The sequence below is a fragment of the Passer domesticus genome, chromosome 33 (genome assembly GCF_036417665.1).
Source record: "Passer domesticus isolate bPasDom1 chromosome 33, bPasDom1.hap1, whole genome shotgun sequence".
Lineage (NCBI taxonomy): Eukaryota > Metazoa > Chordata > Aves > Passeriformes > Passeridae > Passer > Passer domesticus.
In genome coordinates this window covers 278,200-336,884 of record NC_087506.1, presented here as the reverse complement: position 1 = coordinate 336,884, position 58,685 = coordinate 278,200, and the positions used below count along the sequence as shown (strand labels likewise).

The 58,685-nt window shown below is 53.6% G+C and overlaps 3 protein-coding genes across 3 annotated transcripts; 1 reads left to right on the top strand and 2 right to left on the bottom strand.

The window, feature by feature from the left end:
• Positions 1-1,044: 1,044 nt before the first annotated feature.
• On the top strand, positions 1,045-9,788 carry LOC135288443 (uncharacterized). The gene is made up of 7 exons (XM_064401835.1): positions 1,045-1,183; positions 2,371-2,533; positions 3,254-3,439; positions 4,153-4,177; positions 4,365-4,626; positions 6,472-7,433; positions 8,237-9,788. Exons 1-7 carry the CDS (start codon positions 1,081-1,083, stop codon positions 8,600-8,602), a joined length of 2,067 nt encoding a protein of 688 aa, XP_064257905.1. The 5' UTR covers positions 1,045-1,080; the 3' UTR covers positions 8,603-9,788.
• Positions 9,785-30,685, bottom strand: LOC135288442 (histone acetyltransferase KAT8-like). The gene is made up of 12 exons (XM_064401834.1): positions 30,662-30,685; positions 28,997-29,255; positions 26,583-26,657; positions 24,670-24,842; positions 22,682-22,735; positions 20,598-20,762; positions 19,068-19,157; positions 18,006-18,146; positions 16,469-16,562; positions 15,154-15,304; positions 11,957-12,111; positions 9,785-10,637 (listed from the first exon to the last, which is right to left on the bottom strand). Exons 1-12 carry the CDS (start codon positions 30,683-30,685, stop codon positions 10,573-10,575), a joined length of 1,446 nt encoding a protein of 481 aa, XP_064257904.1. The 3' UTR covers positions 9,785-10,572.
• A 9,397-nt stretch (positions 30,686-40,082) lies between these two features.
• On the bottom strand, positions 40,083-50,906 carry NOP9 (NOP9 nucleolar protein). Its single transcript, XM_064401937.1, has 9 exons — positions 50,897-50,906; positions 49,706-49,854; positions 48,439-48,580; positions 47,454-47,643; positions 46,634-46,774; positions 45,940-46,044; positions 44,159-44,371; positions 41,539-41,644; positions 40,083-40,517 (listed from the first exon to the last, which is right to left on the bottom strand). Exons 4-9 carry the CDS (start codon positions 47,586-47,588, stop codon positions 40,384-40,386), a joined length of 834 nt encoding a protein of 277 aa, XP_064258007.1. The 5' UTR covers positions 47,589-47,643; positions 48,439-48,580; positions 49,706-49,854; positions 50,897-50,906; the 3' UTR covers positions 40,083-40,383.
• Positions 50,907-58,685: the final 7,779 nt, after the last annotated feature.

The following is a 58,685-nucleotide window of genomic DNA, read 5'->3' as shown; positions in this document are numbered from 1 at the left end:
CGGCTCGCCCCGGATGCCCGCTGCCATCCCGGATGTCGGGGTGTCCCTGCTGGCCGGCCGGGTCACTGGGGGGGCCCCGAGGGGGGCTGGGGTCACCTCCCGCATGGGGGGGTCCCCAAAAGGGGGTCTGGCCCTCATAGGGGTCCCTAAAGGGGGGTCTGACCCTCAGGAGGGGTCTCTAAAGGGGGTCTGATCCTCCAGGGTTGTCCCCAAAGGGGGGCTGGGGTCATCAACCTCATAGGGGTCCCTAAAGGGGGGTCTGACCCTCAGGGGGATCCCCAAAGAGGGGGGTTATGACGTCATCACCCTCATAGGGGTCCCCAAATGGGGGTCTGGCCCTCAGGGAGTGTCCCCAAATGGGGGCTGGGGTCATCAACCTCATGGGGGGGGGTCAATAAATGGGGGGTCTGACCCTCAGGGGGGTCCCCAAAGGGGGGCTGGGGTCACCTCCCTCATGGGGGGGTCCCTAAAGCAGGGTCTGACCTTCAGGGGGGGTCCCCAAATAGGGGCCTAACCCTCAGGGGGGTTCTCAAAGAGGGGGGTCTGATCCTCCCGGGATGTCCCCAAATGGGGGCTGGGGTCATCAACCTCATGGTGGGGGTCAATAAATGGGGGGTCTGACCCTCGGGGGGTCCCCAAAGGGGGGTCTGATCCTCCAGGGATGTTCCAAAAAGGGGGGCAGGGGTCATCATCCTCCAGGGGGGTCCCTAAATGGGGGTCTGACCCTCAGGGGGTGGTCCCTGAATGGGGGGGTTATGACATCATCACCCTCATAGGGGTCCCCAAATGGGGGTCTGGCCCTCAGGGAGTGTCCCCAGATGGGGGCTGGGGTCATCAACCTCATGGGGGGGGTCCCTAAATGGGGGTCTGACCCTCAGGGGGGGTCCCCAAATAGGGGCCTAACCCTCAGGGGGGTCCCCAAAGAGGGGGGGTTATAACGTCATCACCCTCATAGGGGTCCCCAAATGGGGGTCTGGCCCTCAGGGAGTGTCCCCAAATGGGGGCTGGGGTCATCACCCTCATGGGGGGGTCCCTAAAGGGGGGTCTGACCCTCATAGGGTGTCCCCAAAGAGGGGGGTTATGATGTCATCACCCTCATGGGGTGTCCCCAAAAAGGTCTCTGACGTCATCACCCCCTTGTCCCTCACAGGTCACTGGGGTGTGGCAGCCGAGGATGACGCAGGTGAGGGGGGGGTCCTGAATCCTGGGGTCCCATAAGGGAGGGGTCCCGTTTTTGGGGGTCTTACGGTTTTGAGGGGGCCCCATTTTTGGGGGTCTCATTATTTGAGGGGGTCCCATATTTTGAGGGGGTTCCCCATTTTGGGGAGGGTCTCACATTTTGAGGGGGTTCCCAATTTTTGGGGTGGGTCCCATCTTTTGAGGGGGTTCCTCATTTTGGGGGGGTCCCATATTTTGAGGGGGTTTCCCATTTTAGGGGGAATTTTTTGGGGGGGGTTCTCATATTTTGAGAGGGTTTCCCCATTTTTGGGGGTCTCATATTTTGGGAGGGGTCCCATATTTTGAAGGGGTTCCCCATTTTGGGAGGAATTTTTTTTGGGGGGGGTCCCACCTTTTGAGGGGTTTCCCCATTTTGGGGGGAAGTTTTTTTTGGGGGGTCTCATATTTTGAGGGGGTTTCCCCTTTTAGGGGGAATTTTTTTGGGGGGGGGTCCCATCTTTTGAGGGGGTTCCCCATTTTGGGGGGTTTCATCTTTTATGGGGTTCCCCATTTTTGGGGGTCTCATATTTTGGGAGGGGTCCCATTTTTGAGGTTCCCATTTTCGGGGGGGGTCCCTGGGGGGGATCCCCAAGTTCGGGTCTGGGGGGGTCCCCTGACCCCAGACCCGTTTAACCCCCGCGGTGCCGTGCCGGGCTTGGCTCTGGGGGGTTCCCTGCCCTATTAACCCCCGCGGTGCCGTGCGGGACCCCCAGATCTGGGTCTGGGGGGTTTCCCTGAGCCCAGACCCGTTTAACCCCCGCGGTGCCGTGCGGGACCCCCAGATTTGGGTCTGGGGGGGTTCCCTGAGCCCAGACCCGTTTAACCCCCGCGGTGCCGTGCGGGACCCCCAGATCTGGCTCTGGGGGTTTCCCTGAGCCCAGACCCGTTTAACCCCCGCGGTGCCGTGCCAGGTTTGGCTCTGGGGGGTTCCCTGCCCTATTAACCCCCGCGGTGCCGTGCCAGGTGCGGGTCTGGGGGCTGTCCCGGGGGTCCCCTGAGCCCAGACCCCTTTAACCCCCGCGGTGCCGTGCGGGACCCCCAGGTTTGGCTCTGGGGGCGTCCCCTGTGCCCAGACCCGTTTAACCCCCGCGGTGCCGTGCCAGATCTGGCTCTGGGGGTTTCCCTGTGCCCAGACCCGTTTAACCCCCGCAGTGCCGTGCGGGACCCCGGTGCACCGGCGCGTGGTGGGCGGCTCGGGCGCGCAGGAGGGCCAGTGGCCCTGGACGGTCAGCGTGGCCTTCCGGGGCCGCCACGTGTGCGGGGGAGCCCTGATCGCCCCCGCCTGGGTGCTGACGGCCGCGCACTGCTTCCCGCCGTGAGTAACGCCCCGAGACAGCCCACATTCACCCCGAAACAGCCCCAAAAATTCCCTGATATATCCCCGAGATTTACCCTGAAATAGAGACAAAAATACCCGGGGGTTAACCTGAAATAGAGACAAAAATAACCGGGGTTTAACCTGAAATAGAGGCAAAAATACCCTGAAATATCCCCGAAATTTACCCTGAAATAGAGACAAAATTACCCGGGGTTTGCCCTGAAACAGCCCCAAAAATACTCGGGGAATGCATAAAAATGTCCCCAAAAATACCCGGGGTTTAGCCTGAAATAGAGGCACAAACACTCGGGGTTTAACCTGAAATAGACCAAAATCTACCCTGAAATAGAGCCAAAACCACCCTGAAATAGAGCAAAAAATACCCGGGATTTGCCCTGAAATAGCCCCAAAAATACCTTGAAATATCCTCGAAATTCACCCTGAAATAGAGACAAAAATACTCTGGGTTTAGCCTGAAATAGACACAAAAATACCCTGAAATATCCCCTAATTTTACCCTGAAATACAGCAAAAAATACTCTGAAATATCCTCGAAATTTACCCTGAAATAGAGCCAAAAATACCTGGGGTTTGCCCTGAAACAGAGCCAAAAATAGCCTGGGGTTTACCCCAAAATATCCCCCAAAACTTCTCCAAAATCCCCTCAAACCTCCCCAAACCCTGAATTTCCCGTTCCTGACCCCCAATTCCCCCTAGGGAGAACCCCCTCCCCGAGTACCGGGTGACCTTCTCAGGACCCCCCCAAACTGCCCCAAAACCTCCTCAAACCCCCCCAAAATCCCCCCAAAACGTCCCCAGAATCCCAATTCCTGACCCCAAACCCCTTCAAATCCCCCCCAAACCTCCCGAAATCCCCCCCAAACCTCCCCCAAACCCCAATTCCTGACCCCGAATCCCTCCCCAAATGCCCTCAAACCCCCCCAAACCCCCTCAAATCCCCCCAAACCCCAATTCCTGACCCCAAACCCCCTCAACCCCCCCCCAAACCCCAATTCCTGACCCCAAACCCCCCAGACCCCAATTCCTGACCCCCCATTCCCCCCAGGGAGAACCCCCTCCCCGAGTACCGGGTGACGCTGGGGGTGCTGCAGCTCCTGTCCCCCCCAAGCCCCCTCAAATCCCCCCAAATCCCCCCCAAATCCCCTCAAATCCCCCCCAAACCCCAATTCCTGACCCCAATTCCTGACCCCCCATTCCCCCCAGGGAGAACCCCCTCCCCGAGTACCGGGTGACCCTTTCAGGACCCCCCAAACCCCCCCCAAAACCCCCTCAAACCTCCCAAAATCCCCCCAAAACCTCGTCAAACCTCCCCAAATCCCCCTCAAACCCCCTCAAATCCCCCCAAAAGCCCCTCAAATCCCCCCAAACCCCCTCACCCCCCCCCCCCAAACCTCCCCAAATCCCCCCCAAACCCCAATTCCTGACCCCACATTCCCCCCAGGGAGAACTCCCTCCCCGAGTGCCAGGTGACCCTTTCAGGACCCCCCAAAATCCCCTCAAACTCCCCCTAAATCCCCCCCAAATGTCCCCAAACCCCCTCAAATCCCCCCCAAACCCCCCCCAGACCCCAATTCCTGACCCCCCATTCCCCCCAGGGAGAACCCCCTCCCCGAGTACCGGGTGACGCTGGGGGTGCTGCAGCTCCTGTCCCCCCAAACCTCCCCAACCCCCCCCCAAACCCCAATTCCTGACCCCAAACCCCAATTCCTGACCCCAAACCCCCCCCAAACCCCAAGTCCAGACCCCAATTCCTGACCCCCCATTCCCCCCAGGGAGAACCCCCTCCCCGAGTACCGGGTGACGCTGGGGGTGCTGCAGCTCCTGTCCCCCCCCCCCCGACGCCCAGGTGCGGGGCGTGGCCTCGGTGGCGCGCCACCCGGCCTATCGCGACTATCGCGACAGCGACAGCGGGGCGGGGGCGGTGGCGGGGGACCTGGCGCTGGCCCGGCTGCAGCCCCCCGCCCGCCCCTCGCGCCTCGTGCGGCCCGTCTGTGTCCCCGCCGCCGGCGTCACCTTCGTGCCCGGGCTGAACTGCACCGTCACCGGCTGGGGACACGTCCGCACCGCCGGTGGGTGGCACTGGGGGGACTGGGGACACTGGGGACAGCGCTGGTGGGACTGGGGACACTGGGGACAGCACTGGGGACACGTCCGCACCGCCGGTGGGTGGCACTGGGGGGACTGGGGGGACTGGGGACAGCGCTGGTGGGACTGGGGACACTGGGGACAGCACTGGGGACACGTCCGCACCGCCGGTGGGTGGCACTGGGGACACTGGGGACACTGGGGACAGCGCTGGTGGGACTGGGGACACTGGGGACACGTCCGCACCGCCGGTGGGTGGCACTGGGGGGACTGGGGACACTGGGGACAGCGCTGGTGGGACTGGGGACACTGGGGACAGCACTGGGGACACGTCCGCACCGCCGGTGGGTGGCACTGGGGACACTGGGGACACTGGGGACAGCGCTGGTGGGACTGGGGACACTGGGGACACGTCCGCACCGCCGGTGGGTGGCACTGGGGACACTGGGGACAGCACTGGGGACACGTGCGCACCGCCGGTGGGTGGCACTGGGGACACTGGGGGGACTGGGGACACTGGGGACAGCACTGGTGGGACTGGGGACACTGGGGACAGCACTGGGGACACGTGCGCACCGCCGGTGGGTGGCACTGGGGACACTGGGGGGACTGGGGACACTGGGGACAGCACTGGTGGGACTGGGGACACTGGGGACACGTCCGCACCGCCGGTGGGTGGCACTGGGGACACTGGGGACAGCACTGGTGGGACTGGGGACACTGGGGACAGCACTGGGGACACGTCCGCACCGCCGGTGGGTGGCACTGGGGGGAATGGGGGGACTGGGGACACTGGGGACAGCACTGGTGGGACTGGGGACACTGGGGACAGCACTGGGGACACGTCCGCACCGCCGGTGGGTGGCACTGGGGACACTGGGGACACTGGGGACACTGGGGACAGCACTGGTGGGACTGGGGACACTGGGGACACTGGGGACAGCACTGGGGACACGTCCGCACCGCCAGTGGGTGGCACTGGGGGGAATGGGGGGACTGGGGACACTGGGGACAGCACTGGTGGGACTGGGGACACTGGGGACACGTCCGCACCGCCGGTGGGTGGCACTGGGGGGAATGGGGGGACTGGGGACACTGGGGACAGCACTGGGGACATGTCCCCACCGCCGGGGTCACCTTTGTCCCCGGGCTGAACTGCACCGTCACCGGCTGGGGACACGTCCGGACTGCTGGTGGGTGGCACTGGGGACACTGGGGGGACTGGGGACACTGGGGACAGCACTGGGGACAGCACTGGGGGGACTGGGGACACTGGGGACACGTCCGGACTGCTGGTGGGTGGCACTGGGGACACTGGGGACACTGGGGACAGCACTGGGGACAGCACTGGGGGGACTGGGGACACTGGGGACAGCACTGGGGACACAGGGGACAGCATTGGGGACACTGGGTATAGCACTGGGGACACGTCCGGATGGCCGGTGGGTGGCACTGGGGGGAATGGGGACAGCAGGGTTGGGTTGGGGACACCGTGGTGACCCCGCAGTGACCAGGGCAGGGCTGGGGACACTCAGGTGACCACAGGGCAGAGTTGGGGACACTCAGGTGACCAAAACAAGGCAGGGGACACCAGGGTGACCCTGCAGTGACCAGGGCAGGGTTGGGAACACCGGGGTGACCACGGGGCAGGGTTGGGGACACTCAGCTGACCACAGGGCAGGGTTGGGGACACCGGGGTGACCACAGGGCAGGGCTGGGGACTGCACGGTGACCCCGCAGTGCCGAGGGCAGGGCTGGGGACACTGGGGACACTCGGGTGGCCACAGGGCAGGGCTGGGGACCCCGCGGTGACGCCGCTGTCCCCGCAGTGCCGCTGCCACCCCCCGCGCACGCTGCAGCAGCTGGAGGTGCCCCTGCTGAGCCAGCGCCACTGCCACTGCCTGTACGCGCTGGGGACGGGGACAGGCGACGGGCTGGGGACACCCGCGGGGGACACGCTGTGCGCCGGGCTGCCGCAGGGCCAGCGCGACGCCTGCCAGGTGGGTGGCACCGCTGGCACCTCCCCTGTGGGGCTGGCACCTCCCCTGTGACACCCCTGTGCGAGTCTCACCTCCCCCTGTCACCGCTGTCACCTCCCCTGTGCCACTCCTGTGCCAGTGTCACCTACCTCCGTCACCGCTGTCACCTCCCCTGTGACACGCCCGTGCCGCTGTCACCTCCCTCTGTGCCACTCCTGTGCCAGTGTCACCTCCCTCTGTCACCTCCCCGTGTCCCTGCCGTGTCCCCAAGGTCCCTCTGTGTCACCTCTGTGTCCCCCAGGATGTCCTTCATCCTCACCGTGTCCCTAATGTCCCCTCAGTGTCCCCAATGTCCCCTCAATGTCCCCTCTGTCCCCAGGGCGACTCTGGGGGTCCCCTCGCCTGCCGGTCCCCGTGTCCCCAATGTCCCCAATCCCCTCAATGTCCCCAATGTCCCAAATCCCCTCAATGTCCCCAATCCCCTCAGTGTCCCCAATGTCCCAAATCCCCTCAATGTCCCCAATGTCCCCAATCCCCTCAGTGTCCCCAATGTCCCAAATCCCCTCAATGTCCCCAATGTCCCCAATCCCCTCAGTGTCCCCAATGTCCCAAATCCCCTCAATGTCCCCAATGTCCCCAATCCCCTCAGTGTCCCCAATGTCCCCAATCCCCTCAGTGTCCCCAATGTCCCAAATCCCCTCAATGTCCCCAATGTCCCCAATCCCCTCAGTGTCCCCAATGTCCCAAATCCCCTCAATGTCCCCAATGTCCCCAATCCCCTCAGTGTCCCCAATGTCCCCAATCCCCTCAATGTCCCCAGTGTCCCCAATCCCCTCAGTGTCCCCAATGTCCCTCTGTCCCCAGGGCGACTCCGGGGGTCCCCTCGCCTGCCGGTCCCCAATGTCCCCAATGTCCCCTCAGTGTCCCCAATCCCCTCAGTGTCCCCAATCCCCTCAGTGTCCCCAATGTCCCCGATGTCCCTCTGTCCCCAGGGCGACTCCGGGGGTCCCCTCGCCTGCCGGTCCCTGTGTCCCCAATGTCCCAAATCCCCTCAGTGTCCCCAATGTCCCCAATGTCCCCAATGTCCCTCTGTCCCCAGGGCGACTCCGGGGGTCCCCTCGCCTGCCGGTCCCTGTGTCCCCAATGTCCCAAATCCCCTCAGTGTCCCCAATGTCCCCAATGTCCCCAATGTCCCTCTGTCCCCAGGGTGACTCCGGGGGTCCCCTCGCCTGCCGGTCCCTGTGTCCCCAATGTCCCAAATCCCCTCAGTGTCCCCAATGTCCCCAATGTCCCCAATGTCCCTCTGTCCCCAGGGCGACTCCGGGGGTCCCCTCGCCTGCCGGTCCCCGTGTCCCCAATGTCCCCAATCCCCTCAGTGTCCCCAATCCCCTCAGTGTCCCCAATGTCCCCAATGTCCCTCTGTCCCCAGGGCGACTCCAGGGGTCCCCTCGCCTGCCGGCTCGGTGGCACCTGGCAGGGTCCCCAGTGTCCCCTCAGTGTCCCCAATCCCCTCAGTGTCCCCAATGTCCCCAATCCCCTCAGTGTCCCCAATCCCCTCAGTGTCCCCAGTGTCCCCTCAGTGTCCCCAATGTCCCCGATGTCCCTCTGTCCCCAGGGCGACTCCGGGGGTCCCCTCGCCTGCCGGCTCGGTGGCACCTGGCACCTGGCGGGGGTGGTGAGTTGGGGGGACGCCTGCGGGGTCCCCGGGCGCCCGGGGGTCTACACGGGGGTGTCCCCGCACCTGCCCTGGATCCTGTCCCTTGTCCCCGAGCTGGCCCCGCGCCACGCGCCCCCCGACGTCCCCAGGGCCACCCCCGAGCCCCCCGGGGGGCCCTGTGACATCGGGGACCTGCCCCCGGGCTGGCCCCGGCCGCTGCCCCCCGGCCCGGGGGGGGACACGGGGGCGGGGGTGGCACCGGGGGGGGACACGGGGCTGCTGCTGGGGGCGCTGGGGGGGGCGCTGCTCTGGGCATTGGGCTGAAAAACCCCGGATTTGGGGGTCCCTGTTCTCGTTTTGGGGTGAAAAACCCGGATTTGGGGTCCCTGTTCTCGTTTTGGGGTGAAAACCCCCAGATTTGGGGGTCCTAGTCCTGATTTGGGGGTGAAAACACCCAAATTTGGGGGTCCTGCTCTGGACTTTGGGGTGAAAAACCCCGATTTGGGGGTCCCGGTTCTGATTTTGGGGTGAAAATCCCACATTTGGGGGTCCCTGTTCTCGTTTTGGGGTGAAAAACCCGGATTTGGGGGTCCCTGTTCTCGTTTTGGGGTGAAAATGCCAAATTTGGGGGTCCCGGTTCTGATTTGGGGGTGAAAATACCCAAATTTGGGGGTCCTGGGTTGGGGTCAGGGGTGAAAACACCCAAATTTGGGGGTCCTGCTCTGGGCTTTGCGGTGAAAACACCGGATTTGGGGGTCCCGGTCCTGATTTTGGGGTGAAAATCCCACATTTGGGGGTCTTGCTCTGGGTTTTGGGGGTCCTGGCGTGGGGTTTGGGGTGAAAAACCCTGATTTGGGGGTGCCAGTCCTGATTTTGGGGTGAAAACACTGAATTTGAGGGTCCCGGTTCTGATTTTGGGGTGAAAATGCCAAATTTGGGGGTCCTGGGGTGGGGTTTGGGGGCCCTGCTCTGGGTTTGGGGGTGAAAAATCCCCAAATTTGGGGGCCCTGGTTCTGATTTTGGGGTGAAAACACCGAATTTGGGGATTCTTGGGTTGGGTTTTGGGGTGAAACTTCTGAAATTTGGGGGTGCTGATCCTGATTTTGGGGTGAAACCCCCAAGATTTAGGAGTTCTGCTTTGGGGTTTGGGGGTTAAAACGCCGGATTTGGGGGGTCCAAAATAGGGGGGACCCCAAAAATGGGGGTCAGACCCCAAAAATGACCCTAAAAATGAGTGTGGGACCCCAAAAATGAGTCCTGGGACCCCAAAAATGGGGGTCAGACCCCAAAAATGACCCTAAAAACGAGTGTGGGAACCCAAAAATGAGTCCTGGGACCCCAAAAATGGGGGTCAGACCCCAAAAATAAACCCTGGGACCCCCAAATTTGGGGTGTGACCCCAAAATGGACTCGTGAGACCTCAAAATGGAGCCCGGGGAGCCCCAAATTCCCCCCCAAAACTCTGGGACCCCCCAAAATCCCCCAAAATAAAAAGTCTGAGACCCCTGCCCGTCCTTTTCCTGCTTTATTTGGGGTGGGGGGACCCCAAAATCCGGGAGGGGGAGGGAAACGGGGACCCCAAAATATGGGGAGACCCCAAAACGGGGGGGGAGGGCGGGGAACCCCAAAACTGAGGGGAAAACCCCAAAATTCGGGGGAAAAAACAAAACTGGAGGAAAAAAATCCCCAAAATTGGAGGGAAAAACCCAAAAAATTGGGGGAAATCGCCAAAAATTGAGGGAAAACCCCAAAAATTCGGAGAAAACCCCCAAAATTTAAGGGGTAAACCCCAAAATTTGAGGAAAAACCCCAAAAATTGAGGGAAAAACCCAAAAATTTTGGGAAAACCCAGAACTGGAGGGAAAATCCCCAAAACTGGAGGGAAATTCCCCAAAATTTGGGGAAAAACCCCAAAATTGGGAGGGAAAATCCCCAAAATTTGAGAAAAATCCCCAAAAATTGAGGGAAAAACCCAAAAATTTGGGGAAAACCCAAAACTGGGGAAAAAAATATCCCAAAATTGGAGGAAAAAATGTCCCAAAATTGGGGGAAATTCCCCCAAAATTTGAGGAAAACCCCAAAAATTTGGGGAAAAAACCCAAAACTGGAGGAAAAAAAATCCCAAAACTGGAGGAAAAAATCCCAAAACTTTGGGGGAAATTCCCCCAAAATTTGAGGAAAAACCCCAAAAATTGAGGGAAAACCCCCAAAATTTGGGGAAAAAACCCAAAAGTGGAGGAAAAAATCCCCAAAAATTGGGGGAAATTCCCCCAAAATTGGGCAAAACTGGAATTTCACTTCTTGGCCACCTTGGCCTGTTTGTGCTTCGGGGGCGCCCAGCGCAGGCAGATGGAGTCCACTGCAATTAACAGAGATAATTAGCGCTAATTAGCGCCCTCGTCCACCCAGGGGAGTTAATCAGGGGGTAATTAACGGGGGGGAGTTAATTAGGGGGGGGATTAATGAGGGGGGGTTAATGGGGGTGATTAAAAGGGGTTGGTAGTGGGGGCAGACAGTAATGTTAATTAGGGGGTAATTAATGGGGGCATTAATTAGGGGGATCATTAACAGCGTTAATTAGGGGGGTAATTAATGGGGGAGCCATCAGCAGTGTTAATGAGGGGGTAATTCACGGCGGGAGTCATTAACAGCGCTAATTAGGGGGATTATTAATGATGGCAGTCATTAACAGCGTTAATTAGGGGAGTTAATTGAGGGCTAATCATATTAATCATGGTGGGGGTTTCCATTGAGGCATGTTTATTAATTAAGGCATGTTAATTAATGAGTGTGTTCCTTAAAATAAGCTCATTCATGTGGAAATTAATTAATTAACGCTGTTCATTAATTGAGGAGCCTCAGGGGCATTCCATTAATGAGAGGGGGGGGTCCATTTATGCATATTTATTAATTAAAGTACGTTTACTAATGAGCATGTTCCTTGAGAGAAGCTCATTGAGGTGGTGATCAACAGGAATCAATCAATTTTAATTAATTAGGTTCATTAATTGGGGGGAGCCTTAGGGGGGTTCTGGACTGAACCATTCATGGGTGGGGGGGTTGTCCATTAAAGTTATTTACTAATTAATGTATATTAATTAATGAGCATGTTCCTTAAGCTCATTCAGGTGGTGATCATCAACAGGAATGAATAAATTTTAATTAATTAAGGTCATTAATTGGGGAGAGCCTTAGGGGGGTTTCTGGACTGAACCATTCATGAATGGGGGGTTTGGTTTATTTACTAATTAATGTATATTAATTAATGAGCATGCCCTTTAAGAAACTCATTAAGGTGGCAATCATCAACAGGAATTAATCAATTCCAATTAATTAAGCTCACTAATTGAGGAGCCTTAGGGAATTTTTCTGGACCGAACCATTCATGGGTGGGGGGTTGTCCATTAAGGTTTATTTACTAATTCATGTATATTAATTAATGCGCACGCTCTTTATGAGAACCTCATTAAGGTGGTGATCATCAACAGGAATTAATCAATTCTAATTAATTAAAATTCATTAACTGGGGGGAGCCTTAGGGGGGTTTCTGGACCAAACCACTCCCACCAGCGGGGGGGGTTCCCCTACCAATCATTAATTCCAGCACCCGTTGCCCCTCCGGCGTTAATGAGGGAGCTAATTGAGGCCGGGCAATTAGCGCGGGCGCTAATTACTGACCGGTGATGGGCGGCTTCTTGTACTGGGCGCTCTTGAGGTGCTCCTCCACCAGCTTGGGCGTGACGCAGATGACGTGCTGCCCCTTCCAGTACTTGACCATGTTCAGCGACTGCAGCGTGCTGATGATGTCCGTCTGCGTGATGCTGGTCATCTGGCTGGACACACGGACACGGGAGTGACCACTGAGTGACCACTGAGTGACCACCGAGTGACCACAGTGACCACTGACCCGTGGGAGTGAGCACTGACCCGTGGGAGTGAGCACTGAGCCCTGGCCATGGTCACTGCCATGGTCACTGCCATGGTCACTGGGCTGATGGTGTCCGTCTGCGTGATGCTGGGCATCTGGCTGGACACAGAGTGACCACTGAGTGACCCTGAGTGACCACTGACCCGTGGGAGTGAGCACTGACCCGTGGGAGTGAGCACTGAGCTCATGGCACTGAGCCCTGCCATGGTCACTGGGCTGATGATGTCCGTCTGCGTGATGCTGGTCATCTGGCTGGACACAGAGTGACCACTGAGTGACCCTGAGTGACCACTGACCGCTGGGAGTGAGCACTGACCCATGGGAGTGAGCACTGAGCTCATGGCACTGAGCCTTGCCATGGTCACTGGGCTGATGATGTCTGTCTGCGTGATGCTGGTCATCTGGCTGGACACAGAGTGACCACTGAGTGACCCTGAGTGACCACTGGGAGTGACCACAGTGAGCACTGAGTGAGCACTGAGCTCATGGCACCGAGCCCTGCCATGGTCACTGCCATGGTCACTGGGCTGATGATGTCCGTCTGCGTGATGCTGGTCATCTGGCTGGACACACGGACACGGGAGTGACCACTGAGTGACCCTGAGTGACCACTGAGTGACCACAGTGAGCACTGAGTGAGCACTGAGCTCATGGCACCGAGCCCTGCCATGGTCACTGCCATGGTCACTGGGCTGATGATGTCCGTCTGCGTGATGCTGGTCATCTGGCTGGACACACGGACACGGGAGTGACCACTGAGTGACCACTGACCACTGGGAGTGACCACTCAGTGACCACAGTGAGCACTGACTACTGGGAGTGAGCACCGAGCTCATGGCACTGAGCCCTGCCCATGGTCACTGCCATGGTCACTGGGCTGATGATGTCCGTCTGCGTGATGCTGGTCATCTGGCTGGACACACGGACACGGGAGTGACCACGGAGTGACCCTGAGTGACCACTGACCACTGAGTGACCCCTGACCACTGGAAATGACCCCTGTGTGACCACTGACCACTGAGCCATGGCAGTGACCACTGAGTGACCACTGACCCGTGGGAGTGACCACTGAGTGACCCTGAGTGACCACTGAGTGACCACTGACCACTGGGAGTGACCCCTGAGTGACCCCTGACCACTGGAAATGACCCCTGAGTGACCACTAACCACTGAGTGACCCCTGAGTGACCACTGACCACTGGGAGTGACCCTGAGTGACCACTGACCACTGAGTGACCCCTGACCCCTGGAAATGACCCCTGAGTGACCACTGACCACTGAGCCATGGCAGTGACCACTGAGTGACCACTGACCCGTGGGAGTGACCACTGAGTGACCCTGAGTGACCACTGAGTGACCCTGAGTGACCACTGAGTGACCACTGACCACTGGGAGTGACCCCTGAGTGACCCCTGACCACTGGAAATGACCCCTGAGTGACCACTGACCACTGAGTGACCCCTGAGTGACCACTGACCACTGGGAGTGACCCTGAGTGACCACTGACCACTGAGTGACCCCTGACCCCTGGAAATGACCCCTGAGTGACCACTGACCACTGAGCCATGGCAGTGACCACTGAGTGACCACTGACCCGTGGGAGTGACCACTGAGTGACCCTGAGTGACCACTGAGTGACCACTGAGTGACCACTGAGTGACCACTGACCACTGGGAGTGACCCCTGAGTGACCCCTGACCACTGGAAATGACCCCTGAGTGACCACTGACCACTGAGCCATGGCAGTGACCACTGAGTGACCACTGACCCGTGGGAGTGACCCTGAGTGACCACTGACCACTGGAAATGACCCCTGAGTGACCACTGACCACTGAGCCATGGCAGTGACCACTGAGTGACCACTGACCCGTGGGAGTGACCACTGAGTGACCCTGAGTGACCACTGAGTGACCCTGAGTGACCACTGAGTGACCACTGACCACTGGGAGTGACCCCTGAGTGACCCCTGACCACTGGAAATGACCCCTGAGTGACCACTGACCACTGAGCCATGGCAGTGACCACTGAGTGACCACTGACCACTGAGTGACCCCTGAGTGACCACTGACCACTGGGAGTGACCCTGAGTGACCACTGACCACTGAGTGACCCCTGACCACTGGAAATGACCCCTGAGTGACCACTGACCACTGAGCCATGGCAGTGACCACTGAGTGACCACTGACCCGTGGGAGTGACCACTGAGTGACCCTGAGTGACCCCTGAGTGACCCTGAGTGACCACTGACCAGCACTGCTCCACACTGCCTGACGCTGGTTCAAGGGGATTTAATAGATCCATACTGGTCTGTACTGGTTTATACTGGTTTGTACTGGTTTATACTGGTTTCCGTTCATTTCTATGGGGATTTTTGGGTCCATACTGGTTTATACTGGTCTGTACTGGTCCCACCTGAGGTCCTTGATGGAGAGGGTTCCCCGGAAGTCCCTGAGGATCTCCAGGACCAGGGGCACTCACTGGTTTGTACTGGTCTATACTGGTTTCTATGGATTTCTATGGGGATTTTTGGGTCCATACTGGTCTGTACTGGTCTATACTGGTTTATACTGGTCCATACTGGTCTGTACTGGTCCCACCTGAGGTCCTTGATGGAGAGGGTCCCCCGGAAGTCCCTGAGGATCTCCAGCAGCACCCAGGACCAGGGGCACTCACTGGTCTATACTGGTTTATACTGGTTTCTATGCATTTCTATGCATTTCTATGGGGATTTTTGGGTCTGCACTGGTTTGTACTGGTCTATACTGGTTTGTACTGGTCCCACCTGAGGTCCTTGATGGAGAGGGTTCCCCGGAAGTCCCTGAGGATCTCCAGGACCAGGGGCACTCACTGGTCTATACTGGTCTATACTGGTTTCTATGGATTTCTATGGGGATTTTTGGGTTTGTACTGGTCTGTACTGGTCTGTACTGGTTTATACTGGTCCCACCTGAGGTCCTTGATGGAGAGGGTTCCCCGGAAGTCCCTGAGGATCTCCAGCAGCACCCAGGACCAGTAGCTGCGGTAGCTGAGCTTGCCCAGGTCCGAGAGCGGCTTCTCCGGGGAGCCCACGGTGCTCTCCAGCTTGGACAGCTCATAGCCTGGGAAATGGCCCAAAATCACCCAAAATCACCCAAAATCCACCCAAAATCCATCCAAAATCCATCCCGGAATTCCAGGGGATCTGTAGAATCCAGGGGATCCCCAAAATCCCTCAGAAATCCCCAAAATCCCCTGAGAAAATCCTGAATTTCCAACCAGTGCTCTCCAGCTTGGACAGCTCATAGCCTGGGAAATGGCCCAAAATCACCCCAAATCACCCCAATTCCATCCAAAATCACCCAAATTCCATCCAAAATCCATCCCAAAATGCACCACAAATCCATCCCGGAATTCCAGGGGATCTGCAGAATCCAGGGGATCCCAAAAATCCCCAAAATTCCCTTTGAAAATCCTGAATTTCCACCCGGTGCTCTCCAGCTTGGACAGCTCATAGCCTGGGAAATCACCAAAATCACCCAAATTCCACCCAAAATCCATCCCAAAATGCATCAAAATTACCCAAAATCCCCCAAATTCTATCAAAATCACCCAAATTCCATCAAAATCACCCCGAATTCCATCAAAATCACCCAAAATCCACCCAAAATTCATCAAAATCCCCCCCCAAAACCTCAGAGACCCCAAAAATTCCGAAAAAATCCCAAATTCCCCAAAAATCCCCAAAATTCCCTCAGGAAATCCCCACATTTTTGGGATTTTCCCCATTTTTAGCAATTTCCCCCCTCAGTTTTTGGGATCCTTCCCCTTTTATCAGAAACCTCCCCAAATTTTGGGACCTCCCAAAATTCCGAATTTGTTCCGGGACCTCCCAAATTCCCAAATTTTTTTAGGAACCCCCTTCAAAAATTTCCCATTTGGGGCCATTTTCCTCATTTTTTCCCATTTTCCCCATAATCTTCCCCATTTTTGGGACCTCCCAAAATCCCCAAACTTATTTTAAGACATCCCAAAATTCCCAAATTTTTCCAGAACCTCCCAAAATCCTCAAATTTTTTCCAGAACCCCCCAAAACTCCCAAATTTTTTTAAGAACCCCCTTCAAAAATTCCCCATTTTGGGCCATTTTCCCTCATTTTTCCCCATTTTTTCCCCGATTTTCCCCATTTTTGGGACCTCCCAAAATTCCCAAATTTTTTCCAGGACCTCCCAGAATTCCCAAACTTTTCGGGCCCCCCAGAATTCCCAAATTTTGGGGGCACTGACTGAAGGCGATGAGGAATTTGCCGTAGCCGCGGCGCTGGTACGGGGGCAGGGTCAGGATGCACGCCACGTTGTTCCCGTCCGGGGACTCCTTTTCCTGTAAAAAACAGCAATTTTGGGAAAATTCTGAAAATTCCCGAATTTTGGGGCATTTTGGGGTCGTTTTTGGACGTTTTGGGGTTGAGAATGTGGAAAATATTCCAAATTTTGGGCGATTTTTGGGGACTTTTAGAGAACACAAACGATGTTTTTGATTCCTTTTTCTGTAAAAAATTGGAATTTTGGGAAAATTCTGAAAAAATCCGGAATTTTGGGGCATTTTGGGGTCGTTTTGGGACAGTTTGGGGGTTGAGAATGTGGAAATATTCTGAATTTTTGGGACTTTTTGATTTTTTTGGGACTTTTAAAGAACACAAATTACACTGTTCTCATCTGGGGACTCCTTTTCCTGTGAAAATTGGCAATTTTGGGAAAATTCTGAAAAATTCCGGAATTTTGGGGTAGTTTCTGGACAGTTTGGGGGTTGAGAAGGTGGAAAATATTCCGAATTTTGGGCGATTTTTGGGATTTTTGGGGACTTTTATAGAACACAAATGATGTTGTTGATTCCTTTTCCTGTAAAAAACGGCAATTTTGGGAAAATTCCCAAATTTTGGGGTCGTTTTTGGACATTTTGAGGTTGAGGATGTGGAAAATATTCCGAATTTTGGGGATTTTGGGGGATTTCTGGGGATTTTTTGGGACTTTTAGAGAACATAAACGACGTTCTTGATTCCTTTTCCTGTAAAAAAAATGGGAATTTTGGGAAAATTCTGAAATTTTGGCATCATTTTCGGACATTCTGGGGGTTGGGGACGGGAGAAATGTTCCAGCTTTTGGGGATTTTTTGATTTTTTTTTGGATTTTTGGGACATTGAGGGAATGCAGGTGAGTGCCCAGGTGCCCCCAGGTGTGCCCAGGTGCTCCAAGCCCCTCCCAGGTGAGTGCCCAGGTGTATCCCAGGTGCCCCCATGTGAGTGCCCAGGTGTGCCCAGGTGTGTTTTTATCACCCCAGGTGTGCCCAGGTGCCCCCAGGTGTATCCCAGGTGTCTCCAGGTGAGCGCCCAGGTGTGCCCAGGTGCTTCAAGCCCCTCCCAGGTGTGCCCAGGTGTGCCCAATTGTGTTTTTATCACCCCAGGTGTGCCCAGGTGAGCGCCCAGGTGCCCCCAGGTGTGTTTTTATCACCCCAGGCGCCCAGGTGAGTGCCCAGGTGTGCCCAGGTGCCCCCAGGTGTACCCCAGGTGTCCCCAGGTGTGCCCAGGTGCTCCAAGCCCCTCCCAGGTGTGCCCAGGTGCCCCCAGGTGTGCCCAGGTGCTTCAAGCCCCTCCCAGGTGCCCCCAGGTGTGCCCAGGTGAGCACCCAGATGTCCCCAGGTGAGTGCCCAGGTGCCCCCAGGTGTGTGCCCATGTGTGCCCCAGGTGTGCCCAGGTGTGTTTTTATCACCCCAGGTGAGTGCCCAGGTGAGTGCCCAGGTGCCCCAGGTGTGCCCAGGTGTGCCCACCTTGGAGAAGTAGCCGACGATGTGCGCGCCCTGGCGGTCGACCTCGGTGAGCAGGTAGAACACGAAGGGCTCCACGTCGAAGTAGAGCGTCTTGTGGTCCAGGAACAGCTTGGCCAGCAGGCACAGGTTCTGGCAATAGATCTGAGGGCACACCTGAGCTCACCTGGGCACACCTGGGCACACCTGGGCACGCCCGGGGTGCCCACAGCCCAAAAAACCCAACAAAAATCCCACTAAAATTCATCAAAATGCCCTAAAAATGGCCAAAACCACCCCAAAACTGCCCAGGATTTGGGGATTCCCTGGGTCTGGGTGCCCAGGTGACACCTGAGCACACCTGGGCACACCTGGGCACGCCTGGGGTGCCCACAGCCCAAAAAATCCCACAAAAATCCCATAAAAATAAATTAAAATCCCACAAAAATGCCCTAATAACGGCCAAAACCACCCCAAAACCACCCCAGGATTTGGGGATGCCCCGGGTTTGGAGTGCCCAGGTGACACCTGGGCACACCTGAGCACACCTGGGCACGCCTGGGCACACCCAGGGTGCCCGCAGCCCAAAAAATCCCACAAAAATCCCCCAAAATCCCAAAAGAACCCCATAAAAATGTCCTGAAAACGGCTAAAACCACCCCAAAACTGCCCAGGGTTTGGGGATTCCCTGCGTCTGGGTGCCCAGGTGACACCTGAGCACACCTGGGCACGCCTGGGCACACCCAGGGTGCCCAAAGCCCAAAAAATCCCAACCAAAATCCCACAAAAATAAATAAAAATCCTACAAAAATGTCCTAAAAATGGCAAAAAGCACCCCAGGATTCAGGGATTCCCTGGGTTTGGGGTGCCCAGGTGACACCTGGGCACACCTGAGCTCACCTGGGCACACCTGGGCACACCCAGGGTGCCCACAGCCCCAAAAAACCCAACAAAATCCCACTAAAATTCTCCAAAAATGCCCAAAAACCACCCCAAAACTGCCCAGGATTTGGGGATTCCGATGGTTTAGGGTGCCCAGGTGACACCTGGGCACACCTGGGCACACCTGGGCACACCTGGGCTCACCTTGTGGTCCTTGCCGTCCACCTCGTAGACAGAGATGTTCCCCTTGCGGTAAATCTCGCGGCCCGGCGGCTGCCGCCACTGGCACTGCCCCTGCACAGGTGACACACACGTGACACAGGTGAGACACAGGTGCCCCCAGGTGTGTGCCCAGGTGGCCCCAGGTGTGTTTTAACCCCCTGCCAGGTGTGCCCAGGTGTCCCCCACATGTCCCCAGATGTATCCCAGGTGTGCCCAGGTGTAGCCCAGGTGTGCCCCCAGGTGTGTTTTTATCCCCCCAGGAGTGCCCAAGTGTATCCCAGGTGTGCCCCCAGGTGTGTTTTTACCCCCCCCCAAGGTGTGTTTAACCCCCCCAGGTGCCCCCAGCTGTGCCCCCAGGTGTGTTCCCCCCCCCCAGGTGTGTTTCCCCCCCCCCCAGGTGTGTTTTTACCCCCCCAGGTGTGCCACAGGTGTGTTATAACCCCCCCAGGTGTGCCCAGGTGTGCCCCAGGTGTATTTTTCCTCCCCCCCCAGGTGTGTTTTTACCCCTCAGGTGTGCGCCCAGGTGTGTTTTTACCCCCCAGGTGTGCCAAGGTGTGTCCCCAGGTGTGTTTTACCACCCCAGGTGTGTTTTACCCCCCCAGCTGTGCCCAGGTGTGTTTTACCCCCCAGGTGTGTGCCCAGGTGTGCCCAGGTGTGTGCCCAGGTGTGTTTTTACCCCCCAGGTGCGCACCAGGTGTGTTTTACCCCCCAGGTGCACACCAGGTGTAGCCCAAATGCCCCAGGTGTGTTTTTACCCCCCCAGGTGTGTGCCCAGGTGTGTTTTACCCCCCCAGGTGTGCCCAGGTGTGTTTTACCCCCCAAGGTGTGTGCCCAGGTGTGTTTTACCCCCCCAGGTGTGTGCCCAGGTGTGTTTTACCCCCCCAGGTGTGTGCCCAGGTGTGTTTTACCCCCCCAGGTGTGTGCCCAGGTGTGTTTTACCCCCCCAGGTGTGTGCCCAGGTGTGTTTTTACCCCCCAGGTGTGCCCAGGTGTGTGCCCAGGTGTGTTTTACCCCCCCAGCTGTGTGCCCAGGTGTGTTTTACCCCCCCAGGTGTGTGCCCAGGTGTGTTTTACCCCCCAAGGTGTGTGCCCAGGTGTGTTTTACCCCCCCAGGTGTGTGCCCAGGTGTGTTTTACCCCCCCAGGTGTGTGCCCAGGTGTGTTTTACCCCCCCAGGTGTGCGCCCAGGTGTGTTTTACCCCCCCAGGTGTGCGCCCAGGTGTGTTTTACCCCCCCAGGTGTGCGCCCAGGTGTGTTTTTACCCCCCAGGTGTGTGCCCAGGTGTGTTTTTACCCCCCAGGTGTGCCCAGGTGTGTGCCCAGGTGTGTTTTACCCCCCCAGGTGTGTGCCCAGGTGTGTTTTACCCCCCAAGGTGTGTGCCCAGGTGTGTTTTACCCCCCAAGGTGTGTGCCCAGGTGTGTTTTACCCCCCAAGGTGTGTGCCCAGGTGTGTTTTACCCCCCAGGTGTGCCCAGGTGTGTGCCCAGGTGTATTTTAACCCCCCCAGGTGCGCACCAGGTGCAGGCGGTAGCTCCTCTCGTACTTCATGTACTTGAGGCAGAACTCGCAGATCCAGAGCTTGGGCTGCTTGCCGTAGTCCTCGGGGAAGGGCGAGAAGTACCACGCGTCGATCTCGTAGTGCCCGATGTGGATCTTGTCCACGTACTTCACCTTGGTGATCTGGAATGGCAGGGGCACACCTGGGCACACCTGGGCACACCTGGGCGCCCAAAAACCGCAAAAATCCCACTAAAAATGAGCTAAAAATGGCCAAAAAATGGAGAAAACCAGCCCACGCGTCGATCTCGTAGTGCCCGATGTGGATCTTGTCCACGTACTTCACCTTGGTGATCTGGAATGGCAGGGGCACACCTGGGCACACCTGGGCACACCTGGGCGCCCAAATCCCACAAAAATCCTACAAAAATCCCACTAAAAATGGGCTAAAAATGGCCCAAAAAGGGACAAAACCAGCCCAGGTGTGGATCTTGTCCACGCACTTCACCTTGGTGATCTGCAACCCAAAGGGGCACACCTGGGCACACCTGGGCACACCTGGGCACACCTGGCATGCCCAAAAACCGCAAAAATCCCACAAAAAATCCCAATTAAAATGGCCAAAAAATGGATAAAAAAAGGCCACACGTCGATCTCGTGGTGCCCGATGTGGATCTTGTCCACGCACTTCACCTTGGTGATCTGCAACCCAAAGGGGGCACACCTGGGCTCACCTGGGCACACCTGGCTGCCCAAAAACCGCAGAAATCCCGCTAAAAATGGGCTAAAAATGGATAAAAGCAGCCCAGGCGTCGATCTCGTGGTGCCCGATGTGGATCTTGTCCACGTACTCCACCTTGGTGATCTGCAATGGCAGGGGACACACCTGGGCACACCTGGGTGCCCAAAAACTGCAAAAATCCTACAAAAATCCCGCAAAAATCCCACTAAAAATGGCCCAAAAAGGGACAAAACCAGCCCAGGTGTGGATCTTGTCCACGCACTTCACCTTGGTGATGTGGGACAGACAGGGGGCACACCTGGGCACACCTGGGCACACCTGGCATGCCCAAAAACCGCAAAAATCCCACAAAAAATCCCAATTAAAATGGCCAAAAAATGGATAAAAAAAGGCCACGCGTCGATCTCGTGGTGCCCGATGTGGATCTTGTCCACGCACTTCACCTTGGTGATCTGCAACCCACAGGGGCACACCTGGGCACACCTGGGCACACCTGGGCACACCTGGGCGCCCAAATCCCACAAAAATCCTACCAAAATCCCACTAAAAATGGGCTAAAAATGGCCCAAAAAGGGACAAAACCAGCCCAGGTGTGGATCTTGTCCACGCACTTCACCTTGGTGATCTGCAACCCAAAGGGGGCACACCTGGGCACACCTGGGCACACCTGGGCACACCTGGGTGCCCAAAAACTGCAAAAATCCCACAAAAATCCCGCAAAAAATCCCACTAAAAATGGCCCAAAAAGGGACAAAACCAGCCCAGGTGTGGATCTTGTCCACGCACTTCACCTTGGTGATCTGCAACCCAAGGGGGCACACCTGGGCACACCTGGGCACACCTGAGTGCCCAAATCCCACCAAAATCCCACAAAAAATCCCCCCAAAAAACCCAAAAACATTCTGCAAAAATCTCCAAAAAAAAAACCTCGCCAAATCTCCACAAAAATCCCACAGAAATTCCCGCAAAAATCCCAAAAATAATCCCAAAAAAAAAATTTAAAATCCCATTAAAATCCCCCTAAAAATCCCCCAAAAATTCCCATTAAAAATCCCCAAAAAATCTCCCAAAAATCCCCAAAATTCCCATTAAAAATCCCCAAAAAATCTCCCAAAAATCCCCAAAAATTCCCATTAAAAATCCCCAAAAAATCTCCCAAAAATCCCCAAAATTCCCATTAAAAATCCCCAAAAAATCTCCCAAAAATCCCCAAAATTCCCATTAAAAATCCCCAAAAAATCTCCCAAAAATCCCCAAAATTCCCGTTAAAAATCCCCAAAAAATCTCCCAAAAATCCCCAAAATTCCCGTTAAAAATGCCCCAAATCTCCCCAAATTTTGGGGGTTCCTCCCCCACTCACGGCCTCGTGCTCCTTCTCCAGCGCCGCCGTGGTCGGGTCCATCTCGGCATAGGTCTGCAAAACCAGTACGGACCAGTATAGACCAGTACGGACCAGTATAAACCAGTACGGACCAGTATAAGCCATTATAAACCAGTATGGGGCAGTAACATCTGATACAAACCAGTAAGGACCTGTACAGACCAGTATGGACCAGTATAAACCAGTAACAGCAGATACAAACCAATAAGGACCAGTAGAAACCAGTAAAGACCAGTAAGGATCAGCACTGGAAGTGTGCTTCCAGTCCATCCCAGTCCCTCCCAGTGCCCCCTAAAGTGATCCCAGTCCCCTGTAACTCGCTCTAACTCTCTCCCAGTACATCCCAGTTCATCCCAGTAACCCCTAACCCTGTCCCAGTCCATCCCAGTGCCCTCCCAGTCCATCCCAGTGCCCTCCCAGTGCCCTCTAACCCTGTCCCAGTCCCTCCCAGTGCCCCCTAAAGTGATCCCAGTCCCCTGTAACTCGCTCTAACTCTCTCCCAGTCCCTCCCAGTACATCCCAGTCCATCCCAGTAACCCCTAACCCTGTCCCAGTCCATCCCAGTAACCCCTAACCCTGTCCCAGTCCATCCCAGTACAACCCAGTACATCCCAGTGCCCCCTAAAGTGATCCCAGTCCCCTCTAACCCCACTTCAATCCCCTTTAACTCGTTCCCAGTCCCTCCCAGTACACCCCAGTCCATCCCAGTAACCCCTAACCCTGTCCCAGTCCATCCCAGTACAACCCAGTACATCCCAGTGCCCCCTAAAGTGATCCCAGTCCCCTCTAACCCCACTTCAACCCCCTTTAACTCGTTCCCAGTCCCTCCCAGTACACCCCAGTCCATCCCAGTAACCCCTAACCCTGTCCCAGTCCATCCCAGTACAACCCAGTACATCCCAGTGCCCCCTAAAGTGATCCCAGTCCCCTCTAACCCCACTTCAACCCCCTTTAACTCGTTCCCAGTCCCTCCCAGTACACCCCAGTCCATCCCAGGAACCCCTAACCCTGTCCCAGTCCCTCCCAGTACACTCCAGTCCCTCCCAGTGCCCTCTAACCCTGTCCCAGTCCATCCCAGTGCCCCCTGAAGTGATCCCAGTCCCCTTTAACCCCATTTCAATCCCCTTTAACTCCATCCCAGTCCCTCCCAGTCCCCTTTACCTGGCTCCCAGTCCCTCCCAGTCCATCCCAGTCCCTCCCAGTGCCCTCTAGCCCTGTCCCAGTCCATCCCAGTCCCTCCCAGTGCCCCCTAAAGTGATCCCAGTCCCCTTTAACCCCATTTCAATCCCCTTTAACTCACTCCCAGTCCCTCCCAGTACAACCCAGTTCATCCCAGTGCCCTCTAACCCTGTCCCAGTCCCTCCCAGTCCTTCCCAGTACACCCCAGTAACCCCTAACCCTCTCCCAGTCCATCCCAGTCCCTCCCAGTGCCCCCTAAAGTGATCCAAATTCCCTTTAACCCCATTTCAATCCCCTTTAACTCCCTCCCAGTCCCCTTTAACTGGCTCCCAGTCCCTCCCAGTACAACCCAGTACACCCCAGTCTCTTTTAACTCCCTCCCAGTCCCTCCCAGTATATCCCAGTACACCCCAGTGCCCTCTAACCCTGTCCCAGTCCCTCCCAGTGCCCCCTAAAGTGATCCCAGTCCCCTGTAACCCCATCCCAGTCCCTTTTAACTCCATCCCAGTCCCTCCCAGTCCATCCCAGTGCCCTCTAGCCCTATCCCAGTACATCCCAGTCCCTCCCAGTGCCCTCTAACCCTGTCCCAGTCCATCCCAGTGCCCCCTAAAGTGATCCCAGTCCCCTCTAACCCCATCCCAGTCCCTTTTAACTCCATCCCAGCCCCCTTTACGTGGCTCCCAGTCCCTCCCAGTCCCCTTTAACTCCCTCCCAGTCCCTCCCAGTCCCCTTTACCCGGCTCCCAGTCCCTCCCAGTATGTCCCAGTCCATCCCAGTGGGTCCCAGACCTTCTGCACGTGGTTGATCTCGTCGTGCTTGCGTTTCTGGTTGCGGGTGATTTTCCTCTCGGGCTCGGCCAGCTCGCCCAGGAACGGCTCCGAGCTCTTCTGCGCCGCCTCCTTCAGGCTCTTGGACAGCGCCAGCCGGTTCCGGTCCACCCACTCGTCCAGCCGCCGGTTAACTGGCCAAACTGGGCCTTACTGGGAGCACTGGGACAGCCCCAGTCCATCCCCAGCCGGTTCCGGTCCACCCACTCGTCCAGCCGCCGGTTAACTGGCCAAACTGGGCCTTACTGGGAGCACTGGGACAGCCCCAGTCCATCCCAACCCATCCCAGTCCTTCCATTGCCTTCAATTCCCCACAGACTGCAGTGAACTGGGAGCACTGGGAGCACTGGGAGCACTGGGAGCCATCCCAGTCCATCCCCAGCCGGTTCCGGTCCACCCACTCGTCCAGCCGCCGGTTAACTGGGCGAACTGGGCCTTACTGGGAGCACTGGGACAGCCCCAGTCCATCCCAACCCATCCCAGTCCTTCCATTGCCTTCAAATCCCCACAGTCTGCAGTGAACTGGGAGCACTGGGAGCACTGGGAGCCATCCCAGTCCATCCCCAGCCGGTTCCGGTCCACCCACTCGTCCAGCCGCCGGTTAACTGGGCGAACTGGGACTTACTGGGAGCACTGGGAGCGCTGGGACAGCCCCAGTCCATCCCCAGCTGTGCCCAGCCTGCCAGTGCCTTCAATTCCCCACAGACTGGGAGCACTGGGAGCACTGGGAGCCATCCCAGTCCATCCCCAGCCGGTTCCGGTCCACCCACTCGTCCAGCCGCCGGTTAACTGGCCAAACTGGGCCTTACTGGGAGCACTGGGAGCCATCCCAGTCCATCCCCAGCTGTGCCCAGCCATCCCCAGCCTGCCCAGTGCCTTCAATTCCCCACAGACTGCAGTGAACTGGGAGCACTGGGAGCCATCCCAGTCCATCCCCAGCCGGTTCCGGTCCACCCACTCGTCCAGCCGCCGGTTAACTGGCCAAACTGGGCCTTACTGGGAGCACTGGGAGTGCTCTGGACCTTCCCCAGCCTGCCCAGTGTGCCCAATTCCCCATGGTGTGCAATGAACTGGGAGCACTGGGAGCACTGGGAGCCATCCCCAGCTGGTTCCGGTCCACCCACTCGTCCAGCCGCCGGTTAACTGGCCAAACTGGGCCTTACTGGGAGCACTGGGACAGCCCCAGTCCATCCCAACCCATCCCAGTCCTTCCATTGCCTTCAAATCCCCACAGTCTGCAGTGAACTGGGAGCACTGGGAGCACTGGGAGCCATCCCAGTCCATCCCCAGCCGGTTCCGGTCCACCCACTCGTCCAGCCGCCGGTTAACTGGGCGAACTGGGACTTACTGGGAGTGCTCTGAACCTTCCCCAACCCATCCCAGTGCCTTCAATTCCCCACGGTGTGCAGTGAACTGGGAGCACTGGGAGCACTGGGAACCATCCCAGTCCATCCCAGTCCCTCCCAGTCCATTCCAGTCCCCTCCCAGTGCCTCCCAGTTTGCCCAGTTCACTCCCAGTGCCTCCCAGTTTGCCCAGTTCACTCCCAGCCCCATTCCCAGTCCCTCCCAGTTTGCCCAGTTCACTCCCAGCCCCATTCCCAGTCCCTCCCAGTTTGCCCAGTTCACTCCCAGCCCCATTCCCAGTTTGCCCAGTTTGCCCAGTTCACTCCCAGCCCCATCCCAGTGCCTCCCAGTTTGCCCAGTTCACTCCCAGCCCCATCCCAGTGCCTCCCAGTTTGCCCAGTTCACTCCCAGCCCCATTCCCAGTTTGCCCAGTTTGCCCAGTTCACTCCCAGCCCCATCCCAGTTTGCCCAGTTTGCCCAGTTCACTCCCAGCCCCATCCCAGTTTGCCCAGTTTGCCCAGTTCACTCACAGCCCACGTAGTGCACGTAGAACTCCTCGCGCGCCTCCTGCTCGTTCAGGCGGGACTGGATCACCTCGGCCGAGTCTGGAACAGACTGGGATCAACTGGGAGCCACTGGGACGGACTGGGAATGGACTGGGATCAACTGGGAGCCACTGGGACGGACTGGGAGGGGCTGGGAATGGACTGGGACACACTGGGATCAACTGGGAGGGACTGGGAATGGACTGGGACAGACTGGGAATGGGGCTGGATCACCTCGGCCGAGTCTGGAACAGACTGGGATCAACTGGGAGCCACTGGGAGGGACTGGGAATGGACTGGGATCAACTGGGAGCCACTGGGACGGACTGGGACGGACTGGGACAGACTGGGATCAACTGGGACGGACTGGGACACACTGGGATCAACTGGGAGCCACTGGGACGGACTGGGAATGGACTGGAACAGACTGGGATCAACTGGGAGCCACTGGGAGGGACTGGGATCAACTGGGATCAACTGGGAGGGACTGGGAATGGACTGGAACAAACTGGGACAGACTGGGAATGGGGCTGGATCACCTCGGCCGAGTCTGGAACAGACTGGGATCAACTGGGAGGGACTGGGACAGACTGGGATCAACTGGGAGCCACTGGGACGGACTGGGAGGGACTGGGAATGGACTGGGACAGACTGGGAATGGGACTGGATCACCTCGGCCGAGTCTGGAACAGACTGGGATCAACTGGGAGCCACTGGGACGGACTGGGGGGGGCTGGGAATGGACTGGAACAAACTGGGAGCAACTGGGAGGGACTGGGACAGACTGGGAATGGACTGGGACCAGTTCCCCATTCCCCCCACCCCAATCCCAGTTCCCCCAGTATCCCACTCCCAGTTCTCCCAGTTCCCCCATTATCCCATCCCAGTATCCCCAGTATCCCCATCCCAGTTTGCCCAGTACCCACCGTTCCCAGTACTCCCAGTTTGCCCAGTATAACCATCCCAGTATCCCCAGTTCTCCCAGTTTGCCCAGTACAACCATCCCAGTTTGCCCAGTTTACCCAGTAACGCTCCCAGTACTCCCAGTATGCCCAGTATAACCATCCCAGTATCCCCAGTTCTCCCAGTTTGCCCAGTACAACCATCCCAGTTTGCCCAGTTTACCCAGTAACGCTCCCAGTACTCCCAGTATGCCCAGTATAACCATCCCAGTATCCCCAGTTCTCCCAGTTTGCCCAGTACAACCATCCCAGTTTGCCCAGTTTACCCAGTAACGCTCCCAGTACTCCCAGTATAACCACCCCAGTACCCCCAGTTCTCCCAGTTCTCCCAGTATAACCATCCCAGTTCTCCCAGTATGCCCAGCATAACCATCCCAGTTCTCCCAGTTCTCCCAGTATAACCATCCCAGTTCTCCCAGTTCTCCCAGTATAACCATCCCAGTTCTCCCAGTTCTCCCAGTATAGCCATCCCAGTTCTCCCAGTATGCCCAGTATAGCCATCCCAGTACCCCCAGTTCTCCCAGTATAACCATCCCAGTTCTCCCAGTTCGCCCAGTATAGCCATCCCAGTTCTCCCAGTTCTCCCAGTATAACCATCCCAGTTCTCCCAGTTCGCCCAGTATAGCCATCCCAGTTCTCCCAGTATGCCCAGTATAACCATCCCAGTACCCCCAGTTCTCCCAGTATAACCATCCCAGTTCTCCCAGTTCTCCCAGTATAACCATCCCAGTTCTCCCAGTATGCCCAGTATAGCCATCCCAGTTCTCCCAGTTTGCCCAGTATAACCATCCCAGTTCTCCCAGTTCGCCCAGTATAACCATCCCAGTTCTCCCAGTTCGCCCAGTATAGCCATCCCAGTTCTCCCAGTATGCCCAGTATAACCATCCCAGTTCTCCCAGTTCGCCCAGTATAGCCATCCCAGTTCTCCCAGTTCGCCCAGTATAGCCATCCCAGTTCTCCCAGTTCGCCCAGTATAGCCATCCCAGTTCTCCCAGTTCTCCCAGTATAACCATCCCAGTTCTCCCAGTATGCCCAGTATAACCATCCCAGTTCTCCCAGTTCTCCCAGTATAACCATCCCAGTTCTCCCAGTTCGCCCAGTATAGCCATCCCAGTACCCCCAGTTCTCCCAGTATGCCCAGTATAGCCATCCCAGTATCCCCAGTTTGCCCACTATAACCATCCCAGTTTGCCCAGTTTGCCCAGTATAACGCTCCCAGTCTGCCCCTCACGCCAGCTGCCGTCGGCCCTGCGGCACAGGTACCGCTCCCAGTACCCCCAGTTTGCCCAGTATAACCATCCCAGTATCCCCAGTTTGCCCAGTTCGGCCCTCACGCCAGCTGCCGTCGGCCCTGCGGCACAGGTACCGCTCCCAGTACCCCCAGTTTGCCCAGTATAACCATCCCAGTATCCCCAGTTTGCCCAGTTCGGCCCTCACGCCAGCTGCCGTCGGCCCTGCGGCACAGGTACGTCTCGCCGATCTCCACCGCCACCTCGGGGTCCCGCGCGCCGGCCGCGGCCCCGGGCGCTCCGCGGGCGGCTCCGGGCGCGGCCCCGGCCCCCGCCGCCCGGCCCGGGGCCCTCGGGGCCCGCGCGGGGCCCGCCCGGGGCCGCCCCGGAGCCGCCCGGAGCCTCGGGGCCCAGCGCCGGGCCCGCCGCCGCCATCTTGGCCCGCCGGAAGTGACGGCCGCGCGTTGCTAGGAGACCGGGACGGGGCGGGAACGGGTTGCTAGGAGACCGGGACGGGGCGGGAACGGGTTGCTAGGAGACCAAAAAAGGGCGGGAATCGGTTGCTAGGAGACCAAAAAAAGGGCGGGAACGGGTTGCTAGGAGACCAAAAAAGGGCGGGAATCGGTTGCTAGGAGACCGGAAAAGGGCGGGAAGTAAAAATGGGCGGGAATTGGTTGCTAGGAGACTAAAAAAAGGGCGGGAACAGGTTGCTAGGAGACCAAAAAAGGGCGGGAACGGGTTGCTAGGAGACCAAAAAAGGGCGGGAACGGGTTGCTAGGAGACCAGAAAAGGGCGGGAACGGGTTGCTAGGAGACCAAAAAAAGGGCGGGAACGGGTTGCTAGGAGACCAGAAAAGGGCGGGGAACGGGTTGCTAGGAGACAAAAAAGGGCGGGAACAAAAAGGGGCGGGGATTGGTTACTAGGAAACAAAAAAGGGGGGGGAATTGGTTGCTAGGAGACAAAAAAAGGCGGGGAACTAAAAAGGGGCGGGGATTGGTTGCTAGGAGACCTAAAAAGGGCGGGGATTGGCTGCTGGGGGGCGTGGTTTTGGCTGCCACGAGGGGCGTGGTTTAAATTTGGAGGCGTGGTTTCATCGCTGGGGGCGTGGCTTCTCTCTGAGTGGGTGTGGCTTGCATTTGGAGGCGGGGGTTTCCTCGTTGGGGGCGTGGTTTGGTTATTAGGAGGCGTGGCTTGTTGTAATGAGGCGTGGTTTAATCACCGAGGGCGTGGTTTGGTCCAAAGAGGCGTGGTTTAACTATTAGAGGCGTGGCTTCATTGTGGGGGGGCGTGGTTTGGTCGTTGGGGGGCGTGGCTTAGTTGTGAGGGGGTGCAAAACTTGGGAATTTTGGGCCTAAAAACCGGGAATTTAGGAGCTGAAAACCGGGAATTCTTTTCCTCAAAACTCCCAATTTTCACCCAAAATTCCCAATTTTTGGTTTAAAATTCCCCTTTTCTGACCCAAATTCCCAATTTTTCGGCTCAAAAAGTCCCAATTTTCGGGTCCAAAATTCCATTTTTCGCCCCAAATTCCAATTTCTGAATCAAAATTCTTTTTTTTCCGCACAAATTTTCCCTTTTTGCTCCCAAATTCCCAAATTTTCACTCCCAATCCCCAAATTTTCGCTTAAATTTCCCAATTTTCTCCCACCGAATTCCAATTTTTGGTCCCAAATTCCCAATTTTTGTGTTAAAATTCCCTTTTTCCCCCTGAAACCTCCAATTTTAACACCAAAATTGCCAACTTTCCACCCCAAATTCCCAGTTTTTTACTCCAAATTCTCCATTTTTTGCCCTAAAATTCCCCTCTTTCCTGATTTTTAATTTAAAATTCCCATTTTTCACCCCAAATTTCCACATTTTCACCCCAAATTACCGTTTCTTTCCTCAAATTTTCCATTTTTGATCCCAATCTCTCCAATTTTTGCCCCAACATTCCATTTTTCACCCCAAATTCCCAAATTTTAACCCAAAAGTCCAATTTTTTCCTCCAAATTTCCAAATTTTCCTCCCAAATTCCCCAATTTTAGCCCCAAATTCCCATTTTTCCCCAAAATTCCCCAAATTTTGATTCAAAATTCCTCTTTTTGTCCCCCAAATCCCAATTTTAACCCAAATTTCCCATTTTTTACCCCAATTTCTTCATTTTTACCCCCCCAAATTGCCTTTTTTTCCCCCAAATTCTCAATATTTGGGGTTAAAATTCCCTTTTTGTCCCCAAAATTCCCAATTTTTGATTGAAATTCCCCCTTTTTGCCCCCCCAATTCCCAATTTTAAACCCAAATTCCCATTTTTTACCCCAATTTCTCCATTTTTATCCCCAAAATTCCCATTTTTTTATTCAAAATTCCTCTTTTTTTTCCCCAAAATACCATTTTTTTACCCCAATTTCTCCATTTTTACCCCCCAAATTCCTATTTTTCCCCCCAAATTCTCAATATTTGGGCAGAAAATTCCCCTTTTTCCCCCAAAATTCCCAATTTTTGATTTAAAATTCCCCTTTTGTCCCGCAAATTCCTCCTTTTTTACCCCAATTTCTTCATTTTTATTCCCAAAATTCCCTTTTTTTTCCCCAAAATCCCAATATTTGGGCAGAAAATTCCCCTTTTCCCCCCAAAATTCCCAATTTTAACCCCAAATTCCTTTTTTACCCCAATTTCTCCATTTTTATCCCCAAAATTCCCATTTTTTATTCAAAATTCACCTTTTTTTTCCCCAAATTCCCCATTTTTACCCCAATTTCTCCATTTTTACCCCCCAAATTCCCTCTTTTCCCCCCAAATTCTCAATATTTGGGCAGAAAATGACCCTTTTTACCCCCAAAACTCCCAATTTTAACCCCAAATTCCCATTTTTTTACCCCAATTTCTCCATTTTTATCCCCAAAATTTCCAATTTTTGATAGAAAATTCCCCCTTTTGTCCCCAAATTCCCCTTTTTTACCCCAATTTCTCCATTTTTCCCCCCAAAATTCCCGGGTTTCCAGCCCGGGGGCGTTTTCCCGGGGATTCCCCTCCCCCGTGACGTCACCGTGACGTCACCGCGGACCTTCGGACCTTGCCCCGCCCCCCGGAAGCGATGGAGGCGCTCAGGTACCGGGGGGGGGGAGGGGGAACGGGGGGAATTCGGGGGATTTTTGGGCAAAATTCGGGGGAATTTGGGCAAATTTGGGATTTTTCTCGAAATTTGAGGGAATTTTGAGGAACTTCTGGGGGGATTTGATAAAATTTTGGGGAAGTTTGGTTTAATTTGGCAGAATTCGGTGGAAGATTTGGGAATTTTTTAGGGAATTTTGGGGGAATTTGGTGGAATTTTGGCGGGATTTGAGGGAATTTTGGGGAATTTCAGAGGAGTTTGGGGAGAATTTTGGGGAATTTTGGTGGGAATTTGGGAAACTTTGTGGGAATTTGAGGGAATTTTGGGGAATTTTGATGGAACTTGGTGGAATTTTGATGGATTTGAGGAAATTTTGGGGAATTCGATGGAATTTTGGTAATTTTGGTGGAATTTTGGGCAGATTTGATGAAATTTTGATTAATTTTGGGTGAATTCGGTGATGTTTTGGTGGAATTTTGGGGAATTTTGGGAATTTGGGTTAAATTCGCTGGAATTTTGGGTGAAATTTGGGGAATTTAAGTTAAATTTGATGAAATTTTGCGTGAATTTTGGGGAATTTTTGTTAAAATCAAATGGAATTTTTTGGGAATTTTGGGGGAATTTGGGTTAAATTTGATGGAATTTTTTTTTGAATTTTGGGGAATTTTATTTAAATTCGATGGATTTTGGGGGAATTTATTATGTTATATTTGATGGAATTTTGGGTGAAATTTTGGGAATTTTGGGCGAATTTCAGTTAAATTCGCTGGAATTTGTGGGTGAAATTTGGAGAATTTGGGTTAATTCCGCTGGAATTCAGGGGAATTTTGGGGAAATTTTGCAGAATTTGAGTTAAATTCACTGGAATTTTGGGGAATTTCAGTTAAATTCGCTGGAATTTGGGGTGAATTTTGGATAAAATCAATGGAATTTTTTGGAATTTTGGGGGAATTGGGGGGATTTGAGCTAAATTTGATGAAAATTTGGGGGAATTTTGGGGAATTTGGGTTAAACTCGCTGGAATTCAGGGGAATTTTGGGGGAATTTTTGGAATTTGAGTTAAATTCGATGGAATTTTGGGTTAAATTCTCTGGAAATCAGTGAAATGTGGGAATTTGGGTTAAATTCGATAAAATTTTGAGGAATTTTGGGGAATTTAAGTTAAATTCACTGGAATTTTGGGAATTTGGGGAATTTGCGTTAAATTCGCTGGAATTTTGGGTGAAATTTGGGAATTTTGGGTCAATTCCGCTGGAATTTCGCTCTTTTCACAGTAGGTTTTTTTTTAACCTTTTTTTGCCTTTGTTTTTCCCCCCCGCCCCTCCCCCCCCCAGCTCCCTGGCCCGCGCCTTTGGGGCCCCTCCCCCCCCGGCCCCTCCCCCCCCCCCCGCCCCTTCTGGGTGGGCCCCCGCGGGGGGGGGAGGGGCGGCCCCGGGGGGTCCTGGCCGCGACCCTCGCGGAGCTGCGGCAAGCAGGGTGCGGCCAATTAGCGCTAATTAGCGCTAATTAGCGCCCCCCGAGCCGCCCGCACGCGGCCCGAGCTGCCCCGGTTAATTACCGCTTAATTAGCGCGGGTTAATGGTGATTAAATTTAAGCAGGCACTAATTAACACTGATTGAACCTTAATTAGTCCTGATAAAAGCGTAATTAACCCTGAGTAAACCCTAATTAACCCTGATTGGACCGTAATTAGTCCTAATAAAAGCTTAATAACCGTGGATAAGCCTTAACTGACCCTGATTAAACTCTAATCCTAATTAATCTTGATTAATTTATGCTAGTTATGCCCTAATTAATGCTGATTAAACCCTAATTACCCCCAAATCCCCCCCAGATTTCCCCCCCAAATCTCCCCAAGTCCCTGAAATCCCAAAAATTTCTCCCCCAATCCCCCGAAATCCCACCCCAAATTTCCCCCTAAATCCCCCTTAAATTCCCCCAAATCCCCCCAAAATCCCTCCAAATCCCCACAAATCTCCACAATTTCCTCAAATCCCCCCAAATCCCCCAAAGTTCCCCAATTTTTTCCCTAAATCCCCTCAAATCCTCCATAAATCCCCCCAAATTCCCCCCAAATTCCCTAAATCCCTCCCAAATCCCCCCCAACCCCCCCAAAATCCCCCTTAAATCCCCCCAAATCTCCCCCAAATCCCACCTAATCTTCCCAAAATCCCCCCAAACCCCCCCAAAATCCCCCTAAATCCCCCCAAATTTCCCCAATTTTGCCCCAAAACCCCCCAAATCCCCCCAACCCCCCCAAAATCCCCCTTAAATCCCCCAAACCCCCCCAAATTTCCCCAATTTTGCCCCAAATCCCCCAAATTCCCCCAAATTCCCCAAATCCCCCCAAAATCCCCCCAATTTTGCCCCAAACCCCCCCAAAATCCCCCTAAATCCCCCCAAATTTCCCCAATTTTGCCCCAAAACCCCCCAAATCCCCCCAAATCTCCCCAAAATTCCCCCAAGTCGCCCCAAATACCCCTTAAATCCCCCCCAAATTTCCCCAATTTTGCCCCAAAATCCCCCCAAATCTCCCCAATTCCCCCCCAAATCTCCCCAAATCCCCGCAAATTCCCCCCAAATCCCCCCAAATTTCCCCAATTTTGCCCCAAATCCCCCCAAAATCCCCCTAAATCCCCCTTAAATCCCCCCAAATCCCCCCCCAAATCCCCCCAAATCCCCCTAAATCCCCCTTAAATCCCCCCTAGACCCCCAAAATCCCCCAAATCCCCCCAAACCCCCAATCCCCCTCCCCCCAGGCGGGCGCGGCGCTGGGGCTGCCCCTCCCCCCGGCGCTGGCGCTGGCCGAGGACGGGACCCTCGTGGAGGACGAGGAATTCTTCGGGACCCTCCCCCCCGCACGCGGCCCTGCAGGCGCTGGGGCCGGGGCAGCGCTGGGAGCCCCCCCGGGTGAGACCCCCGCCCAAAACACCCCCAAAACACCCCAAAAACATCCCCAAATACCCAAAAACCGGCCTGAAATTCCCCAAAATCCCCCAAAATCACCCCAAAACCATCCCAAAATACCAAAAAAACAGACTGAAATACCCCAAAATCACCCCAAAAACAAGACTGAAATCCCCAAAATCACCCCAAAATACCCCAAAATTACCCCAAAACCACCCCATAAACCATCCCAAAATCCCCCCAAACATGACTGAAATACCCCAAAATACCCCAAAAACCAGACTGAAATACTCCAAAATCACCCCAAAATACGCCAAAATATCCCAAAACCCAGCCTGAAATCCCCCCAAATCACACCAAAACCAGCCCGAAATATCCCAAAATCACCCCAAAATACCCCAAAACGAGACTGAAATACCCCAAAATCACCCCAAAATCACCCCAAAATCACCCCAAAATACCCCAAAATACCCCAAAACCCAGCCTGAAATCCCCCCAAATCACACCAAAACCAGCCCGAAATATCCCAAAATCACCCCAAAATACCCCAAAACGAGACTGAAATACCCCAAAAACCCCCAAACACCCCAAAACCAGCCTGAAATATCCCAAAATCACCCCAAAAACCAGACTGAAATACCAAAAAAATCAGCCTGAAATACCCCAAAATCCCCCCAAACCAGACTGAAATCCCCCAAAATCACCCCAAAATACCCCAAAATATCCCCAAACCAGGCTGAAATATCCCAAAATCACCCCAAAAACCAGACTGAAATCCCCCAAAATCACCACAAACCATCCCAAAATCACCCCAAAAACGGGACTGAAATACCCCCAAACACCCCAAAACCAGCCTGAAATCCCCCAAAATCACCCCAAAAACCAGACTGAAATACTCCAAAAACCCCAAAACACTCCAAACCAGCCTGAAATATCCCAAAATCCCCCCAAATCCCCCCAAAATACCCCCAAACCACCCCAAAACCTGCCCAAAATACCTCAAAACCCCCCAAAATCAGCCCAAACCCCCCAAAATACCCCCAAATCCCCCAAAATTACCCCAAACCAGCCTGAAATATCCCAAAATCACCGCAAACCATCCCAAAATCCCCCCAAAAACGAGCCTGAAATATCCTAAAATCCCCCCAAAATACCTGAAAGCCCCCCAAAATCCCCCAAAATCACCCCAAATCCCCCCCAAATGACCCCCAAACGAGCCTGAAATACCTCGAAAAACCCAAAATCCACCCAACCCCCCTAAAACACCCAAAAAATTCCCCAAATCCGCCCCAAAACCGCCCTAAACCACCAAACCCACCAAAACAACGCCTAAAAACACCCGAAAATTCAAAATAAATCCCCCAAAATACAAAATAAATCCCAAAAATTTCAAAATAAATCCCCAAAAATTCAGGATAAATCCCAAATAATGCCCGAAAATTCAAATTAAATCCCCCAAAATTTAGAACAAATCCCAAAAATGCCCAAAAATTCAAAATAAATCCCAATAAATCCCCCAAAATTCAAAACAAATCCCCTAAAATTCCAAATAAATCCCCAAAAATTCAAAATAAGTCCCGAAAATTCAAAATAAATCCCCCAAAATTCATAATAAATCCCAAATAATCCCCAAAATTCAAAATAAATCCCTAAAAATGCCCAAAAATTCCAAATAAATCCCCCAAAATTCAAAGTAAATCCTCAAAATTCAAAGTAAATCCCAAAAAATGCCCGAAAATTCAAAATAAATCCCCAAAAAAATCAAAAGAAATCCTCAAAAATTCCAAATAAATCCCCAAAAATTCAAAATAAATCCCCAAAAAATCAAAATAAATCCTCAAAAATTCAAAATAAATCCCAAAAAATGCCCAAAAATTCAAAATAAATCCCCAAAAATTCAAAATAAATCCCCAAAAAATGCCCAAAAATTCAAAATAAATCCCCAAAAAATCAAATAAATCCTCAAAAATTCAAAATAAATCCCAAAAAATGCCCAAAAATTCAAAATAAATCCCCAAAAATTCAAAATAAATCCCCAAAAATTCCAAATAAATCCCCAAAATTCCAAATAAATCCCCAAAATTCAAAATAAATCCCCAAAAATTCCAAATAAATCCCCAAAATTCAAAATAAATCCCCAAAAATTCAAAATAAATCCCCAAAATTCCAAATAAATCCCCAAAATCCCAAATAAATCCCGACGGCTCGGTGTCGCGCAGGCGCCGCCGCGCTGGGCTCTGGCGGCCGAGGGCGAGCCCCGGGCGCGGCTGCGGGGGCTGCGCTGGGAGCCGGGCGCGCTCGGGGCCCCGGGGCTGCTCAGGTAACGCCCAAAATCAGACCCGAATCAGCCCCAAAATTATCCCCAAATGATCCTCAAGTCGGGCCAAAATTATCCCCCAATTATCCCAAAATCAGCCCCAAATTAACCCCAAATTGGCCCGGAATGATCCCCATATCAGCCCGGAATGAAGGCAGAAATAGCCCAAAATTATCCCTAAATTATCCCCAAATCGGCCTGAAATGATCCTAAAATTAGCCCCAAAATATCCCAAAATTATCCCTAAATCAGACCCAAAATTATCCCAAAGTTACCCCAAATCAGCCCAAAAATTATCCCAAAATGATCCCCAAATTGGCCCAAAATTATCCTCAAATCAGCCCAGAATTAGCCTAAAACCGGCCCAGAATGATCACCAAATTATCCCAAAATCAGCCTGAAATGATCGCAAATTATCCCCAAATCGGCCCGAAATCAGCCCGGAATGAGGGCAGAAAGGGCCCAAAATCAGCCCAAAATGATCCCCAAATTGGCCTGAAATTATCCCAAAATCAGCCGAGAATCAGCCCAAAATGATCCCCAAATTGGCCTGAAATTATCCCAAAATCAGCCCGAAATTATCCCCGAATTATCCCCAAATCAGCCCAAAATGATCCCCAAACCGACCCAAAATCGGGTCAAAATCAGCCCCAACATCGCCCCCAAATTGTCCCCAAATCGGCCCGGAATGAGGGCAGAAATAGCCCAAAATCAGCCCAAAATTGTCTCAAAATCGGCCCAAAATTATCCCAAAATCAGCCTGGAATCAGCCCAAAATTATCCCAAAATCAGCCCGAAATTATCCCCAAATTATCCCCAAATAGGCCTGAAATTATCCCAAAATTATCCCTAAATAAATCAGCCCGAAATTGTCCTGAAATTATCCCCAAATGATCCCAAAATTATCCCCAAAATATCCCAAAATTAGCCCCAAATCAGCCCGAAATTATCCCAAAATTATCCCTAAATCGGCCCAAAATGATCACCAAGTTGGCCCAAAATTATCCCAAAATCAGCCCAAAATTATCCCTAAATTATCCCCAAATCGGCCTGAAATTATCCCAAAAATATCCCAAAAATGATCTCAAACCCACCCTAAAATTATAACAAAATTACCACAAAATTTTCTCAAAATCAGCCCAAAATGATCCCAAAAATGATCTCAAAGGAATCCCAAAATTATCCCTTTTTGTGGTTTTTGGGTTTTTTTTTGGTGTTTTTTGGGCGCTTTTTGGGGTGGTTTTGGGTATTTTTTTAAGGTTTTTGGGTGTTTTGGGGGCGGTTTTTGGGATTTTTAAAATTTTTTTTGGGGTGTTTTCCATGTTTTTGGGGTGTTTTGGGTGTTTTTGGGGTGTTTCTGGTGGATTTTTTTGGGTGTTTTTCAAGGTTTTGGGGTGTTTCTGGTGGTTTTTGGGGTATTTTGGGTGGTTTTTGGGGTGTTTCTGGTGGTTTTCGGGGTGTTTTTGGTCTTTTTGGGGTGGTTTTTGGGGTATTTTGGGTGTTTTTTGGGGTGTTTCTGGTGGATTTTTTGGGTGTTTTTCAAGGTTTTGGGGTGTTTCTGGTGGTTTTTTGGGGTGTTTTTGGTGGATTTTTGGGGTGCTTTCCATGTTTTTGGGGTGTTCTGTGTGTTTTTTGGGGGGTTCTGTGTGTTTTTTGGGGTATTTTGGGGTGTTTTCTGGTGGATTTTTTGGGTGTTTTTCAAGGTTTTGGGGTGTTTCTGGTGGTTTTTGGTGTTTTTTTGGGTGATTTTTGGGGTGGTTTTGGTGGATTTTTGGGGTGCTTTCCATGTTTTGGGGTGTTCTGTGTGTTTTTTGGGGTGTTTGTGGTGGTTTTCGGGGTGTTTTTGATGGTTTTTGGGGTGTTTTTTATGGTTTTTGGGGCATTTTGGGTTTTTTGGTGGTTTTTTAGGGTTTTTTTGTGTTTTAGGGTGTTTTCCATGTTTTTGGGGTGTTTCTGGTGGTTTTTTTGGGTGTTTTTGGTGGATTTTTGGGGTGTTTTCCATGTTTTTGGGCTGTTTTTGGTGGTTTTGGGGCTGTTTTTGGTGGTTTCGGGGTGTTTTTAGGGAGTTTTTTTCACGTTTTTTGGGTGTTTTTGTTGTTTCTGGCCCCCGACCCGCCCTCCCGTCCGCAGGGAGCTGCTCCGGCTCGTGGCCGCGCTGTGCCGGGCCCTGGGCCAGGCCCTGCTCGGGGCCTCGGGCGCCCTGCGGCCGCTGCTGGACCAGCACTGACCCCGCCCCCTGCCCCGGGACACGCCCCTTCGCCAGAGAACCACGCCCACTTCCAGAAAATCCCACCCAATCCCCTTAAACCCCGCCCATATCCCTTAAACCCCGCCCATATCCCTTAAACCCCGCCCATATCCCTTAAACCCCGCCCACATCCCTTAAACCCCACCCATATCCCTTAAACCCCGCCCATATCCCTTAAACCCCGCCCATTCCCCTTAAACCCCGCCCATATCCCTTAAACCCCGCCCAATCCCCTTAAACCCCACCCATATCCCTTAAACCACGCCCACATCCTTTAAACCCTGCCCACTCCCCCTTAAACCCCGCCCACTTCATCTCAAACCCCGCCCATTCTCCTCAAACCCCGCCCATTCTCCTCGAGCCCGGCCCATTTAACCTTAAACTCCGCCCATCCCCTCAAGCCCCGCCCATTTCCCCTTAAACCCCTCCCATTCCTGTTAAACCCCGCCCATTCCCATTAAACCCGCCCATCCAGCCTAAACCAGAAAGCCACGCCCCCACCTTGAAACCACACCCACCAATTATCTTGGAGGCCACGCCCCTTTCTCCAAGCCACGCCCATAAGGTGATATTTGAGCCCTCCCCTTTCCTATTAAGCCACGCCCATTCACACCCATCTACAGATCATTGGCCACGCCCCTTTAGATATAAGCCTGTCAACTTAAGCCACGCCCATTTTTAAGCCACACCCCTTCCACTGAAACAATCAAACCAATTATTACAAATAAAAATTTAAATAGAGATTTTAATTAGACATTTCCAAAGGGGGCGGAGCCAGACAGCAGGCCACGCCCCTGTCTCTGTAGCTCCTCCCACTGGGGGCGGTGCCTCAGGAAGAGTGACAGCTGCAGGGCGGGGTCAGAGCTCCAGGCCACGCCCCTGTCTCTGTAGCTCCTCCCACTGGGGGCGGTGCCTCAGGAAGAGTGACAGCTGCAGGGCGGGGTCAGAGCTCCAGGCCACGCCCCTGTCTCTGTAGCTCCTCCCACTGGGGGCGGTGCCTCAGGAAGAGTGACAGCTGCAGGGCGGGGTCAGAGCTCCAGGCCACGCCCCTGTCTCTGTAGCTCCTCCCACTGGGGGCGGTGCCTCAGGAAGAGTGACAGCTGCAGGGCGCGGGCGGCGCCGCGGCCGAGGGGGTCGCGCAGCAGCGAGGGCAGGGACGGGGCTGGAAACGGGGGAAAAACGGGGAAAAACGGGAAAAAAGGGGATTCAGTGGGAATGGGGGAAAAAGAGACAAAAACAGCAAAAATCGCAGTGAAAATACACCCATAAGAGAGCAAAATAACCCAAAAAATCCCTGTGAAAATGCATAGAAAGTAACCCAAAATAACCCAAAAATCCCTGTGAAAATGCATAGAAAGTAACCCAAAATAACCCCAAAAATCTACCCAAAATAACAAAAAAACCCAACCAAAATAACCCAAAAATAACCCCAAAAATAACCCAAAAATCCAACCAAAATAACCCCAAAAATAACCCAAAAATCCACACAAAATAACCCCAAAAATCCCTGTGAAAATGCACAGAAAATAACCCAAAATAACCCAAAAATCCACCCAAACTTCCCCAAAAGATAAGCCACAAATAAACCAAAAATCCCTGTGAACATCCACCCAAAACAGACCAAAATCCCCCCAAAATAACCCAAAACCAAACCAAAAATCCCCATTAAAATCCACCCAAAATAACCCAAAAATCCCAAAAAACCACCCCCAAAAACCCCATTAATAACCCTTTAAATTTTCCCAAAATTCCCCCCAAAAAATCCCATTAAAACCCCTCAAAATGCCCCAAATTCCACCCAAATTTTCCCCAATTCCCCCCAAATTTTGGGCAGCCCCCAGACCCAATTCCGCGGCCAGCTGGGCCCTCTGGGGGAGGGGGCTGTGAACCCAGAACCCCCAAAAATCCCCCCAAAAATCCCCAAAAAATCCCATTAAAACCCCTCGAAATGCTCCAAATTCCACCCAAATTTTCCCAAAACCCCCCAAATTCCCCCCAAATTTTGGGCAGCCCCCAGACCCAATTCCGTGGCCATCTGGACCCTCTGGGGGAGCGGGCTGCAGGCCCAGGACCCCCAAAAATCCCAAAAAATCCCCCAAAAATCCCATTAAATCCCCTCAAAATGCCCCAAATTCCACCCAAAACCCCCCAAATTCCCCCCAAATTCTGGGCAGCCCCCAGACCCAATTCCGCGGCCAGCTGGGCCCTCTGGGGGAGGGGGCTGCAGGCCCAGGCCGTGTCCAGCACTCGGCTCCCGCTGCGGTCCCGAGCCAGCTCTGCCCAGTGCCCCTGGGACGGGAGAAACGGCCCAAAATGAGCCAAAATCAGCAGAAATTAACCCAAATTATCGTGAAATTAGCACAGAAAGATTCCTGAATTTATCACGAAATCATCACAGAAATATTCCTGAAATTACCCCAAAATTATCACAAAAATATTCCCCAAATTATCCCAAAATTCTCACAAAAATATTCCTGAAATTACCCAAAAATTATCACAAAAATATTCCTAAAATTACCCCAAATTACCCCAAAAACATTCCGGAAATTATCACAAAATTATCCCAAAATATTCCTGAAATTACCACGAAATTATCACAAAAATATTCCCGAAATTAACCCAAAATTATCACAAAAATATTCCTGGAATTACCCGAAAATTATAATAAAAATATTCCTGGAATTATCCCAAAATTATCACAAAACTATTCCTAAAATTAACCCAAAATTATCACAAAAATATTCCTGAAATTATAAAAAAATTATCTAAAAACTATCCCAAAAATATCTCAAAATATTCCTAAAAGTATCCCAAAATTATGCCAAAAATATTCCCAAAATTATCCTAAAATTACCACAAAATATTCCTAAAATTAACCCAAATTTCTCACAAAATTATCACAAAAATATCTCAAAATATTCCCAAAATTATCTCAAATATTCCTAAAATCATCCCAAAATTATCACAGAAAAATCCACCAAAAATCGTAAAATATTCCTAAAATTTCCCCCAAAAAACCCCAAAATATTCTGAAAATTCTCCTAAAATTACCCCAAAATTATCTTAAAATTAGACTTTTTTTTCTGAAAAACCAGATTTTTTCCTGAAAAATAACACTATTTTTTTAACTGAGAAATCAGAATTTTTTTTACTCAAGACCCAACATTTTTGCTGCAAAAAATCCAATTCTTTCAAAAAAAATTCCCATTTTTAATAAAAAAAAATCCCATTTTTTGCCAAAAAATCTGGTTTTTCCCTAAAAAATTATTTCAATTTTTTTACTGAAAAACCAGGAGCTTTTTGCTAAAATACAGCCATTTTTTTTCATCAAAAAATCCCTTTTTTCTCTGTAAAAATCCACATTTTTGCACTAAAAAATCAGATTTTTTGGCTAAAAAAATCGGATTTTTTTGCCCAAAATGGCCGTTTTTCACCCCAAAACAAATTCCCATTTTTGGAATACCTTGAGCCTCCTGAGGAGCCGTTTTTTGGTCACTTTGGGGACACTGGGGGACGCCAGGGGGGTCCCAGAGACTCCTCCCGGGGGGCTCCGGGCCAGCCCCAAACCTCAAAATCCCTCCCTTTGTTCGCTCAAAATTTGGGATTTTTCCCCCAAAAATCACAGAGTTATTGCTGAAAATTGGGATTTTATTTTGCTGAACAATCAGATCATTTTTTCAAAAAAAATTTGACTTTTTGCTGCAAAATACGTGGGTTTTTTTATTAAAAAAAAACAAATTCGTTTTTCTGAAAAATCAGATTTTTTTGTGAAAAATAATTCTAATTTTTTTAATTGAAAAATCAGAATCTTTTTTTACCCAAGGCTTTTATTGCAAAAAATCCAATTCTTTTCACTTAAAAAAACCCCCATTTTTAAATGAAAAAAATCCCATTTTTTAATGAAAAAATCCCATTTTTTGCTGAAAAACCTTGTTTTTTCCCCCAAAAAATTTCAACTTTTTTACTGAAAAAACCAAAGATTTTTTTGGTAATTAAAGTGGCTGCTTTCATGAAAAAATTCCTTTATTTCACTAAAAAAATTCCAAAATTTTCGCTAAAAAATCAGATTTTTTTGCTAAAAAATCCTATTTTTTTGCTAAAAAAATCGGATTTTTTTGCCCAAAATGGCCGTTTTTCACCCCAAAACAAATTCCCATTTTTTGAATACCTTGAGGCGTTTCAGGAGCCGTTTTTTGGTCACTTTGGGGACGTTTGGGGACCCCAGGGGGGGTCCCAGAGGCGGCTGCCGGGGGGCTCTGGACCAGCCCCAAAGTCACATTTTTTATTACTGAAAATTGGGGGTTTTTTGCTGGAAAATCAGATTATTTTTTCCAAAAGAAATTTGAGTTTTTGCTTAAAAATGACCTTTTTTATTCCTGAAAAAAAGCTGGGTTTTTTTGGCTGAAAAATCAGACTTTTTTTGTGAAAAACAATTCTAATTTTTTTAACTAAAAATCAGAATTTTTTTTTACCCAAGACCAAAGATCTTTGTTCTAAAAAAATGCAATTCTTTTCACGAAAAACCCCTTCTTTTACGAAAAAAAAATCACATTTTTTCCCAGAAATCCTGTTTTTTCCTAAAAAATAAAATTTTTACTACATTTTTCCTTAGAAAGAATATTTTTGCTAAAAACTTTGGTTTTTACTCAAAACCAAAGATTTTTTGCTAGATAAAGGCATTTTTTCCCCCAAAAAAATCCCTTTTTATTCAGTAAAAAATCAGATTTTTTTGCTAAAAAAATCGGATTTTTTGCCCAAAATGGCCGTTTTTCACCCCAAAAAAAAAGCAGATTTTTGGAATACCTTGAGCCTCCTGAGGAGCCGTTTCTTGGTCACTTTGGGGACACTTGGGGACCCCAGGAGGGCGTCCCAGAGGCGGCTGCCGGGGGGGCTGCGGGCCAGCGCGGGCAGCGCCGGGGGGGGCAGCGCCCCCAGCGCCCCCAGAACTGGGGAGGGGTCCCCGAAGTGCAGCAGCAGCTGCAGGGCCCGAGACCCCCACGGGGACAGCGAGAGGGGCTGGGGGGAACACCGGGACATTGGGGAAAACATGGGGGGAAATTGGGAGGAAAGAGGAGGAAAATGAATGGGAAAAAGGCCCCGCCCACTTTAACCCCACACCCCAAGCCCCGCCCACTTTAACCCCCACACCTTAAGCCCCGCCCACTTCAACCCCCACACCTTAAGCCCCACCCACTTTGACCCCACACCTTAAGCCCCGCCCATTCTAAACCCCACACCTTAAGCCCCACCCACTTTGACCCCACACCTTAAGCCCCGCCCATTCTAAACCCCACACCTTAAGCCCCACCCACTTTAACCCCACACCTTAAGCCCCGCCCATTCTAAACCCCACACCTTAAGCCCCACCCACTTTAACCCCACACCTTAAGCCCCGCCCACTTCAACCCCCACACCTTAAGCCCCACCCACTTTGACCCCACACCTTAAGCCCCGCCCATTCTAAACCCCACACCTTAAGCCCCACCCACTTTAACCCCACACCTTAAGTCCCGCCCACTTTAACCCCACACCCCAAGCCCTGCCCACTTTAAACACCGCACCTTAAGCCCCGCCCACTTTAACCCCACACCCGAAGCCCCGCCCATTCTAAACCCCACACCTTAAGCCCCACCCACTTTAACCCCCACACCTTAAGCCCCACCCACTTTAACCCACACCTTAAGCCCCGCCCACTTTAACCCCACACCAGAAGCCCCGCCCACTTTAAACCCCACGCCTTAAGCCCCGCCCACTTTAACCCCACACCTTAAGCCCCGCCCATTCTAAACCCCACACCTTAAGCCCCACCCACTTTAACCCCACACCTTAAGTCCCGCCCACTTTAAACCCCACGCCTTAAGCCCCGCCCACTTTAAACCCCACGCCTTAAGCCCCGCCCACTTTAAACCCCACGCCTCAAGCCCCACCCACTTTAACCCCACACCTTAAGCCCCACCCACTTTAACCCCACACCTTAAGCCCCGCCCACTTCAACCCCCACACCTTAAGCCCCACCCACTTTGACCCCACACCCGAAGCCCCGCCCACTTTAAAACCCCACGCCTTAAGCCCCACCCACTTTGACCCCACACCTTAAGCCCCGCCCATTCTAAACCCCACACCTTAAGCCCCACCCACTTTAACCCCACACCTTAAGCCCCGCCCATTCTAAACCCCACACCTTAAGCCCCACCCACTTTAACCCCACACCTTAGGCCCCGCCCACTTCAACCCCCACACCTTAAGCCCCACCCACTTTGACCCCACACCTTAAGCCCCGCCCACTTCAACCCCCACACCTTAAGCCCCACCCACTTTGACCCCACACCCGAAGCCCCGCCCACTTTAAACCCCACACCTTAAGCCCCGCCCACTTTAACCCCACACCTTAAGCCCCGCCCATTCTAAACCCCACACCTTAAGCCCCGCCCACTTTAACCCCACACCTTAAGCCCCGCCCATTCTAAACCCCACACCTTAAGCCCCACCCACTTTGACCCCACACCCGAAGCCCCGCCCACTTTAAACCCCACGCCTTAAGCCCCGCCCACTTTAACCCCTCCCCTAATCCCCGCCCCTTTTACCTGAGGCTCCGCCCCCTCCTCGCTGTCCCCGCCCTCCAGGGGGCGGAGCTGGGCCAGGGCGGTGACGCACTGGGGGTGGAGGGGCGGGGCCCAGCAGCCCAGGGCCTGATGGGAAAGGGGCAGGGCTTAGAGATGGAAATGGGGGAAGGGGCGGGGCTTAGGGGCGTGGTTAGAGGGGAAGGGGAGGAGCTAATGGGGAAGGGGCGGGGCTTAGCATGGGTGGGATTAAAGGGGTGGTTAAAGTGGGAGTGGTTTATCAGAGTGGGCGTGGTTTATCACCAAGCGGGCGTGGTTTATCACAGAGTGGGCATGGTTTATCACGCAGTGGGAGTGGTTTATCACAGAGTGGGCGTGGTTTATCACGCAGTGGGCGTGGTTTATCACAGAGTGGGCGTGGTTTTCTCACAAAGTGGGCGTGGTTTATCACAGAGCAGGAGTGGTTTATCACAGAGCAGGAGTGGTTAATCACAGAGTGGGTGTGGTTTATCACAGAGTGGGCGTGGTTTCTCACAAAGTGGGCGTGGTTTATCGGAGTGGGCGTGGTTTATCACAGAGCAGGAGTGGTTTATCACAGAGCAGGAGTGGTTAATCACAGAGTGGGTGTGGTTTATCACAAAGTGGGAGCGGTTTATCAGAGATCGGGAGTGGTTTATCACTCTGTGGGCGTGGCCTGCGCGAAAGGGGCGTGTCCCACCTGGAAGAGGTGGCGCAGGGTCTCCCCCTGCAGCCGGGGGTGCCTCAGGGCCGCCCCCAGCAGCGCCAGCACCACCCCGGCGTGACCCCGCGCCAGCGGCTCCTGCAGGGCGGGGCCCAGCTCCGACAGCACCTCCTGCGCCTGCCGGGACACGCCCACCGCCCTCAGACACGCCCACCACCCTCAGACACGCCCACCACCCTCAGACATGCCCACAGATTCACCCCAGCCAATCAGGAGGTTGTTCCCAGGCAAATAATTCAGTTAAGCTCCACCCCTCTTGGTTTTCAGGTATTTAAGCCCCTCCCACCACATTTCTGACCAATAGGAAGCTCCCTGTAAGCCACACCCCCTTTAAGCCCCTCCTCTTTAAACCCCACCCCTTTAAACCACACCTCCTTCCCTCCCAGCCAATCAAATGATCCCATTTGATCCCCCATCCCCTTTAAGCCCCTCCCACTTAGCTTTCCACCCCTCCAAGCCCCTCCCACCCAGCCAGTGACATTCTTCCTTCAAGCCCCGCCCATTTCATGCACCCAATTAAGCCCCACCCACCCCTAATTAACATTTTAAAGCCCCACCCCCTCCAACCATACTAAGCCACGCCCACCACCCTCCCAACCAATGAGCGCCTCCATTTAGGCCCCGCCTCCTTAAGCCCCACCCCCATTCCCCAGCCAATCACCTCATTTGGACCCCTCCCATTTAGGCCCCGCCCCTTTCCAACCCACCCCCTTTCAGACCAGCCCCTAATTTACATATGCAAATTCATCCCTTTTAAGCTCCGCCCCAAAGCCCCACCCGGCCAAGCCCCGCCTACCACGTCCTCGGGGGCGTGGTCCAGGAGGCGCTGCAGGCCGTGATTGGCCACGCGGTGGGAGGCCACGCCCCTCAGGTGACCCCGCAGGTGACCCCGGAAGAGCTCGCGGAGCCCCGGGGGGTCCAGGACCGTCATGGCCGCCTCCAGGAGGCGGGAGCGGGCGGGGTCCTGCAGTGACGTCAGCAGAGGGCTGGGCCAATCAGAGAAAAGGGATCGGGGGAAGCGGCCAATCAGGAAAAAGGGATCCAGAGAAGCAGCCAATCAGAGCATAGGAGCTGGAGGTGACAGCCAATCAGGGAAAGGGGATCTAGAGAAGCAGCCAATCACAGAAGAGGGATTAAGGACAGCGACCAATCAGAGAAAAAGGGATCCAGAACAGCGGCCAATTAGAAAAAGGAATCAAGAGCAACAGCCAATCAGAGGACAGGAGATTATGGCCACAGCCAATCAGGGAAAAGAGATTCAGAGGAGCGACCAATCAGAGAAAAAGGACTGAGTGAGCCAGCCAATCAGAAAAAAGGGATCCAGAACAGCGGCCAATGGGAAAAAAGGAATTAAGAACAACAGCCAATCAGAGAAGAGGACTTGATGGCCACAGCCAATCAGGGAAAAGAGATTCAGAGGAGCGGCCAATCAGAGAAAAAGGATCAAGGACAGTGACCAATCAGAGAAAAAGGACTGAGTGAGCCGGCCAATCAGAGAAAACAGATCCTGAGCAACAGCCAATCAGAGAAGAGGGATTGCAAACAGCAGCCAATCAAAGCACAGCACCCACAGGGCACAGCCAATCAGAGAGGGGGGATCCAGAGGAGCAGCCAATCAGGGAATGGCAACTCTGGTTCCCCCAAATTTGGGAAGACAGCAGCCAATCACAGGAAGGGGCGTGGCCAATGAGAGGAGAGGTTGCCAATCAGGAAACGGGATCCGGGAGTGGCCAGCCAATGAGAAAAGAGCAGCGGGATCCCCCCGGCCAATCAGCACTGACCTCTGGTCGTGGGCGGGGCTGTCCTGGCTGAGGCAGCCAATCAGGGCGCGGCAGAGGCGGGCGCAGGAAGGCGATTGGCTGCGGTGCAGGGCCGACAGCGCCCCCTGCAGGCAGAGGCTGGCGCAGGGCGGGGTCAGCAGCTCTGGGGGAAATTGGGGAAAATTGGGGAAATTTGGGGAAATTTGGGGAAATTGGAGACAATTGGGGAAAATGGGGGAATTTTAGGGAAAATTTGGGGAATTTGGGAGAAATTGGGGGAAAATTTGGGAATTTTGGGGAAAACTTGGGGAATTTGGGGATATTTGGGGAACTTTGGTGAACTTTTGGGGAAAATTTGGGGAATTTTGGGGAAATTTGGGTGAGAATTGGGGAAATTTGGGGAAAACTGGAAAAAAATGGAGGAAATTTGGGGACAATGTGGGAAATTTGGAGAAAATTTAGGAACTTTGTGGAAAATTTGGGGAATTTTGGGGAAATTTGGGGAAAATTTGGGGAATTTTGGGGAAATTGAGGAAAACTTGGGGGGGAATTCTGAAATTTGGACAATATTTGAGAGGTTTCAGAGAAAAATTTGGGGATTTTGGAAGAAAAATGTGGGAATTTTTGGAATTTTAAAGGGAAATTTGGGGATTTTGGAGAAATTTGGGGTTTTGGGAGTTTTTAGGGTGATTTTGGGGTGATTATTTAAACTTTTGGGGTTTTTGTGATGATTTTTGGTTATTTTGGGGTGATTTGGGGGGTTTTTGTGCTGATTTTGAGGCGATTTTTGGGATTTTTAGGGTGATTTTGGGGTGATTATTTGGATTTTTGGGACTCTTACGATGATTTCGGGGTGATTTTTGGGGTTTTTGAGGTGATTTTTGGGATTTTTAAGGTGATTTTGGGATGATTATTTTAATTTTTGGGGCTTTTACTATGATTTTTGGGTTTTTTGGGGTGTTTTTTGGGGTGATTTTGGGGTGATTTTTGGGATTTTTAAGGTGATTTTGGGGTGATTTTTGGGGTTTTTCAGGTGATTTTGGGAGTTTTTAGGGTGACTTTGGGGCGATTATTTGGATTTTGGGGGACTTTATTATGATTTTTGGGTTATTTTGGGGTCATTTTTGGGGTTTTTGAGGGTTTTGGGCTGATTTTTGGGGTTTTTACGATGATTTTGGGGATTTTTAGGGGGATTTTGGGGTGATTATTTGGATTTTTGGGGTTTTTACGATGATTTTGGGGATTTTTAGGGGGATTTTGGGGGTGAATTTTGGGGTTTTTTGCTCACCTGGAATTTGCTGCTCCAGCCCCTGGCCAGCTCCTCCAGCAGGGGGCGGAAGGAGGCCGGAAGCTCCGCCCCCTTTGGCAGCGACCACGCCTCCTTTTCCTTTAGCCCCTCCTTCTTTGTCTTTGGCTCCGCCCCCTTGGGGGGAGGGACTGGGGCAGAAATTGGGGGGAAATCATTGAAAACCTCCAAAAATCCCCAAAAATCCCCCAAAATTCTTCTCATCCCCCCCCAAACCTCCTCAAATCCCCCCAAAATCCCCAAATTTCCCCCCAAAAGCCCAAATTTTCCCTCCAAACCCCCAAATTCCCCCCTAAAACCCTCCCAATTACTACAAAAATTCCCAAAAAATCCTGAAAACCCCCCAAAATCCCCCAAACTCCCCAACCCCCCCCTCACCTGCGTCCCTGCTGCCCCCCAGCACCCCCAAATCCCCCTCAACCCCCCCCCAAATTCTCAAGCCCCCCCAAACCCTCCCAAAACTCCCCCAAATCCCACTAAAACCCCCCAAATCCGCCTCAAATCCTCCCAAAATCCCCTCAAACCCCCCCAAACCCTCCACAAAACCCCCCCAAATCCCCTCAAACACTCCCCAAACCCCCCTCAAACCCCCCCAAATGCTCCCCAATCCTCCCAAAATCCCCCTCAAACGCCCCTAAAACCCCCCAAATCCCCCTCAAACCCCTCCAAACCCCCTCAAACTCCTCCAAATCCCCCCAAATCCTCCCAAGCCCCCCTCAAATCCCCCAAAATTCCCCAAATTTCCCCCTCACCTCCGTCCCTGCCGCTGCCCAGCACCCCCCAAATCCCCCTCAAACCCCCTAAAACCCCCCAAATCCCCCTCAAGCCCCCCCAAACTCCCCAAATTTCCCCTCACCTGCGTCCCTGCCACCCCCCAGCCCCCCCAAATCCTCTCAAACCCTCCCCAAATCCCCCCAAACCCCCCTCAAATCCCCAAAACCCCCCAATCCTCCCAAAATCCCCCTCAAACCCCCCTAAAATCCCCCAAAACCCCCCAATCCTCCCAAAATCCCCCTCAAACCCCCCAAATCCTCCCCAAACCCCCCTCAAACCCTCCCAAACCCTCCCCAAATGCCCCTAAAACCCCGCAAATCCCCCTCAAACCCCTCCAAATCCCCCCAAATCCTCCCAAACCCCCCAAAAACCCCCCAAAACCCCCAAATTCCCCCTCACCTGCGTCCCTGCCGCCCCCCAGCACCCCCAAATCCCCTTCAAACCCTCCCAAATCCTCCCAAAATCCCCTCAAACCCTCCCCAAAACCCCCCAAATCCCCCTCAAACCCCCCCAAACCCCCCCCAAATCCCCCAAATTCCCCCTCACCTGCGTCCCTGCCGCCCCCCAGCACCCCCAAATCCCCCTCAAACCCCCTCAAATCCTCCCAAAATCCCCCCAAACCCACCCCAAAACCCCCCAAATTCCCCTCAAACCCCCCAAATTCCCCCTCACCTGCGTCCCTGCCGCCCCCCAGCACCCCCAAATCCCCTTCAAACCCTCCCAAATCCTCCCAAAATCCCCTCAAAACCCTCCCCAAAAACCCCCCAAATCCCCCTCAAACCCCCCAAAATTCCCCAAATTCCCTCTCACCTGCATCCCTGCCAGCCGCCCAGCACCCCCAAATCCCCCTCAAACCCCCCCAAACCCCCCCAAATTCCCCCTCACCTGCGTCCCTGCCGCCGCCCAGCACGCCCAGCAGGGCCCTGAGCACGAAGCTGCCGTTGGGGTCCCGGCCAAGCCCCCCACATCCTGCCCCAGGACCCCCGCCAGCTCCCCCAGGGCCCCCTCCAGCCCCTCCCCCAGCCCGCGCCCCTCCCCCAGCGCCCCCAGGACCCTCCCCAGGGCGGCCTCGAGCACCCGGGACCCCCGGGGGTGGCGGGGGACCCCCCCCAGGGGGGGCAGCAGGGCGGGGAGGGCCTCGGGGGGGGCGCGGGGCAGCAGCCGCAGCAGCAGCCGGGAGCCCCCCGGGTGCAGGGCCAGGGCGGGCAGGCAGCGCGCAGCCTCGGCCAGCACGTTGGGCGTGAACAGGGCTGGGGGAAACACAGGGAGAAAAAGGGAAAAATGGGGGTTAGACACAAAGAAATGAGGGTTTGGAGCAAGAAAATGGGGGTTAAACACAAAAAAATGGGGTTAGGAGACGAAAAAATGGGGGTTAGACACAAAGAAACGGGAGTTAGGAGCGAGAAAATGGGGGATAGACACAAAAATGGGGGTTGGACACAAAGAAATGGGGGTTAGACACAAAAAAATGGGGGTTGGGAGTGAGAAAATGGGGGTTGGATACAAAAAAGATGGGAATTCAGCCCAAAAAGGAGCAGCTGCAGCCCCCCGGGTGCAGGGCCAGGGCGGGCAGGCAGCGCGCAGCCTCGGCCAGCACGTTGGGCGTGAACAGGGCTGGGGGAAAACAGGGAAAAAACTGGATTAATTACCAAAAAATGGGGGTTGGACACAAAGAAATGGGGGTTAAACTCTAAAAAATGGGGTTAGGAGATGAAAAAATGGGGGTTGGGAGCTGAAAAATGGGGGTTAGACACAAAGAAATGGGGGTTGGGAGTGAGAAAATGGGGGTTAGACACAAAAAATGGGGGTTAGACCCCAAAAATGGGGGTTGGGAGTGAGAAAATGGGGGTTGGATACAAAAAAAATGGGGGTTGGGAGTGAGAAAATGGGGGTTGGATACAAAAAAATGGCATTAGGAGAGGAAAAATGGGGGTTAGGCACAAAGAAATGGGAGTTGGGAGTGAGAAAATGGGGATTAGACACAAAAAAGATGGGAATTCAGGCCAAAAAGGAGCAGCTGCAGCCCCCGGGTGCAGGGCCAGGGCGGGCAGGCAGCGCGCAGCCTCGGCCAGCACGTTGGGCGTGAACAGGGCTGGGGGAAAAACAGGGAGAAAATGGGGTAAATTACACAAAAATGGGGGTTGGACACAAAGAAATGGGGATTAGGAGTGAGAAAATGGGGATTAGGAGCAGAAAAATGGGGGTTAGACCCAAAAAATTGGGGGTTAGGAGTGAGAAAATGGGGGTTAGACATAAAGAAATGGCATTAGGAGAGAAAAAATGGGGTTAGACACAAAAAGCTGGGGGTTGGACACAAAAATATGGAGGTTAAGCGCAAAAAAAAAGGAAATTAAACCCAAAAAATGGGCATTGGGAGTGGAAAAATGGGGGTTAGACATAAAAAAATGAGGGTGAAACAGAACAAAATGGGGGTTAAACCCCCAAAAATGGGGGTTAGACACAAAAAATGGTGGTTAAACACCAAAAAATAGGGGTTAAACTGAAAAATATGGCGGTTAGGAGTTGAAAAAGGGGGATTAGACACAAAAAATGGGAGTTAGACACAACCAAATGGGGGTTAGCAGTGACAAAATAGCAATTATTCCCAAATTCCCCCCAAACCGCTCATAAACCTCCCTAAATCCCCTCATAAACCCCAAAATCCCCTCAGAGACGCCAAAAATCCCTCATAACACCCCCCCCAAACTCTCTCATAAATCACCCAAACCCCTCATAAACCCCAAAATCGCCTCATAAACCCCAAAATCCCCTCACGGAGCCCCCAAATCCCCTCAGGGACCCCCAAATCCCCACATAAACCCCAAAATCTCCTCATAAACTCCCCCAAAACCCCTCATAAACCCCAAAATCCCCTCATAAACCCCAAAATCCCCTCAGGAACCCCCAAACCCCCTTCAAATCCCCTAATAAACCCCAAAATCCCCTCACGGAGCCCCCAAATCCCCTCAGGGACCCCCCAAACCCCTTCAAGAACCCCAAATCCCCTCATAAACCCCCCAAATCCCCTCAGGGACCCCCAAATCCCCTCATAAACCCCCAAATCGCCTCATAAATCCCCCATATCCCCTCATAACCCCCCAAATCCCCTCATAAATCCCAAAGTCTCCTCATAAATCCCCCATATCCCCTCACAACACCTCAGGGACGCCCAAACCCCCTCATAACCCCCCCAAACCCCCTCATAACCCCCCAAATCCCCTCATAAACCCCTTAAATCCCCTCATAAACCCCAAAATCCCTCACAAACTCCCCATATTCCCTCATAACCCCCTCCCAACCCCCTCAGGGACCCCCAAACCCCCCCTCACCGAGCTCCTCCTCGCTAGCCCCTCCTCGAGCGTCTCCAGGGCCCTCTGGAAATACTCGGAGCTGTCGGATCGAGGCGAGGCCACGACTGTCGCCACTGTCGCGACATGTCCGGCTCGGGGGGGGGCCCGGCGTGCGCCGCCATGTTGGCGGGAGGGGGAAAGGGCGGGAACGGCGGCAAATCTCGGGAAATCTCGCGAGGTTTCATTGGCCGCGCCCCTCGACTGTCAATCAGCTGTTGTCCCCCCCTTCTGAGGGTGTGACCACGCCCACACTGTATTAACTATCAGCCCCGGGGCTGTCAATCATTTGATGCCCCACCCACTTTCGCATAATTTATTCTGTCAATCATCCGTTGCCCCCGCCCCTTTTGTGTTCTACTTAATTCCCTGCCTGTCAATCAATTTATCAATCAATCAATTAATTTCCCTGGTAATCACCCATGGCCCCGCCGTTTTCATCCCATCCTCAATCAATTAATATTTGCCTAATCAATCACTCATTGTCACTCCCCTTTCCCAATTAATAAATTGCCCACAGCTCTGTCAATCATCTGTTGCCACTCTCCTTTTTAATCAATCAATCAAATTATCAATTGATTAATTATTGCCTAACCAATCACTCCTTGCCTGTTTAGTCAATCAATCGATCAATCGATTAATCACCCATATCCCCGTCAATCACCCAAGGGTACCCTTCCTGTCAATCACAGGTTGACACGCTCCTTTCCAATCAATCAATCAATCAATCAATCAATCACAGTCCTGTCAATCACCCTTTCCCCTCACGCACCACCTGTCAATCACAGATCGCCCCGCCCCTTTCCCCTCGCGCACCGCCCGCCAATCACCCGCAGGCCCCGCCCCTCTCCCATCACCCCCCGCGCGCCCCGTCCCTCCCCCTCTCCCTTCCCCGCTCTCTCTGTGCCCCCTCCCCGCCGTTCCCTCCTCCCCGCTCACCCTTTCCGCCCGTTCCGCCCCTCACCGTTCCCTCTCCCCTCACCCCCGCTACATTTTTTTTTCCCGTTTCCCCCCGTTTTTCCCCCATTTCTCCCCCACCATGTCCGAGTCCCTGGGCTGGTGCGGTGGAGGCCGTGCGGGCCCGCGGCCGAGCCGTCGCTGTCGCGGGCGCTGCTGGCGCTGCGCACCCGGCACACGCGGCGGGCCGGGGGCCCCGCGCGGTTCCGCGAGCGAGGGGGGCTCGGGCCGCTGCTGGAGCTCGTGGGGCCCGAGCGGCCCCGCAGGGTGCTGGAGCTGGCGCTGAGCGTGCTCGGGAACTGCTGCACCGAGCCCGGCTGCCGGCGGCAGGCCAGGAGCCTCGGAGGGGTGCCGCGGCTGGGTGAGTGAGGGGAAAGTGCCCGGTGTGAGGGGAAAGTGCCCGGTGTGAGGGGAAAGTGTCAGGTGTGAGGGGGAAAGTGTCAGGTGTGAGGGGAAAAGTGCCCGGTGTGAGGGGAAAGTGTCAGGTGTGAGGGGAAAGTGTCAGGTGTGAGGGGAAAGTGCCCGGTGTGAGGGGAAAGTGTCAGGTGTGAGGGGAAAAGTGCCGGGAATGGGGGAAAAGTGCCCGGTGTGAGGGGGAAAGTGCCCGGTGTGAGGGAAAAAGTGCCCGGTGTGAGGGGAAAAGTACCCGGTGTGAGGGGAAAAGTGACCGGTGTGAGGGGAAAAGTGACCGGTGTGAGGGGAAAAGTACCCGGTGTGAGGGGAAAAGTGCCCGGTGTGAGGGGAAATTGTCAGGTGTGAGGGGAAAGTGCCCGGTGTGAGGAGAAAAGTGTCAGGTGTGAGGGGGAAAAGTGACCGGTGTGAGGGGAAATTGTCAGGTGTGAGGGGGAAAAGTACCCGGTGTGAGGGGAAAAGTGACGGTGTGAGGGGAAATTGTCAGGTGTGAGGGGAAAGTGCCCGGTGTGAGGAGAAAAGTGTCAGGTGTGAGGGGAAAAGTGACCGGGTGTGAGGGGAAATTGTCAGGTGTGAGGGAAAGTGCCCGGTGTGAGGAGAAAAGTGTCAGGTGTGAGGGGAAAGTGCCCGGTGTGAGGGGGAAAGTGCCGGGAATGAGGGGGAAAGTGCCCGGTGTGAGGGGAAAAGTGCCCGGTGTGAGGGAAAAAGTGCCCGGTGTGAGGGAGAAAAATACCGGGAATGTGGGAAAAGTGTCATGTGTGAGGGGAAAATGTGCCGAGAATGGGGGGGGAAAGTGCCGAGAATGTGGAGAAAAGTGCTTGGTGTGAGGGGAAAAGTGCTGGGAATGAGAAGAAAATATCAGGAATGAGGAAAAAAATGTGCCGGGATGTGGGGAAAAGTGCCGGTGTGAGGGGAGATGGGCCGGGGTGAGAGGGGACGGGCGGGTGTGAGGGAAAAAGTGTTTGGTTGTGAGGGAAAAAGTACCGGGAATGTGGAGAAAAGTGTCGTTAATGTGAGAAAAGTGTTTGGTGTGAGGGGAAAAGTGCTGGGAATGAGAAGAAAATATCAGGAATGAGGAAAAAATGTGCCGGGATGTGGGGGAAAAGTGCCGGGTGTGAGGGGATATGGGCCGGGGTGAGAGGGGACGGGCGGGGTGTGAGGGAAAAAGTGTTTGGTGTGAGGGAAAAAGTACCGGGAATGTGGAGAAAAGTGTCGTTAATGTGGAGAAAGGTGTTTGGTGTGAGGGGAAAAGTGCCGGGAATGAGAAGAAAATATCAGGAATGAGGAAAATATGTGCCGGGATGTGGGGAAAAGTGCCGGTGTGAGGGGAAATGGGCCGGGGTGAGAGGAGACGGGCGGGTGTGAGGGAAAAACTGTTTGGTGTGAGGGAAAAAGTGCCGGGAATGTGGGGGAAAGTGTCGTTAATGTGGAGAAAAGTGCTTGGTGTGAGGGGAAAAGTGCTGGGAATGAGAAGAAAATATCAGGAATGAGGAAAAAATGTGCCGGGATGTGGGGAAAAGTGCCGGTGTGAGGGGAGATGGGCCGGGGGTGAGAGGGGACGGGCGGGGTGTGAGGGAAAAAGTGTTTGGTGTGAGGGGAAAAGTGCCGGGAATGTGGAGAAAAATACCGGGAGTGAGGAAAATTTTACAGGTGTGAGGGAGAAAGGGCCGGCAATGAGGAGAAAAGTGTTGGGAATGTGGAGAAAAGTGTCCGGAGTGAGGGGGAAAATCGGGTGTGAGGGGGAGAGAGCCGGGAGTGAGGGGGAAAGTGTCAGAAATGTGGAGAAAAGTACCGGGAATGTGGAGAAAAATACCGGGAATGTGGGAAAATACCGGGAATGTGGAGAAAAGTACCGGGAATGTGGAGAAAAGTACCGGGAATGTGGAGAAAAATACCGGGAATGTGGAGAAAAATACCGGGAATGAGGGGGAAAATGTCGGGAATGTGGGGAAATTGTGAGGTGTGTCTGGAGTCCCTTGAGCTTTGAGTTCAGTGTCCACCTGGCACTGACCGCTGTCCCAGTGTCCATCCCTGACCCCTGTCCGAGTGTCCACCCCTGATCTTTGCCCTTTGCCCCCTGTCCCAGTGTCCATCCCTGACCTTTGCTCTCTGTCTGAGTGTCCACCCCTGCCCTCTGTCCCTGGCAGTGTCGCTGCTGGTGCTGCCCGCTGTCCCAGTGTCCCAGTGTCCACCCTTGACCCCTGCTCCCTGTCCCAGTGTCCATCCCTGACCTTTGCCCCCTGCCCTGTGTCCCCAGTGTCCACCCTGACCCCTGACCCCTGTCCGAGTGTCCACCCTGCCCCCTGACCTGTGCCCTTTGCCCCCCTGGCAGTGGCGCTGCTGGCACTGCCCGTGTCCGAGTGTCCATCCCTGACCCCTGTCCGAGTGTCCACCTCTGCCCCCTGACCTGTGCCCTTTGCCCCCCTGGCAGTGTCACTGCCCGTGTCCGAGTGTCCATCCCTGACCCCTGCCCCCTGACCTGTGCCCTTTGCCCCTGGCAGTGGCACTGCCCGTGTCCGAGTGTCCATCCCTGCCCCTGACCTGTGCCCTTTGCCCCCCCTGGCAGTGGCACTGCCCGTGTCCGAGTGTCCATCCCTGACCCCTGTCCGAGTGTCCATCCCTGACCCCTGCCCCCTGACCTGTGCCCTTTGCCCCTGGCAGTGGCCCTGCCCGTGTCCGAGTGTCCATCCCTGACCTTTGCTCCCTGTCCGAGTGTCCATCCCTGACCCCTGTCCGAGTGTCCATCCCTGCCCCCTGACGTGTGCCCTTTGCCCCTGGCAGTGGCACTGCCCGTGTCCGAGTGTCCATCCCTGACCTTTGCTCCCTGTCCGAGTGTCCATCCCTGACCCCTGCCCCCTGACCTGTGCCCTTTGCCCCCCCTGGCAGTGGCACTGCCCGTGTCCGAGTGTCCATCCCTGACCCCTGTTCCGAGTGTCCATCCCTGCCCCCTGACCTGTGCCCTTTGCCCCCTGTGGCAGTGGCGCTGCTGGCACTGCCCGTGTCCCTGTGTCCATCTGTGACCCCTGACCTGTGCCCTTTGCCCCTGGCAGTGGCGCTGCTGGCGCTGCCGGCGGTGCCCGAGAGCGCGCGGAACCGCGTCGCCCGCACCTTGGCCAACCTGGCCCTGGAGCCCGACGGGGCCCGCGCCGTGCTGGAGGCTGGTGAGCAGCACTCGGGGCAGTTCCCGACAATTCGGGGCAATTCCTGACAATTTGGGGGATTTTGGGGGATTTTTAGGGATTTTATTTGGAAATTAGGGGATTTTGGGGGGAAAATCGGGGATTTTGGAGGGGAAATTGCGTGTTTTGGGGGGGAAATTGAGGATTTTGGGGGGGAAATTGTGGGAATTTGGGTGGGAATTGAAGGGATTTTGGGAAATCAGGAGGGGATTTTGAGGGGGAATTTTGGGGGGGAAATTTAATGGGTTTTTGGAGGAAATTTAACAGGTTTTTGGAGGTAATTTGGGTGGGAAT

Coding starts and splice junctions, on each gene's coding strand:
- LOC135288442 (XM_064401834.1), bottom strand. CDS start 30,685: ATGGAAAATTTGAGGAAAGAAACG. Junction 26,658..28,996: donor CAGGGCCGACGGCAGCTGGC/GTGAGGGCCGAA, acceptor AGTCTGTTCCAG/ACTCGGCCGAGGTGATCCAG. Junction 18,147..19,067: donor TGGACGGCAAGGACCACAAG/GTGAGCCCAGGT, acceptor GTGTGCCCTCAG/ATCTATTGCCAGAACCTGTG.
- LOC135288443 (XM_064401835.1), top strand. CDS start 1,081: ATGATGTCATCACCCTCATGGGGTGTCCCCAAAAAGGTCTCTGACGTC. Junction 4,627..6,471: donor GGGACACGTCCGCACCGCCG/GTGGGTGGCACT, acceptor CTGTCCCCGCAG/TGCCGCTGCCACCCCCCGCG. Junction 7,434..8,236: donor ATGTCCCCAATCCCCTCAAT/GTCCCCAGTGTC, acceptor CTCTGTCCCCAG/GGCGACTCCGGGGGTCCCCT.
- NOP9 (XM_064401937.1), bottom strand. CDS start 47,588: ATGACGGTCCTGGACCCCCCGGGGCTCCGCGAGCTCTTCCGGGGTCAC. Junction 46,775..47,453: donor ACCACGCCCCCGAGGACGTG/GTAGGCGGGGCT, acceptor GTGTCCCGGCAG/GCGCAGGAGGTGCTGTCGGA. Junction 40,518..41,538: donor CCAGCTGGCCGCGGAATTGG/GTCTGGGGGCTG, acceptor CCCCGTTTCCAG/CCCCGTCCCTGCCCTCGCTG.